This window comes from Pinus tabuliformis, chromosome 6 (genome assembly GCF_031772625.1).
Source record: "Pinus tabuliformis cultivar Carrire ecotype Pingquan chromosome 6, CPIR1, whole genome shotgun sequence".
NCBI lineage: Eukaryota > Viridiplantae > Streptophyta > Pinopsida > Pinales > Pinaceae > Pinus > Pinus tabuliformis.
In genome coordinates this window covers 1,288,008,586-1,288,080,674 of record NC_142292.1, presented here as the reverse complement: position 1 = coordinate 1,288,080,674, position 72,089 = coordinate 1,288,008,586, and positions in this window count along the sequence as shown.

The following is a 72,089-nucleotide window of genomic DNA, read 5'->3' as shown; positions in this document are numbered from 1 at the left end:
TGTGCCTTTAATCACAGTTCAACAATCTAAATATTGAGGTCTAGTTGTATTCTCATTGCTTCCTCCTTTGCCTCACAGAATCCACTAGCCAATCTGTGAATTCGCACTCCAACTAGTAGGTCTGTCACAATTTCTAACTCTAGAGCGTGGCGACATGCTTCCTCTACTATCTTTTCCAGTTGTTGATTCTATGCCAGTGCTTCATCACATTGTAGACTAAGCTGCTCAATGTTGATGCACTTTTCACTGAGCATTTGTACCGCACGTCCTTCCCTAGCGCGGAATTCTACTGTCACTCCATCCTATAGCTAGTATAATTTATCCCACAGAAGGGCAGCCAAGTTTAGGTCAAGTCCCTTGATCCGGCCCGTCCGTACTGTCTACTGTCAGTGCTCCTTTTGGTAGTGTGACAGTGTTAGCCATCTTGGCCCACAAAAACTGCTCAGTTGTCGATGTTCCTATGGCACCGTAGGTGGCTACCGTTCCCTCCTGTGGGGGACACACCTGAATTTGTTGCAACTGCACCCTGAGGGCCCCCAACACATTCTGCTGCTCCGTCATTGCTTCCTGGAGTGCTTCCCTGGTGACCTCATGAACTATGTCATCAATGTCGTAGAGGTCACCCTATATCAGTGTAATAGGTTCACTGTCCATTTTGGAAGCTTTGGTCTTCTTCCGTGGGCCTGCTCGTTCCGTACCGTGCTGCCATTTTAGTTGTGTAGATGTCATGCTTGGGTTTGCATCTTCTATTGTGTCCTCGGTTCTCTATCCCATGGTTAGGTCTGGGCCTCCTTCTTTCCACGTTGTGGTGGGCCCTATTGCCTATGCTATTGCTTCTTGTTCGACGCCCTTGGTCTGCTTTGTGGCAGCCTTTGCTGCCTCATGGAAAGCCCTTACCTCCATGGCCAACTGCTTGTTGCACTTCTGCTGAGCCAACAACTTGGTCGTGTAGGTTTTAACCCTGTACAGAAATTACCTGCATACGAATTCTTAAACAAAGAAAATAAACAATGCGAGAGCATAACCCATAAAACACATATGCACAGAGATTTTTCCCTGGATCCCAAAACCGGGACTACCAGCTTGATTTTTCATTATGTTCCTTTCAATGTTACAATACATATTTATACATGCCGAAGCATCCAATACCATGGACCGAAAAACCATCGCGTCCAATACCATGTGCGAAAATCATGCACAAAACCATAGGTAGGTTAGTCGTGGAAAGAATATAACACAACCCAACAGGTCGCAGCCTCCTCTTTTTGTACCATTGTCTTATCGCATGTCGCCAGATCTGACACGCACCACTCGGATGGTCATAAGTTGAGCACAACGAATATGGAATCATCAATCACAATGAATGGCAGTTTGGTCTAGTTCTGCACCGGATCCTTACGGGCCTTGATGTACATGTTGTGCATATCTGCCTTGAAGCTTGCAAAGCTCCGCAGACTGTCATACATTATGGGGGATAGGTGCGGCCTCTTGTTGATCCACATTCGGATGCTCGCCTCCATGAGCACCCAGAAGATCTTGGTCTCACGGATCCTCATGGCATCCTTCATCGCCCAGAGCGATGCATATTTTTCTGCCTCTAGCAAGTCCTATTTAAGAGGAGGGAACTGACTATCCTTAGGCAGTTCCCTTGACACTAGTACGATGAACGAGAGCAACCACACGTAGTGGAAGGTCTTGCCATGCTCTTGGACTTCTTTGCAGTTGGTGAGGAATTATTCACAGAGGAAGGTGGCCTAGTTGAATTGGACCCCCTCCATGCATTGTTTGGCCAGCACGACAACTGTCGTTGGTACCTCGTTACCGCAGCATTTTGTCATCACCTTCCCAGCTAGCAACTGGGTGGCTGCATGTACCCCTATGTCTGGAATGCTACTAATTACGTAGCCTCTCTGATTCTTTTCCAACTTGTATTTCTTCTTCATAGCCTCTATGAGCGCCAAATCTCCGCTTTTGCCAGCTATTTCTGCGGGGTCCCTTCCTTTACAGGGAAGCTGAGAAATCCTGTGGATAAGCTATGTCATTATGGGAATGGGCTCCTCCAGCCATAGGTACCCATCATGTACTAGGAAAAGCAGCTGCCTGATGAAAAAGATCATAATCGGTGTGCGGTGAAAATGCAAAACCCATAGTAGGTGGAGTAGCCTAGCCTTCTCCACACCACGTAGCCATTTCTGCGGTTTTAGTGTCGTAACAGACCCCTCCTTGCTTTGTGTCATGAGGTTCTCAGTCTGTAAATGTGGGAACTTTTTGCCATCCGCGGGGTCCCAATCTTCAAATTTCATCATGGGCACACAGCCTAGGACCGAGCCTTCAATCAAAATTTCATCTAGGAGGAAAAGAGTTTCGAGTGCACTCTTAGTGGCATCCAAATCCTAGGGTACTTTTGCTTTCCCCTTCCATGGAGGGACATACTTAAGCAGTTTTGTTGTAGTGCACACTGGCTAAATGTCTTCCTCCATTTCTTCATCTGGCTTGATCTCTTCTACAAAATCCTAGAGGTCCTCCTCCTCCTCATCTATCTCAAGATTAACAGTCTTGCCCTTGTCTTCCATAGACAGTTTACCAAACCACGATTTCATGGAGACATGTGGACTGGTCTTGCTGCTTTTGGATCCTTTTTGGGCCTCAGCATTCGGGGTGATTTTGGAATTTCCGGTGCATCCCCCCCTGCATCATAGGGCTCTGCATGACTTGCTCGGTTTTTGACATCATTCTATTCAGGAGGTCCTCTGTCTCCTTCGGTAGTGTCTCAAACACTGAACTTGCTCTCAAAGCTTCCAAATTCGTAAGGTCCATAGCCACTTGATAGGGCAACAACTGAATTCTCAAAATTCCAAGGGTTGTTCACTAGATAGCCACCTGTGATTTATAGGCCTTTTTGAATTCAAATTCGACCGTTCCCCCCATCTTCGTCCCATTAATGATATATTGGCGGCAAATCGTCCCAAATCTAATTCTAACTTTGTGCCTTAATTGCCTGTCGCCCACTCCTCTTTGCCTTAAATTGGACATCTTGTCATGAACACTGACACCAACGATCACCTCCCAGCCTACCCGCATGGCAGCGCAACCCCCTCTACATGGGAGCGACCCTTGTGACATGTCGATCCTGCGTGCAACCTCCTTATCGCGCAGCTCCCTCACAGAATCTTCTAGAGTCTCATGCTCTCTTTCAACTGCGTGGAGCACTGAGACTGTGGTCCTGATGGATAGTTAGGTGGTCGCACCACCCGTGTGAGGCTTCATCTCACCTTCCAGCCTAGTCTGTGAGCGCTCCTCAATTACACTCACGACAGTAAGCACCGGGCATTCTTCCTAATGTGGTGCGCTCCGCTGGTTACTTTGTCTGGTAAGGCATGGTTGCAGCCATGGTAGCAGAGTCACAAAAGCTCGGCAACAATCCTCTAATGCAGTAGTATGGTTGTCCGTACCTGGTCTTGTCATTCTTAGTTTATTGACAAGACATTCCTGCACAATTTCGTGTTCTAGTCTTTTGATCTCAACATCCATTAACATGCTTTTCTTCCTTAGTCATACCTGATCCTCTTCGAGTTTGTGAAGCTTAAGGTTCCCTCACCAAATGGATTCCTGTATCTGCATATATTCACCCTTGCATAGCTTCATAATTCCTTTGTCCTAGTCCTCGCATACTATCCCAACTGTGGGAACTATTGCGTGAGGATTCCTTTCCTCCAAAATTATGGTCTTGACCCTACTCTTCAGTTTCAGAATCATCCCTGTGCTCAAGTTTTTACCCATGGCCCTATAGGCCCATCGAATCGCTGGCATGCATAGGTCCCAATCAGTTCATCTCACCTGGTGAACCTTGTTCAAGATTCCGCATACCTTCTTGAATGCTTCTACAAGGCACGTTTGTGGTGCGCATCGCCTTTCCAATTGCTGTGTCCTATTCTAGTGTGCTCGCTGCCCTACACATGTCTCTACTCATCGAGACAGGTGGGCACGCAAGGTCCTCTGTCCTTGCTTACCGACTCTTGTTCAAAGCTGGGTGCTTTCAAATCGTCGCTGCATCATCCTTCTACATTTGTGCCAGTCCTCAAAGTTTCCTTGATGTGTACCCCACCATCGCGTAGGTGTTGTGCGTAGTGCCCACTTCAACGCATCGAACCACTACTATTTGGGTACCGCGCTTTCGAATTTGCTTAGGAATTTTTCCACCACTGTCAATCCATCATATGTTGGCAGCTCTCTTGCCTCTGTAGTCATGTAATGTAGTGATCTAACCATCATGTTTAAGTTCAGCGTTGTCATTTCGTGTAATCGATTCTGCCATTGCTCCAATTCTTCATCTAAATCAGAAGTGTAGGAGCTTTTGTGCTCCCACAAGATTCTCCAATCTATAGACGGATTCACCCAATCCTGGTCTCATGCAGTTATCTTGTAAATACAATCAAGATCATCGTCATGCACTGGTTCAGTGTAGCTCGCTCCTTTGGCTGGGTCCAGTGGGACTACTACGAGTAGCGATTTTCTTTCGAAGATCATTTTGTTCTTCTTTAGGTTGATAACTTCATTCATATCGGTGGCCCAGTCTATTCCTAACAGCATGGGATAGGGATTGCTATCATCGACAATCTCTATTACTTCAAAATCAACCTGCACGCTTGCGCCTTCAATATCAACTGTTACCCCTTGCAACCTTCCCATGGGAAAAATCTTCTATTGGTTCGCCATTTGTAATTGACTAAGGGACCATTGAAGCGTGGGCCTGCCCATGCATTCCCATGTTTGCTTTGGTAATAAATTCACGTCAGAACCCAAATCTAGGATTACTTGATCCATTTCATACTCACCAATCTGTGCAGTCAACCTCATTTCTCTTCCAATGCGCAATGCATGCTTTCCCAATTTCCTGACTACGCGCGGTTCTCCTGAACCTGCACACCTAATGATCAATTCCTGTAGTCCTTTGATTGCCTTGTTGTCACGCAGCAATTTCATGCATGTCTCTAGAAATGTAGTGAGCATTGAAGGGTCAATTCCTAGCTTTGGTTGATCCTTACTACCTAAAGTGGAGGCCTCTGCGAAGCTCTTCTTAGCTTCCATAAATGTCTCCTTGGCGCGTTCTAAGTCAAACTCGGGTTCCCTTGTAGGAGCCTTGCGAACCCATGTACTTTCCTCTGGCTGCTTCCCCATATCTTCTCTTATGGCCATACCGCTTCTGAGAATCATGTTTACATTTGGGTCCTCTTCACACAACTCAGACCTCATCATTTGTATATTCTGAGTTGGGGGAGGCTAGAATACCCCCTTTTCACGCATCTTTGTGATCAACGTAGGACAATATATTGTTTCATGATCAAATTGAGCATAATACGTACAAGATATCCTCGTTAGGTTGCTACAATCACAGGCATAGTGCCTTGGTCCTCCGCAATTGTAATAAATTAACTATCTGTGACCCCTTCCTAGTCCCATTCCACCTCATCCTCGACCTCGCCCCTAAAATCTAGCGCGCGCCATCCCCACATTTGGATCAAGGGCTTTCATTTCGGTTTGCATCCTATAGGCTGGGGTCCGATCCATCATTAGCTCATAACTGTGGTAAGTGCGCTCATCGTGGCCTACTGACCTGTAGAAATTACAAAACAACTGTTGGGGTGTCTATGTATACTTCTACAACAAATGACAATTATCTGTCATATGTTTCCCTCCTATCTGAAAAATCGTGCACCATAAAGCGGGTGTTTCACTCGGCCCTGCTTGTGCCTCTGGTCTCAGTGGCATTGGCCCTCCTCCTACCAAGTAGTTCGCAAATACTGGACATTGATCCTTGTCATGGCCCTGGCCTTTGCACTTTATGCACCATACTTCCTCAGGTGCCTTTGGCCGCAGTGCCCTATCCTACTTCAAGCTTTTCATTTCCAAACACAAGTTCTGTAGTTGTGCATGGATTTGTTGAACTCCCAACCCAGGGTCTTGTATCGGGGTCTCATGCAATCTCATTGCCATTTCCAATGCTTTGGCCTGGGTGGAAAGTTTCTGTTGTGACAGCATTGTCCTCAAGTTTGGTGCCAGAGATGCTACAAACCATGTGTGATGCTGAGAATCCGTTAGCGTCATATTGACTGTGCGGATCGTACTCTTCAGCCTTTGGTCCAGATCCTAGGGGGTCTCACTCGGAAGCAACGTGATCTCTTTAAACCCGATGATTGACTGTGTCTCTGATTTTGGCATGCTAAATTCCCTATTTAGCGTGTTCTGGATCTCTGCTATCCCTGTGTTTCGATGGTCATTAGAATTCTTGATATACCATGTTAATGCGCAATCCTGTAGGATGCTCACCAATGTAGCCTTCTTAATATTTTCGTCCTTGACACCTTGTGCTTCCCATACTGCTCTTACCATGAACCAGAATTGGTCTGGATCCTCATTCCCTACTCCTCTGAATATTGGTAGTTTGATCCTGTTCGCCATACTGAACTATGGAGGTGGTGGAGGTGGAGCGGGTGGCGATGGAGGTGAGGGAGGTGAAGCAAGTTGCAGTGTGGGTGGAAGAGGTAACCTCATAATGCACTACCTTATTAAACTAACTGTGCTTCTCGAGGAGACCTTGGCGAGTTCTTCCTTGCTCTCTTGTGAGGGTGAAATTAAAGGACTATTTTCTAATTCTTCGCTACTTTTGTAGATCTTTCCTCTCCACGTAGTCCCAAACATTAATGTATTCGAATGACCTTTTTCTCACATAATAGCATCTTAATCCAAGTATTCAAATACTTAATATACTTACCTCGCGGTCCTTTAAGAGAGAATCGTTCTGCTTCGCTATCGCTTCTGGTCATGTCTACCACAAACTTAGTGATAAATCCCCCTATTATCTGATCGAGCCAATGGTCCATAGCTTGTGCTATCTTATCGTCTGAAGCTTCTAGTCTGTGCACTAATTCCGGAGGCCACACTATTGGTTTATCGAGCCTACACCTTCCCTAGCTGTCGGCTAACTTCACGATCCACTCATATAGCTCAAAAGGAAAGGATGCAAAGAAAATCTCATAGATTTTAGTTTACAAATAGCGATCCAGCCACTGTTCCTTAGATACCCGCGGATTTCTGTTTTCCCGCACCACGAACTCATGAATATTCTTATCCAACCACTCTTTAATTTCCTTCTTTGTTGGGTTCCAGTGGCATGACATCAGACATACCTTATGTAGATCTTGGTCCCGGCAACGAAACCATTTGTTGGCTTAATGGGGCGCGACCCAGGTTCAGAAGTGATTTAGCCAAGCAAATCCTGGTACTACTAGCCCTTTCGACAATAGTCTGCAGAGTGTGGACTGAGATCTCACCCGAAGTAGTATGGGAGGGTGCTAGAACAAGGTTTCCACACCTTGGGGATGTCTGATATGAGGTGATTGGAACACAGTCCAACCTTCACACTTACTGTGCTACGCGCACCTGTGGGTACCCCACGCCCTGTGCTATTGTCTTCGCATAGGTCTAGCCGCAGCGTGACCTGTGTTATTTACCCAAGTATTCCTTAATTAGGCACTGTTAACTGATTACTTAGATTAAATTTTCATATAAGCATTCATATGAGTATTCATCCAGTGCGCACAGTTAATAAACAGAGTAAAAGTAATGCATAACATCAAAAGACAAATTCAAGAATAGATGCACAGAGTAAACTTCTCTTTATTATCTTTCAATTCCAAGTACAGACCTAACTTTGCCCTGTGCACTCAACTACAGGGGTCCGCGCACTCAGCTGCAATCTTCCTAATCCTACGACCCAGTGCACTTCAGATTCCACTCTAGGCTCTAACCATGCCTTCACTATTCTATCTATTCTCTATTAAGCTTCACTCCTTTTACACTTAGAGCCTCACTCTATTTATACAATCCCATGGTCCACAGACCATGCGTAGGTCGACACATATTTACATTAGATTACAATTCTTAGGGTGGACAACCCTATGACTCGATTATACAATTCGTGCTCCGTGCCCGTACATCGTGGAGTTCTACACCATATTTGACCAAAACCTGGGCTTTAAGCCCCAAAACCTACTACGGGGGATCCCATGCCCAACAATAGGCATCACAACCTCTATGCCATAAACCAACCTAAACAGTGTCTAACCCATAAGCTTCTTACAAGTAGTTCTATAGGCCCATAACACAGTTGGTACGCGCACGTCCTAATCATTCCTTTGCGCATTGCAAACCTTTGTCACTGTGTTCTCCAATATCTTATTAAATTCCTCAACTGTCCCATTGGTCTGAGGATGATATGGTGTACTCTTCTGGTAATAAACTTGGAACTCCTCTATCATCGCGCTGATCTCTCTTAAAGGGTGGGACCACTGTGGTGAAGTAAAATTATAAGTGCGGACACAAACGAATTCCTATATCCCGATAATGGGTCTAGCCACAATAGTTACATTCTATGGAATATTTCCTTAGGTTAGGATCAATCAAGAGGACCTACCTCTTGGTTGCTTATCCTGCTTGATGATGTCCTCGCTTGCTCACTCCAACAATCTCTCACTTCCTTCTTCAAGCTCCTGAAACAAGTAAACAACAACAACACACAAACATAATAATAGACAAATTGAAATCCAACCTACTTAATGAGTCAAGAAGTATCAAGACATGAATATGTAGTATTACAAAACATGTAGGAAATCAATCGATAGTTGCATATATTAATATCAAAGAGAGATTACAACCATTTGTCTTGACATCACAGTCTTCCTCTCACAAGACTAGGTTCCCACACACTTCTGCTAGCACTTCATGATGGCTTCAAACAACAATATTTTAAAGACTCTTCCCTTTAGGCTTCACTCCAAACCAAACACACTTCTCCCTCACACAACTAGATGGCTACAACTAGTAATAGCTTGCTTGTCAAACCAAAATAGTATACTCACACTCAACCAACACTCTAACTATGTCACTAGTTTGTGCTTGGGAAGAAGGGAGGTTTATATAGGAAATATGGATGGGAGATGGATCCTCTTCTCATGGGGGAAGGACTTATCCATTTGGGTAGTTTCATCATTATAGGGGAAAGGAGCCCAAACTGTAATCCTCGACCCCATCTGGCCAAACCATTTGCTAAACTTCTGTTACGGAGCTTCTATAGATGGAAGCTTCAGCTCTAATTTAAAAACCTTTCCATAACAGGACCGGCCCGACTAGAACACAACGCAGTCACACTGATCAAAGCGGGGAATAGTGCTAATCTCTGCACATCGACGCGGGGGAGACAAAGGCCATTAGCGTCGGTCTTGTAAATTGGGCAAAATAGAAGTTTCAAGGAAAATGGTCCAAAAGGGAAATGATCTGCTCATGAAGAGGGACATAATGGGTGTTTCTCCATGAAGGAAAAGCATGTGAGGTTCACTGTAGAGGTCCTCTAGGATCAAGGAATGGGGAGTATAGGGACAGTGGCAAAATGATGTGTAACAAATGCCCTCTAAAGTGTGAAGGCTAAACTGGAGTGAGGGATGAAATGCTTTATAAATCAATGCGGGGAACCAGTCTCCCGTCAGAAAACCTGTAAGCAAGTATAGATACATAGACTGAGATCTCTGTTAAATGATACATGAATTGTGGCATGGACACAGCCATCCATAGAATGATCATGTAAATGGATCCAGGTATGGGCCCATCCATCCATCAAAGAGGATCATAATGAAACCAAGGTATGGTCGTAGCCATACAATATTGAGAAGGATCAGATATGATAATTCATGGTCTCGTCGCAGCCAGCCATCTGAAAGAGACATGCATATCATCATAAACCATGTCACACCACTTCGCAACCTGAACTTCGTGTAATCTGAGTCCATGGTCTTGCGCTCGAGCACAACTCGAGCAAAGTATAGATTCTAACATGCGAATAGATGTGTTGATGTCAAAAATGCTAGAAAGTCGCTTGATTACCAGTCAATGATGTAAACTATTAACAAGCATGAGACAAATCACCAATAATGACAATGGCCCTCAAGGTACTATCAGCACAATTCACGGAATTTGAATACATGAACTAAAGTCGAACATCCACAAAATCACTCGATCGAAAGCCAATGATGTGAACTTGTCGTCGAGTGTGAAGAGCCTACCATTGAGGCATGCAAGCTCTAAGGTACTGGAAGGGAGTCTCTCAATCAACTTCCCAGATACTGAGCTGATGTCGACAGAAAGTGACCATGTCGAAGGAGGGCCATAATGAATCCCACATCATCGACACGAGATGAGAGGATGCAAAATGATTTTGGATGATACAAAGAAACAGAGGTAAGTGTAACCACAGAAGGACAACTCTTGAACATATCAATGACACAACTGGAAGTTTTGTAGCTTTTGGAATGTAAAAATGAATGGCCCAAACCCAGGAAGGTCAACAATGTAAAGGAGGATGTCCCAACCTAACATGAAGAAAAGAGTGTCATGTTCAAGAGTACGCTACCGACACAACTCGATAGATTTCCAAACTTTTCCCCCACCATTTTTGGCAAGTACCTCAATTATTTTTTATCGCAAGCTTGAAGGTAATAACATGTGCTTGCACTATAAGTTCATCCTTCGGCTGAATCCAACCTAATAAGTTTAATGAGCCCTAGGAAGGAGCAGCTCATGTTCGTCATGGTGATGAATCTGATGTCGTTTAATAGTTTAAAGAGTCCAACAAAGGGGTAACTCAGTACCTTTTTCATGTTTAGACAGTTTGAAAAAGACACGTAAAAGAAAACTCCTACATGGTCCCTTTTCGTACATTTGTGTCTCTTGAGCCCGAAAAGGTAGAAAACAATACTTGAGAGAACCACTTGACCATTTCAGTCAAGGAGTACTTTTTTCGTAAATAGTGGCTCCCAGCCCAAAAAAGGGGTAAACTTGTACTAGTTGCATGACATTTCACATCCGCTAACGAGTTCAAAATGACAAGGGCTTGGCCATATTTTCATTTTTAAAGGGTCGGAAAAGAGTTGAAAGCGGACCCCACATTTTATTCTCTTTAACAAGTAAAAAAGGGAAAAAATACTCGGCAATATTTTCATATGAGTTTAACGAGTCGAGAAAAGCGCTGAAACATGACTCATCGCCATCGTCAAACGTCCATTACTTTTCATTGCACAAGCAAGGCAAAGTGTATTATCGAGTCCTTGAGGCAAAATAGGTGAAAAATATTTACAAGACTTGATATTTTCATGAAAAAATGAGTAAATAGGGGAAAAGTAAATATATTTTTACCATTTACCTTTTTACCTTTGCAGTGAAGACTTTTACCCTCTTTTGCCCTAGTTTTTCCGAAGCAGATTGCAAGAAATCCAGGAGGCCAATCGACGAGCCGTCAGCTCCAGGTAACAGCCGAAGCCCTGAGCTCCATTTTCATGCTATTCATTTATGATTTTAACCATTTTTTTAGATTTTTAGCGAGGTTTTTTAGAAAAAAATTTGTCCTCAGTCGGTGCCATTTTCGGGCACAGGATCACGCCAGCCGAGGGTTATTTGCATGGCCATCTGTGTCGACCGATGCAACTGTTTCTAAAATAGGTGCACTGGTACTGTGGATAAGGCAAAAACAAATTTTCTCAAGAACTGTCTGTTGTGGAGGTAAATCCTCTCTGCGGACAGAGATGATCCCTACTAACCCAGACTGGGTCTAGCAACAATCACATAATGCTATCACGCAAGTCCCTAATTGCAAATACAAAGTGGATGGTGAGAACTTACTTGGATTCCAACGCTAGTGTTCGTAGAAGAGATGTCGCCCTCGTTCCTTTGCCTTGGCCAGTCACGATCCCCACGATCTCTGTGATTGGACACCTGCACATGAAAAGAACAACACAAAAACAAGCGTAAAATCTAGTAGATGCAATTATATATCGGTCATAAAAGATATAACTCAACATCAAACATAAGACAATGAGAGTGGAACCATAATGATAGTCATCTATTATTAATAAATAACAAAGAAGAATACAACCATTGTTCTGACATCAAATCCTCCTTTGGCTGGGTAGTCAGCTACACAAGTCTTGCAAAGCTTGTTGGGATGAGGAACAAGCCTCTCTCTCTTTGGGTGACAAGAATCTCCTTACTTAGATTTGGCCTTATGGGTGCAAAGAAGGATCTTGCAACTTCAAACTCTCTATCACTATGCTGGGACTAGAGCTATTGTAACTAGCTTGCTCAAGGCATAGAGGCAAGCTTTTATAGATAGAGAAGAAAGAGATAGGATCAACCACATTATTCATGGGATTGGCCTTATCACTTGGAAACTTCCATGAAAGGTGGCAAACCACTTTCCCTTCTATGGAGATTCGAAGCCAAACCATCCTAGCTCAACATAGATTTAGTTGGTGAATGGGTTGAAGAGAACCTTTGGGCCCTTGTTGGTTAAAAACTTTACTCAATTCGGTTGGCGCGAGTGCGACTCTGAGACAGAGCGCCAATAGCGCGCCCCTTTTAGAGGATTTCCCTCATTGGCACGGGCAGTGAACTGTGGACCCGCGCTAATGCAAAAAGAGCTGTTTTCATGGGTATTTTGCAGGAGATGTCTTCAGGGCATATGAAACTCATACTTAGAGGAATATGATGCAAGTGATTTCAGGCCATGTCACTTCTCACAGGTCCCGGAATGAGTCCTTCAGTGTACGGGTGAGGGGGAACAGGGACTGTGACAAACGGTGACAAATTGCTGTGTAACAGATGCCCCCTAAAGCATGAGGCCAGAGAGAGAGAGGGGTGAAATGCTTTACAAGAACATGCGTGACCAAAAACACGGCTGCCGGAGAACCTGCGTAAAGAAGTACAACTTATATCTCAAGTACATGATAGGTGTCGTATGGGCGCAGCCATCCATAACAAAGTACACAATAAACTAGATCCAAGGTATGGACGTAGCCATCCAAAGAGGATCGATAAAGAGACTCAGGCATGGTCGCAGCCATCCAGTGAATGAGTCATGTAATGATCATAATAAGCCACAAATCGCAGCCTGGATTCCAACAAACAAAATCCAGGGTCTTGAGCTCAACCTCGACTCGAACGGGGTACAAGTTCAAGCATGTGAATACATGAGTTGGAGTTGAACATGCATGAACATCGTCTGATTACCAGTCAATGATGAAAACTGTTAACAGATGTGAGAGGTACCACCAATAATGACAATGGCCCTCAAGGTACTACAGGTACAATCTACGGCGTGTGAATTAATGAGCTGGCGTCGAACACCCTTAGAATCATTCGATCGGAGGCCAATGATGAAAACCTCTCGTCGAACACGAAGAACCTGCCATTGAGGCATGCAGGCTCCAAGGCACCGAAGGGAGTCTCTAGATCAGCTTCCTGGATAATGAGCTGAAGTCGACAGGAAGTGACCTTGATCAAAGGTGGGCCATAGTGTTTCCCACATCATTGACACGAGACAGAGGAAAGATGTTGTGGTGATTCAGAATTATGTGAGGTATCATAGGGAGGTTGTAATTCTGCAGAGGCCAACTTCTCTTGAACATATCGGCGGCACGATAGTGGACTTGGCAGTATTTGACATCAAATGAGTAGAGGTCATGGTGACAAGGCAATGAACAGATGAGAGGTCAAATAGGATCACCCAAACCCACGGAGGCTAGTGTAAAACAAGATGAGATGTTCCCACCCAGACACGAATGCAGACTAGTGCCATGTTCAAGAGCGACATACTGCCGACACGACAATAAATATGGGTCCATTTTCCCCACCATTTCTGGCGAGTACCCCAGTTATTTTTAACAAGTTTGACGTGGATAGCATATGCTTGTGAGCATCATTACGACGGAATCCGATGTCATTAAGTTTTAACGAGTCTGACAAAGGAAGAACTCGGCGTCTTTTCCTATTTATAGAGTCTAAAAAGATAGCAGAAAAGCGAACTTCAGGGGGGTCCTTTTTCGTAAAGTTGTGTCTCCCGAGCCCGAAAAAGTATAAAACAATGCTCGAAAGAACCACCCGACCATTACGATCGAGGAGTACTTTTCATTTATAGTGACATCGATCTGAAAAAGTAAAAAAGCGATCAACATCACGTCGTTTCGTAACCATTAACGAACCTGAAACGACAAGGGTCCGACGATCTTTTCGTTTTTTACACGGTCGGAAAAGGGTTTAAAGACGACCGCCTCTTATTTACGTTTAACGAGTCAAGAGGGGTAACCCGGCAATCTTTTCATTTTTAGCGAGTCAGAAAAGAGCTGAAAGATGACTCCATAGTGACTTTTTTGTGTATTCACCGAGTCCGAAAAAGTATAAAATACAACTAGTTTCACCATCGAGGTTGCAAAAAGGACCTGTCATAGTACCAGAAGCAAGCGTAAAATCCATTTTTGACCAAAGATATATTAAAATATTCAAAAAAGAAATCTTTAAACCTAATTACAAGTCAAAAAGTCTATAAATATGGTGAAAATGTAAAAATAGAGTTACTTTTACTTTTTACCTCTTGCATAGTAGTAGTGGTCCATTTGGGGAGCGAACTTCGAGCAGTGATTACCGCCAATCCGCGCAACCATTTGAGATTCCGCCAGTTCCAGGTAAGAGGCGCTTCCCTTAGCTCCATTTTCATACTTTTTTTATGTGTTTTGTCCCTTGATTGAGCCTCCGCAAGGGGATGTTAAAATTTAGGGTTGCGCCCCATTGGCGCGGGTATCGGGCACGGGTCCGCGCCAATGGGGTGATTTTCCCAAAGGTGCCGCGCCATTGGCGCGACTGTTTTAGAAACAGTCGTGCCAACCGCGCAACCTAACTTTTTACTTGAATTTTCCCATCATTTTTGAAATTTGTCCGGTTTGTAAGCCTACCAGGGTTTCAATAATGATTTATTCATCCTTGTGGGTGCAGGAGACAAGCAAAAATGGTGGTGGAATGGAAGGAATGGGAGCATGATGCCGTATATGCCTTGGCCACAGCGGATGAGGGATGTATGAATGCTTTGAGAGACTGTGGTCTCAAAAAGTTCTTCCTCACCTCTTATCTTCGAGCTCAACCGGAGCTATTACAGTTCATAGTGGATGCTTGGGATGTTGATGACCAAGTATTTCGCTTACGGGATCAGACCTTAGAGCTGGATGTATTTGATGTGTACTTCATTACTGGGCTATCACAGAGAGGGGCGAGCCCCATTTTGACCGGAAGCAGGCCTTCCGGAGAGAAGATAGGTGAAGTGAAGGCTCGTGTGTGTCCAGAGGCACAATTTGGGAAAAACAGTGCCAAGGTGGATATCGCCACCATCCATGACTTGGTTCTTAGGGTGATACTCTTCACTATCACGCGTGCAGCTGGGGTCCAGGCACCCCATGAGGCGAGCAAGAATCATTTGTTACTAGCGACAGAATGCCTCAGCCCTACCATTTTTGACTGGGCTACAACGGTGACTACAAATATCAAAAGGCAACTTACAAAGTGTAAGCGCGGGGGAGTGAAACAGTTTGGGTATGGTTCGATTGTGGTGTCATTCTTCTTGGAACGATTACCCCTCTTCCAGTACCAGGGAGCTGTAGTGGTGGATCCATTGCCACGAGAGCCTAGGATGGCTCGCTGGGCAACATTGATGCCCAGAGGAGGAGGGGGCCAGCAGATGTCTTGGCGGCCCGAGTTCTTCATATGGCTTCGCCGTCAGCTGATCGTGGTAGAGGATTGGCCATACGCGGGAACCAACTTCATGGGGGACCCAGACCTCCCGCTGCCAGAGGGAGAGGAGTGGGAAGAGGAGTTAGGTATGATCTTCTCTTTTGATGTTTTATGTATTTTCATTTTTTTTTTGGTCAATACATGCATGTTCTAATGACGGTTGTATGTATATGCAGATGTGGGCCCAGAGCGACCAGCCAGCTTGTCTCCTATAGTGCGGAGAGAACCAACCTGTAGGTGACCCTCAGGCAAGGGGTGCCGTGGGGGAAGAGCTGGTGCAGAATCTCGAGGGACTTACCCAAGGGATTCCAGGCTACGCTAGATTGGTGGACGTTCCCTTTGCATACTAGAGGCACACAGTGGGGGTGCCAACCTGCATCCATCGTCTGTTGAGATGCTTGGTGTGCACGGTGACGTGCTATCATGAGCACCACCACGAATAGACTCCTAGGCTTCTTTCATGCATATTTTTTGAGGGACATTTTGTCCAAGGATGTATCAGGATGAACATGTATTATTTTTTGGGTTTTGTAACGCATGCGGTGCAAACATTATGACACACACACATATATATATATATATATATATATATATACATATGCCTATGGTTTATTATTGTGCTTTTATGTGCTTGCTTGTATGATGTTTTGATTATAAATTACGCAAATGTCTATCTAATACATGATTGGCCAATGCATCAGATAATGTGTTTAATCGTCATGGAATATGCTGATATGTGATAAAGTCAAAATTCCTTTCTAACAATTTAACACGTAAGTACAACCTTAAAATGTGACGGTCTCTGACAGAATATCGCCCATTGAACTGATGAACGACAAGTTGAGAGTCTAGGTTAACAAGCAATGTACGAATACCGAGATTAATTACCTCGGCTAATAATTCAATAACAGCGCTATATTCAGCAACATTGTTTGTAGTACAGCATAAACAGACACCTTGAAGATCTATCAACTCACCGTGAGGATCGTAGATCACCCACGCCGTAGAGGACAAATTACGAGTGCTGTGGCAGGCACCATCAGCGAAACCAATGTAAGGTGCACCCGACATCTGCACAAGAAGCAAAAAGACACAATAAGGGGCAATCACGCTTTCACACCAAACCGAAAACATGAAAACTCACACACACACACATACGCATGTACAAATCGAAGCACATGAATTATGCTCGAGAATAAAGGAACGGGCATGCCCCCCAGCATGGTGTCTCAATTCGAGGTACATGCCCCCCAAGCTTCAGTCCATTGAAAATGGAGTGAAGGTTGAAATTACTGTTATTGTGCTCGAATGGCATCATATCGCCCCATGATTCTATCTGATTAGCGGGAGGAAGGACCCATGGATCAGAACGCACGGAAATCATGTTAATAGGGGCGAGATTCGGAGGTGGAAGGGGAAAGACACCCATTAGGGTGGAATCCTTAAAGAGTTCGGCTCCCACACTCTCGAATGATTTGGAGGTATGCTCCACGAACGACACATTGCCTTCGGAAGAAGAGGTGAAGAAGGAGAGCTGGTCTACCGTGACAATCTTCCCCTGATGAGGGAAACGAATGACACGGAAAAGGGAGGAAGCCACGGCTTGCATGGCGTATGTCCAGCTACGTCCGAGGAGGAGGTTGTAGGTAAGATTAGCGTCGACAACTTCGACCTCTACTTCTACCGTCTTCCCTTCCAAGGAGATGGGCAAGCATTGGACGATACCGTAAGGATGGGACTCTCTTCCATCAAAGGCTTCTAACGTCGTAGGAGACTGGCTCAATGTTGGAGAACCAATAGCTTTCCAGCAAGCAACAGACATGATGCAAGTTGAGGCACCTTCGTTAATGACTGTATGATGAATTGTTTTACCATTGATGATGACTTGTATAAGGAAAGCGATTTGGTGAGGCAGTCTTGGCGTATAGCCCTCGAGATCAAAAGAAATCAGATCCGAGTCAGCTGGGTCTATGCCACCGATGGCCGATAGTAAGGACTTCCTCTGGGAGGGGCAGCTTTGGAGGACTTCGAGAGCGGACATAGCAGACGGAGCCTGGGCTAAGTCCTCAACAATGCTGTAGTGCTGAGCAGTACGAGCATTAGGGTTGTAAGAAGACTTTCAGAGTACACCTTTTGGAGGGGGTCGGATAGTCGTCTCAGTGCTAGGTCTTTCGATGTGGAGTGGACCAGAACTGGACGGAGGAGCGCCGGAGGGGACCTCCGGCTCTTTCCCGACATGAGATGGATATTCTTTCGCTCGAGTAGTGACATGGATGGGAATCGTCCCAGCCATAAAGACTTGAGAGCCGAATGAAGAAGAGGGTTGCGATGGATCTGCCACCATTTGAGTTTGCTGTGAAGGGAAAGGTTCTTTAAGCACAGCAGGAGTCCCAGGAGCACCTTTCAATAATCGACTAACTTCAGATCGCCTAGGGAAGTCTTTAGTGTAGTGATCCTCATCACAGATAAGACAAGGATACTTAGGTTTACGTTTGGCTCCTTCCTCAGGTGGAGGTTTAGGGGAGTCCTGTTTGGGCTGTTCGGATTTATTCTTGGCTTTCCCTTTCTTTTTCCCTTTCGAGGATTTATCCGCTGTGGTGGACTGAACGGCATTAACCTCGGAGGTACTTCCAGAATTAGATTGACCCTGAGAAGTGTTTCCATTAGAAGCATTCTGTTTTTGCTTCCCAGGGTTCGCGGATGATTTCTTTGAAGATGCGTTTACAGAGCCAATAACACCGTCAACAGATGGTTTTGGCGGAGCTTTGGATGTTCCGGGTCTCGGGGCGTCTGGAAAATAATCATATAAAGTACCTGACTGAGAATATACCAAGTCAAGGTATTGAGCACGCGCGATAGCCTGCTCTTCAGTTACACAAGCTCCCATGGCGATGTCTCGTGCGATTACAGGGACAAAGGAAGTCGTGAACCAATCGGTTAGGAGCTGATCAAGAATCTGAAACTTGATCAAGTGACGACGCCATCTCCATTCATGTATATGATCGGATATATGCGTGGCCGTGTCCTGTTTGAGAGACGTAAGGAGATCTGTCCCTGTCTCATACCGAATGGGTAACTGAAAATGAGTTAGGAATGCCATAGCCAGCGAATTGAAATCTTGAAATGTTTCGCGATTCAACTCAATATACCACTTAGCGGCCAAGCCGGTGAGAGTCCTTTGGAAGAGGCGGAGCCGAATGGAGTCATCAAGCCATGAGTTGGATGAGCACCAAAGGTGATAGGTCATGACATGGGCTTGAGGGTCCTCACCAACTTTGCCATCGAATTTCGGGCAATCACCGGGTATCTTAGTTGGAACTGGTGGCCAATATGGGTTATGAAGAATGGGATCATTCGTCAACTTAGACACATTTGGGAGTTCCAACGTTGCTAAGAAAGGCAACTGAGGATTGAAGGAAATTTGTGGCTGTGGAAGAGAGATAGTACCAGGGTTCCAACCAGGTCGTGGTTGCCCCCATGGACTTTGTCCGGATGGGCCTGGCCCATAAGGGTTTTGCCCATAGGGATTTTTCCCATAGGGGTTCTGTCCATAAGGATTTTGTCCATAAGCAGACAATTGACCCTGGGTCTGCCCCCCAGCACCCCATGAACTAGCAACTTGAACTGCAGGTGCAACGTACTGTTGTTGATAATTCTGGTAAGGAGTGACCTGCATTTGTTGATAATTTTGATAAGGGGTAAATTGAGTTTGCCCCTGGGGTTGCTGGTAGCCATACATTGGTTGAGCTCCATACTGAGCCTGATAAGAAGGCTGCGCTTGGTAAGAAGGTTGGGGTCGTGGTCCACCTTGCATTTGATAACCAATTTGAGTCTGGGGCCCAGAAGGATGTCCTTGAATAGGTTGAGCTTGGGCCATCTGGCCGGAAGGTTGGCCTGGTTGGGTTTGGGACGGACCCGTTTGCCCAGAAGGATGTGCTTGCTGGGTACCAGGTTGTCCTTGAGCAACCAAGGGTTGTCCTTGCGGAACAGATGGTTGAGCGAGCTGAACGGCCGGTTGACCTTGAGGTTGGCCAGCCTGTCCAGAAGGATGACTAGGCTGGGTAGTGGGTTGGCCTTGCTATGTAGAAAACTGATCCGCTTGCCCAGAAGGATGACTAGGCTGGGCAGTGGGTTGGCCTTGCTGTGCAGAAAGCTGACCTGCTTGCCCAAAAGGATGACTAGGCTGAGCAGTGGGTTGGCCCTGCTGTACGTAAGGCTGCCCCCCTTGCCCAGAAGGATACCCCTGTTGGACTGTCGGTTGACCTTGTGGAATATAATTTTGTCCAGCTTGTCCAGAGGGATAACCCTGCTGGATACCAGGTTGGCCTTGTTGGATGTAAGGTTGTCCTGGTTGTCCAGACGTGTAACCTTGCTGGGTACCAGGTTGCCCCGGGTAACCAGAAGGTTGAGTCAGATAAGTAAAAGATGGACCACCAGTGGCCAAAGATTGTCCCTGATAGGGTTGTCCTTGTAGGCCCCCAGGTTGTCCTGGGTGAGACTGGCCATAATATTGCTGCCCTTGGGGGGTTTGCATATAAGATGGCTGGCCTTGGTTAGGTGGTCCCTGAAGTTGTGTAGGGATTGCTTGGCCTCCATGGAAAGTGGTGGCGTCCCAAGCAACGGATAATGGTACCGAAACCTCAACAATAGGTTGAGCGGGCAAGGGTCCGAAACAATAAAGGAACTGACCAGTAGAATCGTAATAATAAAAAGGACCTTGCGCATTCGGATCCTGAACAACTTGTCCATATCGTTCATACGGCCCCCCTCCTGGAACGGGAGCAGAAGAGGGTGGTGAACTTTGTGCAGGGTGAACAACTTTGGATGTGTGTGCCAGTTGGCCGCTACTCACTTGACCGTGAGGGGGACCAGCACCAGTGTTCAAAGATGAAGACATCGTAACGGCACTAACAACCGGAGTTGAATGTGCTACACAAACAGTTGGATTTGTCGGAACTGAAGTGACAGGTGTAGTGTGGACTTGTGAGACAAAAGATCCCATGGTGGGAGTGATGTGGGTGTCCCACATACTCGAAGCAGGGGTCCTGGCACTTACCTTATCCCTCAACGACTGGTAGCGTGGGGGGAGCGGAGAAGTAGCTGGAATGGGAGTGTCGATATTCGACAAAACAGGTGTCTCACTCACTCTAGGAGATGTCTCATCCATGTGGGAGGTAGACATTGGAGACGAAACACCAGGGGGGGTAACAGGAATATCGTCCTCTTCAGGCTCCCAGATGGGGTTCCAATGGATTTCGTAATCCTCGTCGTCCGGGGCACGAGAGTTGATCGGTTGGATACTCGGGATGACAGGAAGAGTATCACTTACAACCGGTTCCTCAGGAGCAACAGAAGATGGAGACCCTTGATCACTTGGAACGGGAGTCGACAGTTCAGCCAGGATGACAAACTTCAAACAAAACCTAAGGGAATCTAACGATAAAGGACCCTACTCAAACTAACGCACACAAGATCTAACCAGGTGATGTTAATCGCGGCCAAATAAATTTTAAGACGCAAGGAGACAACTTGACCTTTTCATGTTTTAAGAGTCGAGAAAAGGACAAAAAGGTGACTGTAGTTGCCTTCGAATGTGTTGTGAGCCTGCAGTGACAAACTGCTCAAGTGAGCCTTTTCTTTTAAGGAGTCTAAAAAGGATCAAAAGTGACTACTCTGGAGAGACTAGGCAAAGGGTTTACCAAACAAATCCGTAAAACTGCATATACACCTTGGCAGTCATATGAAAACCAAGGACTTCCCGTACGGCAGTCAATCTTCCTGAATGCTGTGTTCGGTGCGTTACGGCTTGTAAGGCGGCAGAAACGACTTCCTGTGGATAAAGGATGATAACCTAGTGGGGTCTCCCCTATATACGCGATGGTACGTGGGAGCTCAAGTCCGTGCTAGACCACTATCGAGTCACAAAAGGAGGAATCACCCAACCGTAGTGTGAAACAACAGTGACTAGGTTTAACGATGCCGGAGCACGTATCTAGCCTAGACCTCTAATCAGTGAGCGTTATGTTCCAATGCGTTTTTAAGTTCATTCAGTTCATTTTATGGTTGATATTTAGTTAAGTTTCAACTTCCAGGTCCTACCGTATGTAATCTCTCACAATTCCCTAAATGCAAGCTATATGCCAAGAAGTATCATTTCGTTCGATGAACACTAACTACGAGAGAGTTGAGAACTTTCAATCAAAAAAAATGACCATAAACAATCAAGAACCACTCTAATGCAGCTAATGGCAATGAACGAAACTTTTCTTTAAAGTCACTAATCAATGAAAAGCTCTAATTTCCATTAACTAATTCAACGCAAGAGAGACTGTTCGTTTTCTTTTCAATGGAAAAGTGCACTAAACAAATTTTGAGAGATAATAACAAAGAGTAAAAAGACAAATTTCACTCAATGAAAATACAACCAAGTCCGTAAATACCAAGGCAGTCCTTCAGAACCAAGAGAAGATCTCAAAGACCTCAATGGGCCATGTAATATAAGCCCAAAACAAAGCCAAGCTAAATCCACGCGAAAAGAAGAGAATCACTCGAATAACGCAATAAAAAGTTTAACAATCACTGAACAAGTGCAAGAGAGTAACCAAAAAGTTGACTAGACCAACAGAAGACCAAAACTCCTAAGGAAGGCTCGATGCACAAAGCCACTAGATGCCCTAGGGCTAAAATGTGAAATCGATAGAAAAAGGCAAACACTCGAAGGATGAAGGTCTAAAACCAGTCAAACAAGGGTCAAACACACTCCAGTAATTGAAAAAGAAGCGGCAAAATACAAATCCAAGCTCAGAGGGCTTGAAGACAAGCGAACTGGAAAAGTTGACAGGCCTGGCGCGACTGTCAGGCAGCAACTCACGCTTTTATGGGATTGGCACGGGTTGTTTTTGAGAAACTTGCACCAATTGGCGTGACTGTAAGGCTAAAAAGCGCACTAATTGAGTTTGCTAAGTCAAAAACAAAAGCAAGCAACCCAGGGCTTGAAAACAGTATCTAGGCAAACCAGGAAGCAAGAAACAGCAAGAAATCCAACCTAGAAAGCTATCTAAGCAACCAAACGAGAAACCAAAGAGACAATACGTCCCCAGTGGAGTCGCCAAATTGTTGTGGAGGTAAATCCTCTCTGCGGACAGAGATGATCCCTACTAGCCCAGACCGGGTCTAGCAACAATCACACAATGCTATCACGCAAGTCCCTAATTTCAAATACAAAGTGGATGGTGAGAACCTACTTGGATTCCAACGCTAGTGTTCGTAGAAGAGATGTCGCCCTCGTTCCTTTGCCTTGGCCAGTCACGATCCCCACAATCTCTGTGATTGGACACCTGCACATGCAAAGAACAAAACGAAAACAAGCGTAAAATCTAGTAGATGCAATTATATATCGGTCAGAAAAGATATAACTCAACATCAAACATAAGACAATGAGAGTGGAACCATAATGATAGTCATCTATTATTAATAAATAACAAAGAAGAATACAACCATTGTTCTGACGTCAAATCCTCCTTTGGCTGGGTAGTCAGCTACACAAGTCTTGCAAAGCTTGTTGGGATGAGGAACAAGCCTCTCTCTCTTTGGGTGACAAGAATCTCCTTACTTAGATTTGGCCTTATGGGTGCAATGAAGGCTCTTGCAGCTTCAAACTCTCTATCACTATGTTGGGACTAGAACTATTGTAACTAGCTTGCTCAAGGCATAGAGGCAAGCTTTTATAGATAGAGAAGAAAGAGATAGGATCAACCACATTATTCATGGGATTGGCCTTATCACTTGGAAACTTCCATGAAAGGTGGAAAACCACTTTCCCTTCTATGGAGATTCGAAGCCAAACCATCCTAGCTCAACATAGATTTAGTTGGTGAATGGGTTGAAGAGAACCTTCGAGAGCTTGTTGGTTAAAAAATTTACTCAATTCGATTGGTGCGAGTGCGACTCTGAGACAGAACGCCAATAGCGCGCCCCTTTTAGAGGATTTCCCTCATTGGCGCGGGCACTGAACTGACCCGCGCTAATGCAAAAAGAGCTGTTTTCATGGGTATTTTGCAGGAGATGTCTTCAGGGCATATGAAACTCATACTTAGAGGAATATGATGCAAGTGATTTCAGGCCATGTCACTTCTCACAGGTCCCGGAATGAGTCCTCCAGTGTATGGGTGAGGGGGAACAGGGACAGTGACAAACGGTGACAAATTGCTGTGTAACACTGACCATTAAAATTTGATTTTTATGTACCAAAATTGATGATTTACTCAAATAAATGGCTTTTGCAAGAGAGAAATCGCTGAAAATGGTGGTTTGGAAGGAAAGAGAACACAAACATGTGGACACGCAGGTAATTAATGATCCAAATTGCCTAAAGGCTCTGAGGGCTTGTGGGCTCCTTAATTTTTTCCTTACACCAGGGATGCAGGCCCAGCCTGAATTGCTTCAGTATTTGATAAGCCTTTGGGACATCAATCATGAGTTTTTTGTCATTGGGGACCAGGAGCTGGAGCTGACAACTTCAGACATTTACTTCATCACTGGGCTATCTTGCAGAGGTGAGCCAATGAATTTGTATGGATTACGTCTAGTCAGGGCAAGCATATCTTCCCTGCGTGCCATACATTGTCTTGAGGTCTTGAAATCCAAAAGCGGGAAGATTGAGATTTCCAGTGTATGGGATTTGACACTGAGGATGCTTCTATTGACTATCAATAGAGTGGCAGGGTCCCAGGTGGAACATGAGACTAATAAGTCGAAGTTCCTTTACGCTATAGGCTGCACAGCTCCCATGATCTTCAACTAGGCAGAGGCCATGAAGATGAATATCAAGCTCCAGTTGTTAAGGCAAAGGCAGGAAATCTGAAGCAATTTGGCTTCGAATTAGTACTTGTGACCTTCTTCCTGGAACGAATGCCACTGTTCCAGTATCAATTGACTGAGGTTGATCATTTTATGCCACGTGATCCATGGATGGCCCGCTAGTGTCTTTTGATGCCCAAGATCACTGGGGGTTAGCAGATCTCTTACCGACCAACATTCTTTTCGTGGTAATGATGACAAAAAATCATCGTGGAGGACTAGTCATACAACAGCACTGATTTCCGTGGAGACCCAGATATGCCCTTTCCAGATGGGGAGGACTTCGATGACGAAGGTAAAAAACCAAACCAAATTTTTATTTTGATGTTTTTTAATTGTTTTTAGTGAATGCATGCTTATAACATTTCTCTTGTGTATGCAGATGTTGGACCAGAGCAGCCAACCAGAATGTCCCCAATAGCTAGGTGCTATCCTCGTCCTATTGACATTGTTGCCCCTTATCAGGAAGGGAGCAATAACGAGGAGGAGATTGTAAGGAACCTCGAGGGGTTGACTCATGGTATCCCTGAGTATGCTCGGATAGGAGACATGCCTCGGTGGTACTAGAGGCACACAGTGGGAGTCTTAGATCGGATCTGTCGATTACTGAGTCATGTAGTGTGAGCTTTTTCATGTTATCATGACCACCATGCTGAGTAATTCCTAGGTCCAGTACTTACATATTTTTTTAGGCCTGCGTGCCATGGATGTACAAGGCCTGCGAGCCGCCGACGTTATTGGAGACAGACATATTATTTTTTAGGGTTTGATGTATCAAACATTTTCACATATGTATATATGTTATATTTTCATGTCTATTATGGTATAAATGGTTTTTCTTATTTTTTACATGTTTCTTAAATGTCTATCCAATACGTAATTATCTAATTCATTTGTTAATGTATTCATGCATCTAAGAATATGATGATATGTGATATAATCAAAATGTCTTTCCAACAGATGGATACAAAGATACATTCGTAATATTTGAGGGTTCCTGATGGAATATTACCTGTTGATTTGAAGGATGACAAGATGTGAATCAGGTTGACAACCAATTCTTTGATGCCCAGAGCGATGGCTTCTGATAACAGTTCGATGACCGCATTGTATTCAGCAATGTTATTGGTTGTATGACCTAGGTAGATACCTTGAAGATAAATCAACTCACCGTTAGAGTTGTAGATATCCCATGTCGTGGATGATAGGTTCTAGGTACTTCGGCAAGCACCATCAGTAAAACAGATGTGAGGAGCTGCAGACATCTGCAAAGCACGAAAAGTATAGTAAACAGGAAAGTTGTTTGAAAACATCCACACAAAACCACATTGTACAGAAATGAATCACACACTAATGTACATAAGTAACCATGCAAGATGACCTAAGCATACTACTTTTTGAGGTAAAGCCCATTTCGGGGCTTATCGAGAGGATTTCCTTCATAATCAATAAGTTCATAGGCTTCTTTTTGAAAAACACATTTTGAAATATAGGGCCCGTGCCACATAGGTTCGAACTTGCCTGCCCCCAGCTTATCATTAGCTTGGTCATATAGTAGGACCAAATCACCCTCAAAGAAAGCACGGGGGAAGACTGACTAGTCGAAATGGGATTTAACTTGGTTCTTTTGTGTTTCGATGACCAAGGTAGCGACACAGCGAGTCTCGTCTAGTCGTTCCAAATATCAGAGGCATTCCTCTTGAGTTGATGTTTCAAGGAGGAGTTCAACAACTAACTTAAGTGAAGGAATCTCACATTCAATCAGCAATGTTGCTTCCAAACCATAGAACAAATGGAAAGGTGTGAAACCAGTGGTGTCTTTGGTTGAATTTTGGTAGGCCCACAGAGCTGAAAAAAGCATGAGATGCCAATTTGACTTGTGCATCCCAATAGTAATCTAAAGTATGGTGACCAAAAATTTGTTAACAGCTTCAACTTAGCCATTGGCCTGAGGGTAATATGGGATCGAGCCATCGTGGTGCAAGCCCAATGCAGAGGTTAGTTCTACCATCATGTAATCTCTGAAATGGGATCCATGATCTGTGACAATGGCTTCAGGTACGCCGAACCTGGAAATAACTAATCCCTATATAGCTTGCATCTAGAAAGCTTCCTCCTCTATTCCTATGGTGCAGGGAAATTCTCAGTGCAAACACAAACAATTCCTCTAGCCTGAGAAAGCGGGTCTAACCACAAAAAAACAATCTATGGAAAATATCCTTAAGCTAGAATCAATTAAGAGGGCCTACCTCTTAGAACGTTATTCCGCTTGGTGATGATCCTACTTCCTTACTCCATCTATCTTTTGTTTCCTTCCTTTCAATCCCTGAAACATGAAAATAAGCAATAACAACAAACGTGATAGCATACAATATTTTATTCAACCTACTTAATAGGTCAAGGAACATTAAGCCATAAATATGTAAGATAACACTTCATGTAGGAAATCAATCAATAGTTTTATTCATATAAATCAGAAAGAGATTACAACCAATGCCTTGATGGTGTTGGTCTCCTCTGACATATCTGGGTTCCCACACTTCTGCTAGCATCTCATGGAGAGCCCCAACAATGGAAGTTTTAAGGCCTCTTCCCTTTAGTCTCAAACCAAATCAAACATACTATTCTCCCTCAAACATAAAATAGAAAGCTACAAGCTATAGATGTATTGATGATCATTCAAAATAACTCCAAAAACTCGTTTAGCTTGGGAAAAGAAAGGTTTATATAGCTTGGATGGATGGGAGATGATTCCTCTCATCATGGGAGAAGGTCTTATCTCTTGAGTTTTTTCCATCTTATTAGGGGAAAAGAGCCCAAACTGACTTCTTCAACTCCATCTAGACCAACCATCTACCAGACTGTTGTGGGGAAAAATGCCTATGCAGGACGATCCTATCCACCTAAGGTGTGACAGTGCCTTAGCAACAAACAGAGACAGCTATTCTAGTATTCTTCCTTTATGAATTAAGAATGAAGAGAGATAGATGGACTAACCGGTGTCTTTCGTTTGTCCCTCGATTCAGTTCCTCTTCTCTTTGGGAGTTCCTAGCTACTTGCCTTCTCGCTCGCCCAACTTCAAGAGGTTTCTGCAAGATCACAAGAAGAGAACACTACACAAAGACATAGATTCATATTCATAACTAGTTCAGGATTAGAAATAAACTAAATACACTAATGCAATCATACATCAAAGACACATCAACATATAGGAGAAACCAAGATAGCTTTATTGATGAATAACAAGGTTCAGGAAGAGATACAACCCAGAGGGCTCCAATCCAGCATCTCCTTCCCAGCAAATGGAATTCCTATCTTCACCCCCTTCAAAGCATTAAGCACCCAATGATTCCAGTCTCAAACCAACAGCAATTCTTTGCAATAACAAAATTCCAGCCTCTAGATCTCATGGAGGAGAGATCCATATATAGATGTTTGGAGAGAGGATGAGTCAGCTTGAGATCTGACTAGTGTCCTCTCCCTCTGTCAGTTCTTGATTCCACTTGGAGGTTCTTGCTTCCACTTGGAGATTGGGAACCTTTTACTCATCACTAGTCGAATTCACTGAGGCAAGTGTCATTGATGAAGATTCTGGAAGCTTCCTGGGTCTTGACACCTCTTGGAATGAACTTGCCATTTGTCAATTCCTGCTCAGCGCACCCTGGTAGTGCTTCTACCTGCATTGCAGTGCAGGTAGCCAGTGTTGACTTTGCATTTCAGCGCAGACAGCTAGTGGAGCCACTGAATTGATCTTGAATTGACTTGTTTTTTAGCAGTTTCTGGTGGAGAACTTTTGTGAATTGCTGTGGTTTGTTAGCCTTGTTCCTCTAGGGGTAGGAACAACATGTTTAGGGACTTTGGATCCCTTAGATTATGGACATTTCATGCTCAATGCTGTAAGGCACAAAAATGTCTATAACAGTTGCCCCCTAAAGTATGAGGCCGTTTATCGGGTGAAATGCTTTATCAGGAGGATCCGAAGTTCATCCAATGCTGGGAGGAGACCTGTAATAAGATACAATACAATACATTATTTTTCATACTGCTTTCATGATCTAGCTGAGGCAGGCATTCCCATGCTCAGCTTTATAAATTCATTTTTCTGTACATGGAACAGACAATCGTCTGATGGTAGACTGATAATTTTGATGAAATTATCATCCTTTGGGTAGGATGATTATCTGCTGTAATGATGTACATGTCAATGTCTTTATCTTTTCTGAATATATATCGCAGCCCGGATGGATGAAACTAGATCTGGGGTCTTCAAACTCATTCGATCTTCACTCTAAGTACAAGTCGATCCATGTGAGAAATGTTCTGAAGTCGAACATGGAAAGACATCGCTTGATTACCGGTCAATGAGGTAAACCGTTAACAAGCGTGAGAGGAATCACCGATAATGATAATGACCCTCAAGGTACTACAGTACAATTCACGTGGTGTGAATAAAGGACTTGGCATCGAACACCACGCAAAATCTTTCGGTCGAAGGTCATTGATGTATACCTGTCGCCGGAAGTGAGAAACTTGCCATTGAGGCATGCAAGCTTCAAAGTACTGAAGGGGGTGTTCCTAGATCAACTTCTTGGATAATGAGCTGATGTCGACAAGAAGTGATCCGTCAAAGGAGGGCCTTAATGAATCCCACATCAATGACACGGAACGGAGCTAATGATTTTGATGGAGGTGAAAACGATCTGTGACATATGATTCAGGGTGGCGGTCATGAAAGGATGAAGGATAATGTACGGCAGTGGATGGGACACGGTTGACTTTTCTGAACGACTTCTCTTGAACATATGGCGACACTGATGCGATGGATCGGTAGCATTACCCCAAATATGGATGGTATGGCGAGACCATGGTGATGTGACCAGTGAATGAAACAACCCAACCCGATTGTGGTACGGAGGAAAAGTGTCATGTTCAAGAGCGACTTGCTACCATCAAAGTTTTCTTGAGTTTCTCCCAATTTTTCCCCAGTCATTGCTGACCAGTACCTCTTTATTTTTGTCAAGCTTGAGGAGGATAACATATGCTTGTTCTATAACTTGCCCTTCGGGCAAGCCCATCGCTATGTTTTAACGAGCCTAGCGATAGTGAAACTTGTTCTCGTCTAAAGACAAGTTTGTCGCTATTTAATGATTTTAACGAGTCTAACGACAAAGATAACTCGGTCCTTTTCATTTTTAGAGAGTCTAAAAAGGTACATAAAGTTAACTCCAAAAGTCCTTTTTCGTATCTAATCCCTTAAGTCCGAAAAAGTATAAAACAATACAGAAGGGATGAGTTTTCGATAGTTTTAACGAGCTGAACAAAACAAGCGCTCGATCTTTTTGTGCAATAATCCCTCAGGTCCAAAAAGATTAAAATCTAGAGGAGGGATAGCTCTTCCGGTCGCTTTAACGAGCTGGAAGGCCAAAACTCGGCAATCTTTTCATATTTTACGAGTCAGATGAAAAGAGCTTAAAGAAGACTCGTCTTTTGAGGAACGAGTGATAAAACGGGTTAGTAGCTGATTCCAGGTACAGGTTGGAATTTTCCAATCACGGCAGTGTCACAAGGATGGCTAGTGAAATCACTCTTCGCAGCTGTTCCTAAAAATGGGTAAACAAACATATGGAGGTGAACGATCGGCCAATGGAAAAGTGGAGGTGACGGTGCAAACACGACCAAGGCTTTAATGGCTGATAATGTTACATTCACAGTGGTTATTTACCGGGTAGTTCATTTTTTAACGAGCTTAAACGCGTTAAAACACTTGCTTGATTTTATGTTTATATTTTAACGAGCATGAACTATACGATAAAACTGCTCGGATCTTGTGTTTATTTTTTAACGAGCATGAACTGTGTGCTAAAACTGCTCGAATCTTGCGTTTATTTTTTAACGAGCATGAACTGTGTGCTAAAACTGCTAGATTATATGGTCAAATTTGATTTTTTTTACCATAACTAGCTTTGCCCTTTTCAAAGATAGTACTGTATCCTCAATTGCTGCATCATACTAGTTAGAAATGAATAACATTTGCTTGAAAACGAGATTAAAACCTTAATACTTTGCTTTGAACTACGTAAAAAGCAATTAAAAAGTGTTTTTACCTCTCATTTTACCATTTCATTTGAACTTGGTTTGTTGGAGCTTTGGAGGTGCCTCTTCCCACTTGATTTTCATCAGCTGATTCCGGGAGATTCCGCGGACGATTTTCAGTGCCGTCTAGACCAGGTAGGAGCTAAACCCTAGCTCTTTCTTTTCATGGTTTCCTTTTTCCATTCTGTGCCTGTTTTCCTGTTTCCCTGAGCCCCTGGGGTTTTGTTAGGGCGCTCTACCGTCAGTGCACCTGGTTCACTCGAAACCTGCACTGAATGTCAAGCTGCATGAAGGTAGTTTGACCTTCAATGCAGGTGGAACACTGGCTAGTTGCGCTGGGCACAGAAAAATAGTTTTGTTGCACAGTTTTTGATGAAAATTTTGTCAGTTTCTCATCAAATCCAGGATCTAACTCCTCTCTTGTTTACTTTTCAGAGATTATTGGAGCAAAATGACCCTTACATGGCGAGAACGAGAACACAAAGAAGAGGACATGATTGCCCTCCATGATCCTGTCACGGTGAACGCAGTGCGGAACTGTGGTCTGCTGAAGTTCTTTCCGTATCTCTAGTATGAGAGCACAGATATCCCTACTGCAGTATATGCTTGATGCTTGGGATCCTATCAACCAAGTATTTTAGATTAGGGGCAAATCTATCCCCTTGACCATGGTAGACATTTACTTCTTGACTGGCTTGTCGAGGCGGGGTGCCCCCATTTCTTTGTCAGGTTCAGCCCGAGGGAATGACTCTGTGAGAGATTATGTCCGCCAATATTGCAAGGAAGGATCTCAGCCGAGTAGAGACGGCAAGGTCGTCATCCGTGAGATTACTGACAGGTCTCTCAGGTCCATTCTGTATACTATTGGTAGGATGGCCGGTAGTGCATCTCTTCATGTTGCCAACAGATCCTATGTGCAGCATGCCTTGGAGTGCCTCCAACCGAAAATATTCAACTGGTGTGATGCAGTACTTCTTCAGATGAAAAGTCAGTTGACCAAGGTAAAGGACAGGAAGCTGAAGAACTTTGGATTTGGTTCTATTTTGACTGCCTTTGCCTTGGAGAAGATACCACTGATGCAGCCTCAGTATATCGCACTCAACTTGCCTTCTCATACCGAGCCACGCATGCAGAGATGGGTTGATCACATGTCTAGGCATGCTGGTCAATCTCAGATTTCTTTCACTGATACCTTCTTCAGGTGGTTCGAGCATCAGGAGATGGTCTATTCTGAGTATCCATATGTTGGCATGGATTTCCGAGGTGATCCGGACTTGGTACTATCGGATGGCGAACAGTGGGGCGCTATTGGTAAAATCTTCGACCATATCATTGTTTACTGTTTTTATTTATAATGTCCTTGTGTTTTATTCTATCAAGACTTTAATCAAACTCATGTGTGGATGGAGATGTTGGTCCTGTTCATCCAGTAGTTCGCCCGAGAGCGCCAGTCGCTGCCCCAGCAGGGGAGACTGCTGGGAGGGTTATTCTTCGCGACCTTGATGTGGCCGAGACCCTTACAGCTGTGCAGGAGCAGGTTGAGAGCCTTACTCTTGGCATTCCGGATGTGAGGATCGATGAGTTACCTCTACAGTTGCAGCGGCATACTACGGGTGTGCCTAGACGATGGACTCGTCTCTTACGCATGATTGCACAGGCCGTGACATGCTATCATGAGAATCACTAGGCTAGGGTGCCCCCTAGAATTTTGAGTTTTTGGGTCATGCGACCGATTTTTGTCTTGGTTACAGAACATTATGTATAAACGATAAACAGCTTATATATATTTATTTTGATTTTCGGGGTTTATTCTGGTTGAGTTATATGATCCATACGTACAACATTGATGATGTGTCTCTTTTTATAAATGTCGCAAATGTCTATCTAACACATAGTTTGCTAATGAGTCGGTTAATGTGTTTAAGTTTCTGGAAATATGTTGGTATTGAATTAAATCAAACTGTCTTTCCAAAATCTTAACCCTTAGAAACATACGATAAATAGCTGGATTGCGGATGGAATATATACCATTGAGTTGTAGTATTACGAGTTGTGAGTCTAGCCTGACGATTAGTCGGCGTATACCATGGGTGATGGCATCAGAGAGTAGTTCTATCAACGCGCTATACTCAGCGATGTTATTCGTTGATTGCCCGATACATACACCTCTGAAACTTACTAACTCGCCGCTTGGATCAAAAATGGCCCAGGCTGCGGAGGACAGGTTCCGTGAACTACGACTCGCTCCGTCGGCATATCCAACACATGTCTCCAGAAGGTTTGACATCTGCAATAAATGTAAAAAGGTGGATTACTCGACCAGAACAAACACTTTAGCGAAAACAAAATACAACAAAAGCATACAAGTTACTATTTAAGCATAGTAACGCTTGAGGTACAACCCATTACGGGGTTGCGCCATTGGAATTCTGTGATAATCCATTAACTCGTAGGCTCCTTTTGCTAATACTCGTTTAACAATATAGGGGCCCATCCATAGAGAATTAAATTTACCCGCTCCCAATTTATCGGATTCTTGGTCATAAAGCAAGACTAAGTCACCTTCTGAGAAGACACGGGGTTTGACATTTTTGTCGAACTGCGCCTTGACTCATTTCTTATGGGCTTCGTTAGCCAAAGCGGCGTCACGACGGGTTTCATCCAATTGGATTAATTCCAAGAAACGGGCCTCTTCTTCTGAAGTTCCGGGGAGGAGATCAATTGTGAGTTTAAGAGACGAGATTTCACACTGGATTGGTAGGACTGCTTCCAGGCCATACACCAGTTGGAAGGTGTGAACCCGGTCGCATTCCTTACCGATGTTCGGTAAGCCCACAAGGCTGAGTACAGGATTAGGTGCCACCTTCTTTTGTGAACTCCGATCATCCTTTGCAACATACGCTTCAGGACCTTGTTGATTGCTTCAACTTGTCCGTTGGCTTGTGGATAATACGGGGTAGAGCTGTCATGAGATAGCCCTAGCTTGGCAGCTAATTCAACCATCATGTGATTGCGAAAATGTGATCCATGATCTGTAACTATAGCCTGTGGTACGCCGAATCTGGCGACTACATGATTGAAAAAGAAAAGGTCAGCTGTTTCACCAGTGTTATCTAATGTAGGCATCGCCTCGACCCATTTGGTAAAATAGTCAACGGCGACTATAATATACCCATGCCCCCCGGTCGAGGTGGGGTTACATGTCATGAAATTGATGCCCCATTTGGCGAAAGGCCCAGCAGCAACTATTGGCTGTAAAGGTGCGGGTGGTCTTCTGGTTTTGCTATCAAAAATTTGACAAGCATGGCAACTTCTGACTGCGGTTATGCAATCTTTGAACATGGTTGGCCAGAAGTATCCTGCTCATAAGATTTTCTGTGTTGTAGCATATACAGATTGATGCCCCCCACACGCGCCTAAATGACACTCATTCAGGGCTTTTTCGGCCTCCTCATGGGTGAGGCACCTTCTCAGAACTATATCGATACCACGACGGTAAAGCGTATCACCGACGATCATGTAGTCTTTTGCTTGGTATCGTATACGTTTCTGTTCTGAGTGAGAGGTGTTAGGCCTGAATTTTTGGGTTTGGAGATAAATTATTATATCTCCATACCACTCATTGCTTGTAGATATCAGAAACAAATTCTCGTCCACGATTGATTCTTCGGATGTTTCATCGTTGGACGACGATGGGAGATCGCATAATAATTCTGCGAAAACTAAAGCTTTCTTTGATTTGGATTTTACAAATTCCAGATCAAACTCTTGAAGGATCGCTATCCATTTTGAATATTTGCCCCCCAGCAACTGTCGCGACAATATATAAGTCATGGGGTTGCAATCTGATAGAATGGTAGTTTTCCGAAAGAGGACATAATGTCGAAATCTTTGTATCGCTTGAACAACAGTGAGTGCTAGATTTTCAATATAAGAATATTTGCTTTCTGTATCATTCAAGTTTTTACTTAAATAATATATAGGATGTTCAATTCCATCGACTTCTTGAACTAAAACCATTGCAATGGTCGTATCCGCTGCAGCCAGATACAGGTTAAAATCTCTTTGATAGTCCGGGGCATACATTAATGATGCTTTTACTAGAGAATCTTTTAGAGCATCAAAAGAAGCTTGCGCAACCTTATCCCAAACAAAAGGTACATCCTTTTTTAAAAGACGAGTATAACCTTTAGCAAGTTCTGCGTAATTTGGAATGAACCTCCTCAGAAAGTTTACTTTCCCTTGGAGTTTCTGAATCTGAAGCAAATTTGAAGGTGGAGGCAAATTGATGATTGCCTGAACCTTGCAAGGGTCGAGACGAATCCCGTCCTTGGAGACTACAAAGCCAAGTAAACGACCAGAGCTGACGCAAAATACACATTTGTGTGGATTGAGTCGTATCTTGTAGTGTCGACAACGTAGAAATATTGCTCTTAAATGCTGCGGATGATCAGTCCGCTTTCGCGAATGAGCCGGAAGGTCATCGAGGTATGGTTGAACGATGTTCTTGATGTCATGGAAGGCATAATACATTGCCCTCTGAAACGTCGCCCCAGCGTTCTTTAAACCAAAGGGTAATTTTCGATATGCGAATGTGCCCCACGGACAAATGAATGCAGTCTTTGACTAGTCCTGTGGGCAGATATTTATTTGATTATACCCGGAAAATCCATCCATGAATGAAAAGATTTCACATCTGGCGCATTCATCAATTATCTGGTCGATGAAGGGTGTAGGGTAGTTGTCTTTTGGACAAGCTTGGTTTACATCCCTATAATCGACACACACTCTAATTGTCCCTTGTTTCTTCATAACAGGGACAATATTCGATACCCAATCGGTTAGAGGAACTGGGTAGATGAAACTAGCATGGAGAAGTTTTTCAACTTCTGCCTTAATGGCAACAGCTTTCTTGGGGTGCACCTACCGAAGCCGTTGTCTTACTAGTTTGACATCAGGATACATCTTAATTTCATGTTCAACGATACTCGATTCGATGCCTGGCATTTCATCATACGACCAAGCAAAGACATCTCTGAACTCGCGAAAAAGAGCGTTATATATTTCCAGTTCTGAAGGAGAACATCCTTTGCCGACATAAATATTCTCTACAACATTTGTTTTAGTCGAGATATTTATGGCTATAGTCTCTTCAATATTGGATAAGTTTCGCTCGGAATCCACCGTATTTACAGTGTTTGATAGGAATTCAAAAATTGAAGGGTGGTAAAGGTGATGTCGAGTATCTTCTTCATAATTCAGAAGAAGGGAACGATGGTGGCAATCATTCCATGGTGCCCCCTCAATCAACATTGATTGTAGGATTCCTTCATCGGTTCCATGCACTCTCGACCAAGGATCTAATGGGGTACCATATTCTCTAGACCTATCTACCCAAACTCTTAATGAGCGTTGATTTGGGTTCGCCTCCCATGCCCGAAACATTGATTGCTACAATATTTCTATAGGGCTTGGGGGCAAAACCGTTTCCTGATCCATGTTGATATCGTCTTCTGAGATCTTCGTGGAAGATATCATGTTGCAGGCTCTTACCAATGCTACTTCTCCTATATAGATTGGAGGTGGAAGTGCGAAAGTTCCCATTAATGTGGGGTCTTTCAGTAGGCCTACTCTAATATCTTGAAGCAAATGGTTGCTCCCATGGATCATTGGAATGCTTCCCGTAACTTGAGAACCATTAGGGAGGAAGTTTTGTTGGTCGACGATCGTAATCCCTTCTTGAAAGGGGAATGCGATCTTTCTAAAATAGGTCGACACAACAGCTGCCATGGCATAGATCCACGGTCTTCCTAGTAGGATGTTGTAATCAAGATTCCCATCGATGACTTCAACATCTATTTCTACCGTTTTTCCCCCTAGTTCAACCTTCAAGTTATTTAGGATACCATACGGGGTATATGTCCTTCCGTCGAATGCCTTTAATGTTGTCAAAGATCGCGACAAGGTTGGAGATCCTAAAGTTTTCCAGCAACTCATCGACATAATACATGTAGATGCCCCCTCATCAATAATTGTTCGGTGAACAGTTTTGTTGAGGGCTTTCACTTGGATAAGGAAAGCTAGTTGAGCTGGTAACTGAGGATCGTATCCTTTGTGGTCAAAGGATACAAGATTGGAATCCTTAGGATCAACCCCACCAATGGCTGATAACAAAGCCTGCCTTTGGGATGGACAATTTTGTAGTACTTCAAGAGTCGACATAGCAGATGGCGATTGGGCCAAATCTTCCACTATGTTATAATGCTGCGTTGCTCTGGCGCAAGGATTAAATGTCGACTTGTGTACTACTCCCTTTGGCGGTTTTATTGTTAATTCATGAATGATGGGTGGTACAACTTCTGTCGAAGTTGTTGTCGAACTACTTGGTTGATCTTTACCTTTGTCGTTCGACAGCTGCGGATTCCCGTAATCTTTGTTCCTTGTCGAAATCAAAGCATCATTTTGTTGCTTGGAGATCGACAACATTAGCACTTGCGACGGGGAAGCATTTCCACTATCAACCAGATTTTGTCCTGGATTTGGAAACGGATCAGTTAACACAGCTGAGGTTTGCGAACTTTTGAAGAATTTCTTCACCTCAGCTTTGTATGGACACTCCCTCGTCCAGTGATTCTCATCACATATCTGACACCCTGTGGTAGGGGGTTTCCTATTTCCAGGAGGGTTTGAAGAAGTTTTTTCAGGAGATGACTCACCCTGTTTCTTCTTCTTCCCTTTGTTTTGCTTTTTCTTGCTTCCTGGTTGTTTGGTTTCTTTGCCTTTATCTGCTGATACGGCATTTACTTCTGAAGCAAGAATTTCTTCTTTTGCATTTTGATCTGAAGTCTTACGGGCTTTCTTAGACAAAGCCCTTTTCGATTTCGCATTTGTTGTGCCAATCACACCATCGCCGGCATGAGAGTCACTATTTGATTTAGGAGGAGGAGGAATTGAGAATTCCGGTCTAGGGGCGTCAGGTATTTTGTCGTAGAGCGTGCCAGACTGAGTGTAGACTAAGTCTAGATATTGTGCACGAGCAATAACTTGCTCCTCTGTTACGACTCCCCCCTTGGCCACATCTTCTATTATGGCAGGAAGTAACGACTTGATAAACCATTCGACTAATAGCTGATTGGGAACATACGTTTTCACCATCCTACGACGACGACGCCACTCATGTATATGATCGGATATATGAGTGGTCGTTGTCTGCTTGAAGTTGGTTAAGATTTTCGTTCCCGTTTCATACCTTATCGGTAATTGAAAATGGGTTAAGAAAGTCGTGGCTAGGGAGCTGAAATTGTCGAATGAGGCTCTAGGCAATTCAATATACCATTTTGCCGCTGGACCCGTTAATGTCCTCTGAAAAAGGCGAAGCCTTATCGAATCATCGTTTAGGGTGTTTGATGAACACCACAGATGAAATGTCATCACGTGATTCGATGGGTCTTCACCTGGATTTCCATTAAATTTAGGAATGTCTGATGGAAGTTTGTGAGGAATCGCTGGCCACCAAGGGGCGTAAGCAATTGGATCATTTGTTAACCGGTGTAAATCGGGTAACTCTAAAGTTGCCATGAATGGTAACTGTTGATTCAGGTTAGGTGAAGCATACCCAGGGTACGATAGAATTGCCTGAGCAGTTGGCCTTTGCATACTAGCATAATGCAATTGATGTTGGTATGACTGATACGGTTGGTGGACATGACCACCGTAAAGTGGTTGATTTTGACCGTTTTGAATGTACGATTGTCCACTGTTCGCAAAGATCTGCTGCTCAGAACCTTGGTATACTTGTTGGAATTGTGGTTGTTGGTATTGCACCAACCATGGTTGCGAAGCCATGTTCTGTTGCGCTATACTAACCGTTGGACCAAGGTGTGGGGTAATTTTACCCGTTTGAACCTGTGTCGCCCCACCAATAGGCAATTGTGGTTGAGTCACAGGGTCAAGGGGCTGTTGCATTACAACCTGAGAAATCTGAGGTTGACATACAATAGGCAACGTTTGAACTTGTGACACTGTCACAATTTCCGGTGTGGTCGGGATGTTCGACATAGGTACACATTGTTGCATAGAATACACAACCCTTGGTTGTTGAGGTAGCATAGGTACCCAACCACTTGATGTAACTCCAGTATAACTTGAATACTGTTGTGAACTCCCGTATGGATATCCTCCCGGAGGGGGTAATGAAAGGGCATACTGCCCCCCATACGATGGTAATTCGGAACTCAAGGGGATTGTTTGTCCTTCGGGACTGGATTGCCCAAATTGACCTCCAAATGGATCAATCTGGCGAGTTTCAACATAAGAGTTGCCGGATATTATTCCTGAGGAACAAACTGGAATGGACCATACTGTCGAAATAGTCCCTGGGTGGACTCCTTCTAGCGGTTATGAGCTAGTCGGGACAGATGGTATGCCGGCAAACATTGTCGGAGTGACGGCAGGGAGTTCTGCTGTCGCTGTGTCATTCGACACAGTCCTAGATGTTGACGGTTGCTCAGACATTTTGAGTCTATCCAAGAGATTACCTAGCGATTCTACAAGAACTTCCACTTGTGGTAGACTAACTTCTGTTGAAGGAAATAGAGTGACCCCGACTCCAAAATTTGTTGGAGTGCTTGCTTGCGGATCTTCTACAATTTCCTCTATCGAAATCAAACCAGGTGGAAGGGGAAGACCGTCAGGTCCGTAAAATATTTCTGGTGCCGAAGAAGGGGTTGAATCAACAGCGACAGATGTTTGAAGAACAAGACTCTCCGAACCGGTTACAGATGGAACTGGTTCAGTAACACAAGTGTTTGTTCTCAGACTAGGATCAGTATTACTGTCCCCCTGTGGCTGTTGAACTTCTTCTGTAGAGGCAGGGATTCTAGAAATGTTTGGAGTAACCGAAACCTCCGATGTCGTCGGAACACTTGTTCTAACTTTAAGAGGAGATTTGGAACCGGTTAAACGAGTTCGCTTTGTCCGTACTGTTTTTGATTCTGGAGACAAAGACGGTTGACTCGTAAGCCTCCGCGAACGACGGGGTTTCAATTGACTTTCTTCCACGATTGCGGATTACTCGATCAACCAAAATACAAAAGGGGAAAGTGTGTTTCCGAATTAAATGAATTTTTTAGACGCTTTTAGACACAACTTGCTTTTTCACTTTTAAAGAGTCGAGAAAAAGCTAAAGATGACTCTAGTCTCCTTCGATGTTTTAACAAGCCTGAAGTGACAAATGATCGGATGGAATTTTTCCGTTATAGAGTCTAAAAAAGGCCAAAAGGAACTGCTCTGGAGTTCTAGGTAGAGGGTGTGCCAAACTTTTCGCAAAACCGCAGAATACTTTTTAAGGTACGGGCGGTCGATCTTCCTGAATGTTGTGTTCAGTGCATTGCGATCAGTAGGGCAGCCGACACGGCTTCCTAAGGATAAAGGTTTTATGCCTATAGGGGTCTCCCAATATATACGCGACGGTATGTGGGAGCACAATCCATACTGGCGCTATCGTCCCTCAGGAGGAATCACCCACCATCAACGAGATCGACAGTCACCAGGCTTTACGACGCTGGAACACGTCTCTAGCCTAGACCTCTATGTTGTGCGTTATGTTGCAAAGTGTTGTTAAGTTCATTCAATTTATTTTAGGTTGATATTTTTAGAAGTTTGCCTTTTGAGGTTCACCACGAGATGTATGATACAATTCCTAAATGCAGTCTAAAGATGATAAGCAAGCTTTATATCTTTTTAACTTATGAAAATCCTAGCTACAAAGGGAAAAGAAAGACACTATCTTTTCTCAAAGAGCAATCAGCACACTCTAATGCACTTTCCCTAAATCAAGCATGCAAACTATCAAGATGCAAATGCACAATGCAGGTGTTTGTTTTCCGCTTTCTTAGTATTGATGCCTACAAAGAAATCTTTTTGTACAACTTTGAATTTGCTTTTAAATGACAAATACAAACAAGTTTACTTTTTCGAAATCAGAGAGGATAGAAGAGATTACAACACTTTACGACTTTCGAAATGAACACTTGTTTCGACATTTAAAAGAGAAAAACTCAAACCAAAATCAAAAGTAAATTTATAATCAACTGTAAACAGCCAATGAACTCTCTCCTAAGATCACAATCAACATATCTGAATCAAGGGATACAGGATTACTATTTCACTCTTGCAAAGGAAGACTGTAAATGACGCCACAAACACATAAAAGCACTCACAATCTTTTTGTACAAAAGGAGGCGGAATTTAAGCAGAGAAAAGGAGTTATCAGATAGGTACCTATGCTGGTTACAGGCTACAAAAACAGAGATCAAAACAAGGCAAAACAGAGCAGAGAACCCCAGTTGCACAAGGCCTAACTAGATCAGCGCACCCTCAACACAGGGGTTTTGACATTCAGCGCAGGTAGCCTTCACGGGACCTGCGTTGAAATGCAGAACCTCTTCACAGGGTCTGCGCTGAAGGAGAAACGAGAGTTTCTCATTGGGTTCTGGGTCACAGTTTGCTATTTAATCTACAGTTTCAGGCCAAATAAAAGCAACAAGCAAGGTACAATCAAAGGGATGCTTTGAGGGGGTACTAAGATCTATCACAAAGGATCATAAGATCATTTGTGAGTCCATTGTTCAGATCATAGACAAATCCAGTGATTGGATCAAAGCAGCAGCTCTCTACTTTGCATCTGAGAATAGCAGATGCAGTTCCCAGTTCGATTGTTGCTATCGAGTCTATGAAACAAACAATGATAGAGACACAAATAAAATGACTAAACAGATATCCCCAGTGGAGTCGCCAATTTGTTGTGGGGAAAAATGCCTATGCAGGACGATCCTATCCACCTAAGGTGTGACAGTGCCTTAGCAACAAACAGAGACAGCTATTCTAGTATTCTTCCTTTATGAATTAAGAATGAAGAGAGATAGATGGACTAACCGGTGTCTTTTGTTTGTCCCTCGATTTGGTTCCTCTTCTCTTTGGGAGTTCCCAGCTACTTGCCTTCTCGCTTGCCCAGCTTCAAGAGGTTTCTGCAAGATCACAAGAAGAGAACACTACACAAAGAAATAGATTCATATTCATAACTAGTTCAGGATTAGAAATAAACTAAATACACTAATGCAATCATACATCAAAGACACATCAGCATATAGGAGAAACCAAGATAGCTTTATTGATGAATAACAAGGTTCAGGAAGAGATATAACCCAGAGGGCTCCAATCCAGCATCTCCTTCCCAGCAAATGGAATTCCTATCTTCACCCACTTCAAAGCATTAAGCACCCAATGATTCCAGTCTCAAACCAACAGCAATTCTTTGCAATAACAAAATTCCAGCCTCTAGATCTCATGGAGGAGAGATCCATATATAGATGTTTGGAGAGAGGATGAGTCAGCTTGAGATCTGACTAGTGTCCTCTCCCTCTGTCAGTTCTTGATTCCACTTGGAGGTTCTTGCTTCCACTTGGAGATTGGGAACCTCTTACTCATCACTAGTCGAATTCACTGAGGCAAGTGTCATTGAGGAAGATTCTGGAAGCTTCCTGGGTCTTGACACCTCTTGGAATGAACTTGCCATTTGTCAATTCCCGCTCAACGCACCCTGGTAGTGCTTCTACCTGCGTTGCAGTGCAGGTAGCCAGTGTTGACTTTGCATTTCAGCGCAGACAGCTAGTGGAGCCACTGAATTGATCCTGAATTGACTTGTTTTTGAGCAGTTTCTGGTGGAGAACTTTTGTGAATTGCTGTGGTTTGTTAGCCTTGTTCCTCTAGGGGTAGGAACAACATGTTTAGGGACTTTAGATCCCTTAGATTATGGACATTTCATGCTCAATGCTGTAAGGCACAAAAATGTCTATAACACAGACTTCTGTTACAAAGCTTCTAGAGCTGGAAGCTTCGACTCCATATTTAAAAAACTTTCCAAAAGAGGATCAGCGCGACTGGAAAATGGCTCAGTCGCTCTGTACGACGCTACTGCTAGTTTTAATAGCTGCAAATCAGTGCGAGGAGGAAACTGGTCAGTAGCAATGGTCTTGTAAACTGGGGTAAATGGAAGATTCTTGGGAAATGATGCAAAGGGGAATCATTCTGCTCATGAAGAGGGACATACTAGGAGTTTCTTCATGATGGGAAAAGCATGTAGAGTTCACTGTAGAGGTCCTCCAGGATCATGGACGAGGAGTACAGGGACAGTGATAAAATTTTGTGTAACATATGCCCCTTAACGCATGAAGGCTGAACTAGAGTGAGGGGTGAAATGCTTTACAAGTGGATGTGGGGAAGTGGAGTCTGTCGTCGAAAAACCTGCAAGCAATCATAGATACATATACATCACTGAAAACTCTGACAAATGATACTTGAATCGTGGTATGGACACAGCCATCCAGAGAATGGTCATGTAAATGGATCCAAGGCATGGGCACAACCATCCAATAGAAAGGATCATAAAACCAAGGTATGATTGCAACCATCCAATAATGAGAAGGATCACATATAACAACTCATGGTATGGTCACAACCATCCATCTGAAAGAGACATGTATACCAACATGATCATGTCACATCACCTCGCAAACTGGATTGGTGTAATCTAAGCCTAGGGTCTTGCGCTCCAAATGGCCCAATCAAAGTACAAATCCTAACATGTGAATGAATGTGTTGAAGTAGAACATGCTAGAAAGTCACTTGATTACCAGTCAATGATGTGAACTGTTAACAAGCACAAGAGAAACCACCAGTAATGACAATGGATCTCAAGGTACTAGTAACACAGTTCACAGCATGTGAATAAAGTAATTGAAGTCGAACCCCCATGAAATCACCCGATCGAAAGCCAATGATGTGAACTTGTCATCGAGTGCAAATAACTTTCCATTAGGGAATGAAAGCTCTAAGGTACTGGAAGGGAGTCTCTCGGCCAGCTTCCTAGATATGAGTTGAAGTCGATAGGAAGCGATTGTGTCTAAGGAAGGCCATGATGTATCCCACATCATCGACATGAGACAAAGGGATGCACTGATTTCAGATGATATAGAGAATCAAGAGTAAGTGTAACTGCAGAAGGGCTAACTCTTGAACATATCGGTGACACAACTTCGGAGTTTGGAAACTTTTGGATCCATAGGATCAGTGGTCATGATGACATGGCAGAGATAAAATGGAAGGAAATAATGAACGGCCTAACCTAGGAAGGTCAATCATGAAAAGGAGGATATCCCAACCCGACACGAAAAAGAAAGTGTCATGTTCAAGAGTGAGTTGCGAACACGACTGATAGAATTTCCAATTTGCCCCCACCATTTCTGGAAGGTACCCCAATTATTTTTTTTGATCACAAGCTTGAAGGGGATAGCATGCGCTTGCACTATAAGTTCATCCTTCGAACGAATCCCACCTAGTAAGTTTAATGAGCCCTAGGAAGGAGAAGCTCATGTCCTTCATAGTGACAAATCCAATGTCGTTTAATATTTTAACGAGTCCAACAAAGGGATAAATCAATATCTTTTTCATGTTTAGAGAGTTTGAAAAAGACATGGAAAATAAAACTCCACATGATCTCTTTTCTTACATTTGTGTCTCTCAAGCCCGAAAAGGTAGAAAATGATACTTGAGAGAACCGCTTAACCATTTCAGTCAAGGAGTACCTTTTTCATAAATAGTTCATCCCAACCCAAAAAAGGGGTAAACGTATACTAGGTGACAGAAGTTTTGCAGCCTTTAACAAGTTCAAAACGATAAGAGCTCAGCAATCTTTTCATGTTTAAAGAGTCAGAAAAGAGCTTGAAAGAGGACCCCCCCTTTTTATTCTCTTTTACGAGTCAAAAAGGGAAAATACTTGACGATCTTTTCATTTGAGTTTTACAAGTCGAGAAAAGTGCTGAAACATGACTCCAGTACCATCATCAGTAATTCATCACCTGTCGTTGCACAAAAGGTAAATGAATTATCCAATTTTTGAGACAAAAATAGGTAAAAAATACTTTAAAACCCTAATATTTCATGAAAAATGAATAAAAGGAGGAAAAAGTAATTATTTTTTACCTTTTACCATTTTACCTTTCTGTGAAGATGTTTTTACCCATTTGTGCCCTAGTTTTTCAGGAGAAAATTGTGGGAGATCCAGGAGGCCATTTTTCGATCCATCAGTTGTAGGTAAGAGCTAAGACCTTAAGCTCCATTTTCATGCTTATTTTACCTATTTTTAACCATTTCTTGGATTTTTTGGAGATTGTGACAAAAGAAAAATCGCCCTTAGTCGGTGCGATTTCCGAGCACAGAATTGTGCCTATCGGGGGTTATTAAGACTGACATGTGCGCCGTCGACGCTAATGTTTTTAAAATAGTTGCACCGGCACTGCGAACAATTTTTTTCAATTTTTTGCCTAATATATCTGATTGAATCCAAATTTCTCTAGCCAAAGATGTTTATTGACCTAGTTATATGGTTTTTGTAGGGAAAAATCATGAAAAATGGTGGATTGGAAGGAACGTGAGCATGAGGACATGGACACTCAAGCAATGGTAGACCCAAATTTCTTAGATGCTCTGAGGAACTATGGGCTCCTCAAATTATTCCTCACGCCAGGTCTATGGGCCCAACCCAAATTGCTACGGTATCTGATCAGTCTCTGGGATGTGAATCGAGAAGTTTTCATGATCCATGACCAGGAACTGGAGTTGGAAACTTCAGACATTTATTTCATCACAGGACTATCCTGAAGAGGGGAGCTATTCAATCTATATGGGTCAAGGTCAATTGGGGCAAGCGTGACCATGCTACTTGTAGAACACTGCCTAGAAGAACTCAAATCAAAAAGTGGCAAGATCGAGATCATGATTGTTCGGGATCTTGTGTTGAGAGTGTTACTGTTGACCATAAACAAAGTGGTTGGGGCTCAAGAATAGCATGAAACCAACAAGTCAAAGTTTTAGTATGCTATCGACTATACGGCGCCAACTATCTTCAACTGGACAAAAGCCATGAAGGTAAACATGAAGCACCAGCTATCAAAAGCTAAGGTGGGAAACCTGAAGAAGTTCTACTATGGGTCCATTTTAGCGACCTTCTTCTTGGAGCGATGTTACAGGTCTATTTTGGAACATCACTCCTGACATTCAAATCAGTAAAATTAGGGCTCATCAAACCCTAATTCAGTTGTTACATGCCCTAGATAAGTCATCACATTGAATTCTTCCATCTATGAAAGTTTCCTAGCCTGAAGCCTTGCTGAAATGCCTCCTTGGGACACCAACGCAGCCTTGGTTAGGGATAACTGCACTACAGAGTAGCCAAGCCCATTTATGCCTACACTACAGTGCACTTAGGCCCTCTTTGACCTGCATTGGAAGATAATGAGTGAAATTTGCATAGGGTTCTAGGAATATTCCTTGATTTTAGATCATTCTAGAAGGATCCCATCTCTTAACTCATCCTATGAGCTTGAATTTGGATAGGCTATGGATCAATTAACCTCTTATCCTCTCATCCCTTGCTCCATGGAAACCAACTCCAATTTTGGAAGGCCATTCAATATCGTCATTTATGTAAAAACCACCTCCATTTCCCTATAAATTAACCACTCATAATAGTGATCAGGGGGATAGAACTTGAAGATTGTAGGGAAATACTGTTGGTTTGAGATTTTAGTTCATGTCAAGTAATGTTATGCTACTAGATTGGTGTGCTTTTGGTGTGACGAGGGTTGGACTGAAGCTGGAGGAGTGACACGAGATTCGAACTGTATTGGGTGAAACTCTTCCTTCTACATTAATAAAGTTGTTTATTCCTTTTATCATATTCTTTTTCATATCTATGATGATTATGTGTTTCAATGTCTTCAATGCCATTGGTTTATAGTAGATAGATCATGTATGCTTTGATCATTGTTGTTTATGTTTCTGTTGACACAGGTACCAATTGAGTGGATTCATTTTAAGTGGGAGTGATGGGAGCAATTCAAAGGGGATCAAGGAAGCAAAAGACTAAAAGTAAGTTCCTTCATCTCATCTCTCTACTATAGGAAAAGGTTAAGCTACTTTCTTTCTGTTGTTCTAAGTGTAGCTACCTGCTTAGGGAAAATGTGTTTATTCGTAGATGCAAATTCCATATAACAAATTGGTGACTCTACTAGGGAACGACTGCCATTCCTGGTAGTTTATCCTCATCATAATACCTCCTAGTAGACTTTACTTGACTTCATTGGTCTCTTTTCAGTCATTTTGAAGTGTTTTTGGTCAAAAAGTGTGCTTGAATGTCCCCTGATTGGACTCTCTACAGGCACCATCGCAGTGTTGGTCTTGACACAGTGCATTGCAAAGCATCCTTAGCTTAGAGACAGTGCACTACAGTGCACTGTCTCCCACTCTGGGCTACACTAATCCCTTTTAGGCTAAAAACCCCACCTTTGGCTTGGTTTTTTCCAAATTTTCTTCTAATGTTCTTTCCTCAAAGATCAATGTTTTCTATCATTCTGAAATCAGTTTGTATTTCTTCTCCTAGCCCTACTTTGGCCTTGATTGTCTAGTGTTTCTTAGGTGATTTCTTTATCAGTATCAATTCATTGTCAAAGTTAGCTTACATTTATTATTATTTACTTTTCTGAAAAAGAATTGTCGTAAAGTCTTCATTTCTTTGAAAAAGAAACTATTGTAAAGTCTTAGTTTCTTGTGAAAAGCATTGATTTATCGTTTATTCATTTAGTTCCTTTTTGTTCATCTAAACACTAAAGGAACTGAAAAGAAAAAATTTCATTGTGCATATTGTAGTTTGTGAATGCTTGATAGGAATGGCTAGGGAAATTGCATTAGGTGTGCTCTTTGCTCTTTGTTAAAGATCTGATTGCTCTATCCCTTACTAGCTATGATTTTCATTGTTAATTGAATGAAAGAATGTTTCTAATGTTAGTTGCACTCTAGGAATTGCAAACATACATCATGTGGTGAACCTTGAAAGGAAAATTATTAAGAAGATCAGCTTAAAAGTTATCTCAATTAACCTAATGGAGCATTGTAACTTAACACATAACATTTAGAGGTCTAGGCTAGAGACGTGTTCCAGCATCGTTAAACATAGTAGTTGTCGCTAATTGTCTCTGATACATTCCGAGTGTGATACCTCATTCCACGTACATAAGTATATCATAGCTCGTCCACGTACCTTCGGGTATATAGGGCAGTGTTATAGTATGAAAAGTATAAAGGAATGCTCTCACTGTGTGGTTTCGCATTAGACAACGTTAACACCGATTGGGCCTCCACGTACTTTCGAGTATATATGAGAGGACTACATTAGGTTTCTATCCATCCATAGGCAACTAAGTCAGCTGCCTTGTACATTGTGATACACCAAAAACAACATTCGGGGAGATTGTCTGCACGTATGTTAAGTCCTTCGTTTACTAAGGCAGTATATTGCAGTTCACAGTTACTTGGTAATCCTTTTGCCTAGAGTATCCCTCTTTTGTTTTTTTCATGTTATTTTGATTAAAATAAATCTAATTGACCACAAATAACATCCTCCACATCACTCCTTAGTTGATATTAGTTTGAGACATATGGAAACAACTTCGGAGTCCACCAATCAAGGAATTCCTTTTGATGGGAATCCTAGTTCTTTTCCTCCTTTCGAAAATATTGGTGCTCCATATATGGCTACATTATCCCTTCTAAGATTTACCATTGGCTTGCCAGTATGGTTGTTTTCAACCTCCTTGGTTTAAAATGTCATGATTTCTCTGCAATTGAATATTCCTACAACTGGAAAAAATCAACCTCCAGTTGATCCTAAGTTGACCCTTTACCTTCTTCATCATTTGTTTCTTCCTCCCCTTGTTCCTCTTCACCTGGTGAAAATATTGACACTAGTAACCAGGTGGATAAGAAGAAGAAGAAAGAGAAGAAGAAGAAGAAGAAAATTCAGCAGGGGGCAACCTGATTTCACCTTTAGTTAATCGTACCTTTCCCATAGAGATTGAGTATGATTCCACTTAGGTTCTTCTTGTTTCATCAGATTCCAATATGCTTGGAGGCAACCCTCTTGTTCCATCAAGACAGGAGGAAAAACCTCTCGTTCTCGTAACTCAAGGGGGTAATTCTCCCATTCTTACGGTCCCCCCTCCAAGTAGTCTGGTCACTTCCTTTGATTGGAATCGACTCGCAGGATGTTATCTGCCTTATTATGTGACTTTCCATATCATAGTACATGTTTATAATATGTTTGTATCTGGCACTATTATAGATGAAGGTGAATCTATGAGTATACTTTCCTCCACTTCTTAGCAAACGCTCAGTTTGCCACCACTTGTGCCTGTTACCCAGAATATGTTGGCTTTTAACAGAGGAACCATTCAACCATTAGGGATCCTTCCTCAGTTTACTATTACTTTGGGAGGAAAAATTGTTTATCTCAATTTGATGGTAGTCCCAGGCCCTTTAGAGTACAATTTACTTCTTGGGTGCGACTATGTTTATGACATGGGAGCTATTGTTTCAACACTCTTTTGAGTGATGTGTTCCCCCATGAAGGAAGAATTGTCACTGTTGACTAGCTTTCATTTCCCGGTCCAAATATGGCTTCCAGTGAACCATCTTCCCTAAATGGTCCTTTTGTCCCAATGGTATCTTCCTTGCCATGGGTCAATTATGTGGCAACCCGTTCCATACCTACATCAACTGATAATCAATTCCTTGATGTTGTACATTATGTACTGGGGGCATTGGAACTAGATATCTCTAATGGATTCCTTGTTATGTATCCCTTCCAGAGCATCGTTCTCCCATCTAATGAGAACCTCTTGGAAGTCATGACCTCTTATGGGTCGTGATCAAGGAATCATGAGCATAGTTCCTTGTCTTGTGTCAAGCTCGTTAAAAAATGAAACAAGGAATATGAGGATAGTTCTTTTACTGTGTCAACCTCATTAAAAAATGAAACAGGTCCCAGAGCATAGTTCCTCGTCTTGTGTCAATCTTGTTAAAAAATTAAACAACGAATCTGAGCAGAGTTCCTTGTCTTGTGTCAAGCTCATTAAAAAATGAAACAAGGTCCCCTAGAGCAAATTTCCAATTCGAGTCTTTGATTAGATCTCGTAAAATCCCAGTCGAATCTTTCACTTGATCTCGTAAATGAACCTTCATTCCATCCACCTAATATCCATGAGTAGTCTACTTAGGTGAATGTAATGAAGCTTGGGGGGTATGCACCTAGAATTGAATCATCATGTTGGGGTCGTGTAAACCAATTCCAAGCATAGTTTTTCATTTCAAGCTTGTGTAAACATGAAACTGAATCCAAGCATAGTTCCCTATGGTTCAAACTTGTGTAAAAATGAACCCATATCCATTTTAACCCTCATGATTTCCATTCTATCACCCTCTTCCATCAGATGAGCCTTGGTTTTTCTTCTTCCATCATCATTATCTGCTTGGCTGATCATACACTTTCACTTGGTTTTTTTACCCTTTTTGAGGAATAGTTGTAATGAGTGGTCTTATTAGCCAGCCTCTTCCCATAAATAAGCATATTTTGAGAAGTTCCAACATCACTGGAACCAATTGATACCCTTTATACCACACGTTCCTCCAGGATGAGTCACCTTTAAGCTCTTTTCTGACTCATAAAAAATGAAAATATCGCCAAGTATTTTCCTTTTTTGACTCGCTAAAGGAAAATAAAAATAGGGGTTCTTCTTTCAAGCTCTTTTCCAACTCTTTAAACATGAAAAGATTGTCAAGTGCTTGTCCTTTTTAGCTCGTAAATGGATTAGAAATGAAATCTACTCAATATAAGTTTAACCCTTTCCCGAATTGAGATAGATTACTTATGAAAAAGGAATATGTTGATCGAACATGGTGAATAGGTTCTCTCTTGTATTATTTTACACTTTTTCAGACTTGAGAGACAAATTTGTGAAAAAGAACTTGTGGATTTTTCTTTTTGTCCCTTTTCAAACTCTCTAAACATGAAAAGGACCGAGTTCTCATTGTCATTAAACTCGTTAAAACATCAAATAGCGACAAACTTGTCCATCATGACAAGACCGAGTTTCACCTTTGCTAGGCTCATTAAAACATCACATGGCGATGAATTCACGCGAAGGGTGGAATTATAATACAAGCATATGTTATCCTCCTCAAGATCGTTAAAAAATAAAGAGGTATTGGTCAACAATGACTGGGGAAAATGGGAAAAGGGATAAATCACTTTATGGTAGCAAGTAGCTCTTGAACATGACACTTTCACTTCATCTCTGTGACTATTTGGTTTGGGTTATCTGCTTGATGGTTATCATACCTATGGTCTATCACACCATCCATCATTTTTGTTTTGGGTCAATGCTGCCAATTCATTTAGTGTCGCCGACATGTTCAAGAGAAGTCACCGAGTAAACTTCATCCTTTGCAATACTCATAAACCTTCATTTTCATGACCACCATTCCTGAACCTTGCGTCTTCACATTCTGTCTTCAAAATCATTACACTCGTTTTGTGTCGTTGATGGGGGATACATCAAGCCCCTCCTGCAATGAGTCGCTTCTTGTTGACATCAACACATTATCAAAGAAGTTGACTTAGAAACACCCTTCCAGTACCTTGAGGCTTGAATACATCAATAGAAAGTTTCTCGCTTCCAGCGACAGGTTGACATCACTAGCCTTCGACCGAAAGACTTTGTATGGTGTTCGACATGAAAAAATATATTCACACCATGCAGAATGTACTGCAGTAACTTGAATATTATTATCATTATCGGTGATATCTCTTGTATCTATTAATAGCTTACATCATTGGCTAGAACTCAAAGGGTGTCTTCCCATGTTCGACTTCATATCACATTTTCACATGGTTAGACTCATACATGAGCGAACGATTAGATGAGATAAAAGACCACGGATCTAGTTTCATCCATCCGGGCTGCAATTTCAGGAGAGTACTAAATCATCTATATGATGGGTTTACACAGATGTTCATCCTATCAAGGGTCTATATCTGTAGGCGACTATCTGATTTATGTACATGTAATGAAAATTTTATATGTTGAGTATGGGTATGCCTTCCCTCGGCAATTCATGAAAAATTCAAAGATATCATGATATTATGTATTGTAATCGATGCAGGTCACTGTCTACTTTAGATGCTCCCCGTCACATCGTAAAGCATATCATTCGACATTATCATTTTCAACTTCATGCTTTAGGGGGCAACTGTTATAGGTATATTTGGGCACAGGACTCCCAACATTCATATCAGTACAATTAGGGCTCATCAAACCCTAATTCAGTTGTTACATTCCCTAGACAAGTCATCACATTGAATTCTTCCATCCATGAAAGTTTCTTAGCCTGAAGCCTTGCTGAAATACCTCCCTAGGACACCAGCGTAGCCTTGGTCAAGGCTAACTGTGCTGCAGAGTAACCATGCCCATTCAGGCCTGCACTGCAGTGCACTTAGGCCCTCTTTGACTTGCGTTGGGCAAGAATGAGCGAAATTTGCATAGGGTTCTGGGAATATTCCTTGATTCTAGATCATTCTAGAAGGATCCCATCTCTTATCTCATCCTATGAGCTTGAATTTGGATATGCTATGGATCAATTAACCTCCTATCCTCTCATCGCTTGCTCCATGGAAACTAAATCCAATTTTGGAAGGCCATTCAATACCCTCATTTATGACAAAACCACCTCCATTTCCCTATAAATTGACCACTCATCATAGTGATTAGGGGGCTATAATTCTAATATTGTAGGGAAAGACTGTTGGTTTGAGATTTGAGTTCATGTCAAGTAATGTTATGCTACTGGATTGGTGTTCTTTTGGTGTGATGAGGGTTGGACTGAAGCTAGAGGAGTGAAACGGGATCGAACTATATTGGGTGAAACTCTTCCTTCTATATTAATAAAGTTGTTTATTCCTTTTCTCATATTCTTGTTCATATCTATTATGATTATGTGTTTCAATTTCTTCAATTCCATTGGTTTATAGTAGATATATCATGTATGCTTTGATCGTTTTTGTTTCTGTTTCTGTTGACGCAGGTACCAATTAAGCGGATTCAGTTCAAGTGGGAGTGATAGGAGCAATTCAAAGGGGATCAAGGAAGCGAAAGACTACAAGTAAGTTCCTTCATCTCACCTCTCTACTATAGGAAAAGGTTAAACTACTTTCTTTCTATTTTTCTAAGTGTAGCTACCCACTTAGGGAAAATGTGTTTATCTATAGATATAAATTCCATATAACAAGTGGGTTCCACGGTTTCACTACCAGCTGGCTGAGGTGGAACCGCCATTGCCACGAGACCCATGGATGGTCCATTGGAGTGCATTGATGCCCATGATTATTGAGGGTCAACAGATGTCCTATAAGCCCGCCTTCTTCTTGTGGCTATGACGACAACTGATTGCAGTGGAGGATTGGCCCTATAGCAATACCGACTTCCATGATGATCTGGATATGTCACTCCCAGAGGGGGAGGATTATGATGATGGAGATAAAGACAAACAATTTTTATTTTTATTTTTCTATTGGTTTTGAAATATATGTATTCATGACATTTCGATTTTATGAATGCAGATGTTGGACCAGAACATCCTGCTGGGATGTCTCCAATTGCCAAGTGCATTGCTCGGCAGTTCGATGTCGCTCCTTATCAGGAAGGAAGCAAAAATGAGGAGGAGATCTCATGGAACCTCGAGGGATTGACCCACAGTATCTTAGAGTATGCCCGGATGGGGGATGTCCCATGCCAATATTAGAGGAATACAGTGGGGGTATCAGATCAGATCCACCGACTACTAACTCGAATAGTCTGAGATGTTACATGCTACCATGAGCATCATGCTGTTTAGTTCATAGGTCTATCATTCCACATTTTTGAGGCCTGCGAGCCACGGATGTATAACGCTTGCGATCCATTGATGTATTTGAACACACATATTATCTTTTTGGGTTTTGACGTATGACAAACATTGTCGATATATATATATATATATATATATATATATATATATATATATATATATATATATATATATATCTATATATATATATATATATGCTATATTTCCTTGCTTACTATGGTACAAATGTTTTGTATTTTTTGTTTTTACATGTTTTGCAAATGTCTATCCAGAACATAATTAGCTAATGCATTTGTTAATGTATTCATGTGTCTAGGAAAATGATGATATGTAATGTAATCAAAATTTCTCTCCAGAAGACAAATACATAGATACATTCTCAATATTTGAGGGTTTCTAATGGAATATTTCCCATTGAGTTGAAGGACGACAAGCTGTGAATCAAGGTTGACAACCAATTCCCGGATGTCAAGAGCGATGGCTTCTGACAACAATTCGATAACTGCACTAAACTCAGTGATGTTATTAGTTGTTCAAACTAGACAAATACCTTGAAGATCAATCAACTCACCATGCGGGTCATAAATGGCCCATGCCGCAGATGATAGATTCTAGGTACTACGACAAGCACCATCAATGAAATCGATGTGATGAGACATGAACATCTGCAAAGCAGGAAAAAACATAATAAGCAGGAAAGTTGCTTGCAAAACAACACACCAAACCACACTATACAAAAATGAAAAACACACTTAATAGTAAATAAACTCATAGGCCCCTTTCTGTAACACATGTTTAACAATGTAGGGCCCATGTCACATGGGTTCGAACTTGCCTGCCCCCAACTTATCATTAGCCTGATCATACAGAAGAACCAAATCACCTTCAGAAAAAGCTCGAGGAGAGACAGACTGATCAAAATGGGACTTGACCGGCTTTTTCTATGCTTCGATGTCCAAAGAAGCAAGACAACGAGTCTCATCCAGTCATTCTAAATACAATAGGTGCTCTTCCTAAGGTGAGGTCTCGAGGAGAAGTTTGATGATGATATGGTAACGTTGAGATTGATTTCGAATGCATCGGCGATTATCCTTGGTCAACGTGGATCAGAAAGTGGATGTATGGAGATACATGATGATATCATCGTACCAAGGGTCGAGAGTGCTAATTAAGAAAAGAGTATTGTCCAAGAGCTGCTCGTCAGCACTAGCAGGAAGAGAAGCGGAGGGAAGGGAGCAAATCAACTTAGTGAAGACCAATTATTTCTTATATTTGGTAGTAGATTCTTAGAGGATGACAATCCACTTCGAATACTTGCCCCCCAACAATTGACGAGTCAGGATGTAGGTCATGGGGTTGAATTCTGAAATCACAGTGGTAGTGCATAGTAGAATGTAATTTTGAAAGTGTTGAACAGCTTGTATGGCAGCCAAAGCCAACTTCTCGACATGAGCATAATGTGTTTTGATGTCTATGAGGTTGCAACTGAGGTATTAAATAACATGTTCACTTCCTTTGTCATCATCCTGTACTAGCACCATAACGATAGGACTAGATCCTGCAGCTAGATAAAGGAAGTAATCACGATGATAATTTGGGGGGTGAAACAAAGGAGCATTGATGAGGATAGCCTTTATGTTATTGAAAGACTTTTGCCTAGCCTCATCCTAAACAAACGAGGTTCCTTGCTTGAGGAACTGGGTGAACCGTGAAGCTAGCTCAGAATAGTTCGGTACGAAACGATGGATGAAATTTGCTTTTCCTTGCAGAATCTGCAGTTGATGCAATGGAGATGGAGAGGGTAAATTAACTATGGCCTTGACTTTAATAGGATCAAGGCAAATTCCATCCTTCGAAATGATAAAGCCGAGTCGTCCAAATTTGACACAGAAGACACATTTATGCGGATTCAGTCAAATGTTGTAGTGTCTACAGCGAAGAAAAATTTCCTGGAGATGATCAGGGTGATCATGGCGTTTACGAGAATGAGTGGGGAGCGCATACAAGTAAGGCTGAATGATGTTTCTAATGTCGTGGAATGCATAAGACATCGCTCTATGAAATGTGGCCCCAACATTCTAATTAAGGCCAAAAGAGAGCTTTTTATACGTAAAGGTCCCCCATGGATAAATAAATGCTATCTTATCTGGATCAGCCATCACAATGTTTATCTACTTGTAATTAGAAAAAAAATGTCCATAAAAGAAAAGAATTCGCTCCCAGCACATTCATCAATGATCTGGTCAATGAAGGGAGTGGGGTAATTATCTTTAGGATAGGCATAATTGAGATCATGGTAATCGATGCAAACACGAATAATGCCTTGTTTCTTTCTCACCAGTACAATATTCGACACCCAATCTATAAGAGGGATTGGATAAATAGATCCAGCTTTCAGAAGTTTTTCAACTTCATCCTTGATGGCGACCGCTTTTCTAGGGTGCACTAGACAAAGTTGTTGGCGAACAGGCTTCGCATGAGGATAATTTCGAATCTCGTGCACAACTATACTTGGGTCAATGTCAGGCATTTCTTCATATGACCATGCAAAAACATCCCGGAACTCTTGGAACAGATGAGTATAGAGCTTGATCTCTTCTAGAGAACAAGTTACCCCAATATGGACATTTTCAATGACACCAGGCTTGACAAAAATATCAATTGGCATCATTTGGGTAATGTTACCCATGTTCCTTTCCAACCAAACTTCATGAGTCATGATCAACATCTGAAGTGGTAGGGAGGGGAACTGAGAAGAGAACTCCTCAAGACAAGTAGACATGACCGTCGGGCCAGGCAAGAACGAGGAACGATGATGAGTGTCGTTCCAAGGTACTTCGTCTAGAGATATTACTTCCATGATACTGTCATTAGAAAGAAAAGTCTCGACTAAGGGATTGGGAGATTTCAAAGAACCAAGCCACGGGGATTGAGAATACGCATCAAAAGATGTTCTCAAAACAGGATGATTAGAGGACACCCAAGGCAAATCCGAAACAATTTCCATGTAATTAATTTTAGCGGGACTTAACGACATAACCTTGCCCCATGTATCAAAAAATTTGGTGAAGGAATGACCCAAGGATCAGAATTGAACACAGTCATGTTTATAGAGGCAACATGAGGTGGTGGGAGTGGAAAAATGCCCATCAAGGCATGATCTTTAAAGAGTCTCGCCCCCACACTCTCATAAGGAGCACTGGTGTGCTTTACATACAGAACATTGCCATTTGAGTAGGAAGAGGCAAAGAACGACAATTGGTTGGCTGTGACTATCTTCCATTGATGGGGAAAATGAATCACATATAAAATGGAGGAGGCTACAGCATGCATGGCATGGGCCCAACTCTGTCCGAGTAGAAGATTGTAGTTAATATTAGCGTCAATGATCTCTACTTCGATGTGTATTGTATTTCCCTCCAAAGTAATGGAAAGGTTGGGAAGTACACCGAATGGTCACGAATCACATCCATCAAAAGCTTCCAAAGTGTTAGGGGACTGGTTCAGAGTAGGAGAACCAATTACCTTCCAACAAGCGACAGAAATGATGCAGGTAGAAGCATCGTCATCGATGACAGTCCTATGAATGATTTTCTCATTGATGATTACCTAAATGAGAAAGGAAATCTGATGAGGTAAATGCAGAACGTGGTTTTCCAGGTCAAAACAAATGAGATTATCATTAGCTAGGTCAATAACCCCAATAGCTGACAGTAACGATTTCCACTAAGATGGACAACTTTGAAGGACCTTGAGAGTAGACATAGCCAATGGTGCTTGAGGAAAATCTTCAACAATGTTATAATGTTGATTGACTCGAGCATTGGGATTGTACAAGGAATTTCGTAGCACAACTCGAGAAGGTGGTCGAAAGGCATAATCAGGATTAGGTCACTCTATATGGAGAGGACCGAAACTGGATGGGGCAGAAGAAGAAGGGGTACCTTCTTTCTCTTTCCCTGCTGTCAGGGTAGGAGTTTGATAATATTTTGACCTGGTAGCCATGTTAATCAGTGTACTCGTCATGAACACTTGTGAACCTATGGAAGTGGATGACTTAAGCTAGTCTACCATTTGGGTTTGTTGGGATGAAAAGAGCTCTTTCAGGATAGCTTGGGTCCCTTTGAGAAAATGACTAACTTCAGATCGTCTGGGACAATCTTTAGTATAGTGATACTCCTCACATGGATATTTGGGCTTCCATTGGAAAGCATCACCAACAGATGACTAGGAAGACCCTATTTTGGGGCATCAACTTTACCCTTTCCTTTGCCTATCTTCTTACCTTTAGAGGATTTATCCGCTACAGTAGACTGGACAGCATGAACCTCCAATGTTTTACCAGGGTCACATGAATTGTGAGAGGAATCATTGGGAGTAGTGTTGGTGACCGACTTCTGTTTGGAATAATATTTTGCAGGGGTATGAGTCACTGAACCAATTACTTCTCAGCAGGAGGCATAGCCAGAGACTTATATGTCGTCAGATCAGATGATGGTTTGGACACATTGGGTAACACATCATATGACATGCCAGATTGTGAATAGATAAGGTCTAGATACTGGGCATGCGCAATGGCTTGTTCCTCAATGACGCATCCACCCATAGCAATGTCCTCAATAATTTTGTGGATGAATGATTTGGTGAACCACTCGGTCAAAAACTAATCAATAATGTCAAACTTAATCAGATGGTGCCTACGTCTCCATTCATGGATGTGATCGGAAATGTTGGTCACAATGAATTTCTTGAAAGACGTTAGAAGATGGGTGCCAGTTTCATAGCAAACTGACAACTGGAAATGTGTGAGAAAGGCCATGTCGAGAGTGTTAAAATCATGAGAGGTATTTCAAGGTAGCTCGATATACCATTTGGTTGTAGCACCTGTAAGAGTTCATTGGAAAGGCCGAAGACAAATGGAATCATCAACGCAGGAATTCAAAGAGCACCAGAGGTGATATGTCATCACGTGGGCTTGTGGATCCTCTTTCGATTTTCCTTCAATCTTGGGACAATCGCTTGGAATCTTGGATGGAACTGGAGGCCAGTATGGTGAATGAAGAATTGGGTCATTCGTGAGTCTAGACACATCTAGAAATTCCAGTGTAGCTAAGAACGACAATTGGGTATTGAAAGGCATTTGAGGTTGATAAGGGGGCCCACCTAGCAGGGCCCATCCCTGCTAGTAAGGATTTTTTCCCCATAGTGGAGGATTTTGTCCATATGGCATTTGATTTTTTCCCCACTGTAGGTTACCATGCCCGTAGGGAGGATTCTGACCTTGAAATCCTTGAAACTATCTAGCCATAGGTTGTTGATAATCAACATACAGGTTCAAATGTTGTTGAGCCTGCTAGCCTTGGACATATGGATTTTGGACCTAATGTCCCTGAGCATAAGGTTTTGGACCTGCTACCCCTAGACAAAAGGGCTTTGCACTTGCTGCTGTAGGACTTGACCTTGACCTTGCCCTTGCAAAGGTTGACCCTATTGACATGAGTACAAGGGTTGCTAATGCCCAGGTTGACCTTGTTGCTACAAGGGTTTACCTTGAGGATGTAAAGGTTTTTCGTGTAGCTGTAGAGGTTGAACTTGCATAGGCATAGGCTGGGAGGATTGCGGTGCATACTGCACTTGCGGCTGCATGGTTTGCTGCAACAGTTGCGAGGGTTTCCCCTGCAGTTGTTGCAGTTTTCCTTGTTGCGGCATCATCTGGCCTTGCTGCTACATGGATGGCCCTTGTTGCAATGAATGTTTCCCTTGCTACTATAGAATTTGTCCTTGTTGCTGCAAAGGTACTTGAACAGTTCCCAAAATGACAACTTGAAAGTTCCCGAACTGTATCTGGCCATATCCACTAGGCACAGCGGACGGACCAGGATGGACATAAGGTCTAGGCTGAGGGATGTAGGGTAGATTAACCATCACTTGTGAATCATATGGAACATAAGGAGGTTGTTACTAAACCTGAGCCATATTGGGCTACTGGTACTGGATGTTACTTGACCCAGACAGACCAACAAGGTTCAGCTATTGGTACTGGACATTACTCGATCTAGCAGGACCAACAGGGTTTAGAATGCCCCCTGAAGAGGGTTGGTTCATTCCAATGATGTGAACTTGTGAACCACTCACATTGGTTGTACCAGACATCATAGAAACATTCAGACGTTTCCCCCCAAGCGGTTGCATAACCTATCCACTTACTGGAGGGATCGAAGAACTAACAGGGACATGACTCGAGATCGTTGGTTGAACCGATTGGGTTACTTGGATCGAAAAAACAAGAGGATTTGGAATGATGGGTTGAACCAGGAATGAAGTAATTGCAGAAAGCACTGTCGGTTGGGAGGTCAGGTTCTGAACAAATGGACCTAAGGTAGCCATAGCGCTAGATGCCTAAATAGGGTTTTGATATAGTGATGAGGCACTGGGCGTGCTTGAAACCAACTAGGCTAAAGTCATGTAATTACGTGGTAACTCAGAATGAACACTGGTCAGAATGCTTCTCGTGTAAGGGAAACCTTTAGGAGGGAAAGGATATTCCTACTCCTCGACTGTGCATGGAGTGGAAACCTCCGAGTGACCCAGAGAGGAGACTAGGATCTCACCTTCTGATTCCATGGGTGAAAACAAGTGACAACGGACAATTGAAGATGTTCGAGGGGATAATTCCAAAGGAATACACATCTGATTGTACAGACTGTATCGACGTTGAGGTGATATCACAATAGGATTGAACAAAGGATTCAGAGGATAAACAACTAGTCCAAGCTAACATTTAGAAGTTGGTGGACTCTCGGGAGTCTAGATAGGATTATCCAGAGATTTCGAGCCAATGTCAAAAAGTGACCCAATATCTGAAGGGGGAGGATGAGATGCCAAAGGTTGAATACTCAAAACAATTCCAAGTTCAACACCTTGGTCCTCAAGTGACGTCGACAATTTAGGAAAGGGCTCCTTAGACAATCTTTCATACAGAGGAGAGGAAGAGGAACTAGGTGAACCAATTGGTTCAGCCACGATGATTTTGTCTCAAAAAACCAGAAGAGAGATTGATTCCAAGGATTTAAAATGTATTTAAAGGTATATTCATGATGTGGTCTAGAAAAAGACTAACAAGGATGTTATAAGATCTTGGGCAACAATTTTTTAAGATGCAAAAACAAACTGGTGCTCTTTCATGTTTTAAGAGCTAGAAAGAAGCAAAGGTGACTCTATCACTTTCAGTTTGAAACGAGCTCGAAAGGACAAGCGCTCGAGTGATATTTTATATTTAGGGAGTAAAAAAGATCAAAATGACTACTTAGGATGATCTAGGCAAAAAGGATTACCAGATAACCGTGAACTGCATAATACCTCCTAGTGAACCCAGAAGTACGGGCACGCAATCTCCCCGAATGCTGTGTTCAGTGTATCACGTTTACAAGGTGGCAGACTCAGCTTCCTAGGGATAAAGGATTGCAACCTAGTGGGGTCTCCCTTTGTATACACGATGGGAGAGGAAGCACAAGTCCTTACTAGCATTGTCTAGTGCCAAAGCGAATGGCAGCTGCTAGGTTTAAAGACACCAAAACACGTATCTAGCCTAGACCTTCTAAATGTGATCATCAGGTTTCAAATGCGCCTTAGGTTAATTGAATATATTTTAGAGTTTATCTTGAAATTATGTCTCGATTTTCAGGCCTTATCGATGTGACTCAAAAAACACATATATGCAGCTAAATGAGACAAGGCCCTTTCAATTTGATGAATTGTTTACATTAATGAGAATAGAAAACACACTCTAATGAAACAAAACAAGCAATCGAAAGAAAAATGACATTTTCACTAAAAAACGAAATGATGAAAAACTCTTTCCAATTCCTTTCTTTCCTATCAAATGCACTTCAAGTAGTCCTTTCACTAGTAAAGAGAATTCATTTCTTTTCAAATGCAAATGATGATGCAACTCTAGTATTCAATGATGCTAACTAATGCAACATATTGATTCAACAAACTAGAATTATGTATTTTTCAATGAAATGACAGAATGAATTTTTCACAAACACTACACACTTTAATCAAACATTTCCAATACAATCAATCACAAGAAAATGCAAAGCACAAAAGAGAATTCCTTTCAAACTAATGATGCAAAAACTCAGCCAAAAACAAGACGAACAATGTGATCTATGCACGAAAAGAGACGCTCAATCAACAAAAGAAACTTTTCAAACTTGCTAAATGGAAATAAAAGAAACAAAAGGACCAACAAACGAAATGCAAGGAGCAACTTGACTATCAACTTGACTTGCTGAGCACACAAAAAGGTGAATGGATGATGACCTAGATGCCCTAGGGTTTTAAATCACCCAAGAACTCAAGAAACCAAGTGAATAAAATTCAAATCAAACAAGCATATAAACCAAACTAAAAGAGCTTTCTAGCCAAGGATAACATAGTCAAAACAAGCTGAGAGAAAGAAATCAGAAGGGCAAGACACATTGGCTGTGATCTAGGGGAAACCTTGATCTTCACATGCAGGAATCGGCATGACTGTTTTTGAGAAACTCACACTGATTGGCACGACTGTCAAAAAAATAAATGCATTGACTGAGTATTCAAGGAGAAATAAAATAAAATTCAAAATCTAGAACTAGACTTGCCACTATAAATTTCAGGCTCAGAGTAGTAAACCAGGAAAAGCAAAGAACACTAAAGGGAAATGGTGATACTAGAAAAGTTCACACAAAACCATAAAATGAAAATCAATCAAATAGAAGGATTGGCCCCCCAGTATGGTCACCAATTTGTGGTGAAGGTAAATTCTCAGTGCGAACACAAATAATTCCTCTAGTTCGAGAGAGCGGGTCTAGCCACAAATAAACAATCTATGGAAAAACCCCTTAAGCTAGAATCAATTAAGAGGGACTACCTCTCAGAATGCTATTCCGCTTGATGATGATCTTGCTTCCTTATTCCAGCTAGCTTTCGTTTCCTTCCTTTGAATACCTAAAACAAGCAAACAAACAAAAACAACAAACGTGATAGGGTACAATATTGTATTCATCCTACTTAACAGGTCAAGGAACATTAAGCCATAAAGATGTAAGATAACACTTCATGTAGGAAATCAATCAATAGTTGTATTCATAGAAATCAGAAAGAGATTACAACCAATGCCTTGATGTTGTTGGTCTCCTCCGATGTATATGGGTTCCCACACTTCTACTAGCATCTCATGGATAGCCCCAACAATGGAAGTTTTAAGGCCTCTTCCCTTTAGTCTCAAACCAAACCGAACACACTATTCTCCCTCAAACATACACTAGAAAGCTACAAGCTAAAGATGTCTTGTTGATCATTCAAACTCACTCCAAAAACTAGTTTAACTTGGGAAACAAGAGGTTTATATAGCATGGATGGATGGAAGATGGTTCCTCTCATCATGGGAGAAGGTCTTATCTCTTGAGTTTGTTCCATCCTAATATGGGAAAAGAGCCCAAACTGACTTCTTCAGCTCCATCCAACCCAACCATCTACCAGACTTCCGTTACGAAGCTTCTAGAGCTGGAAGCTTCGACTCCATATTTAAAAAACTTGCCAAAAGAGGACCGGTGTGACTGGAAAAGGGCTCAGTTTCTCCGTACGATGCTAGTGCTATTTTTAATCTCTGAAATAGGTTCGAGGAGGAAATTGGATAGTAGCATCGGTCATGTAAACTAGGGTAAAAGGAAGATTCTTAGGAAATGATGCAAAGGGAAATTATTATGCTCATGAAGAGGGACACATTGGGAGTTTCTTCATGATGGGAAAGCATGTAGGGTTCACTCTAGAGGTCCCCCAGGATCATGGACGGGGAGTATAGGGACAATGGAAAAATGTTGTGTAACACTTCCCACATTTATGAACCATGATCAAAAAAATTGCATGAAACATGTTAGAATAAGAGGATTTTGGGCTGATGTTTTCTTTCGATCAGTGATATTAGTTATAGGTGTTCCAGAATAGCATGGAAAGGATGCATGAAGAGATCTTTCAAAGGGAGTAGCTTGAGAAAGTATTCAATATCGAAGAACACATAATGACACGAGATGAAGAATATTGGAATCTTGATGATCAAAGTATCTCATAAAGACTCCATATGATCCATTGGTTTATTTTCATTTTCTTCCATGCACCCGACAAAGTCAAAATCATGTTTCCAAGGTTCAGACGTAGTTTCAAGGTTAAAAAAAATGTAGGTCATTCAATATTAAAATTGACCACATTCATGATTGAGATATTGAAACGTAAGGCTACTACAAATGTCAATCTTTTATGCTACAGTCTCCGACGTTTAGTTTAACATTAAAAGTCTCCCCATGATTATCATGATGTATGAGACTGAAGTCTTAGCGAATTGCGATTATCTCAACTTTATTCAATTCTCATCGAATTTTGAAATCAATTTTGTCTAGTTACTTTATATTGACTTAATCTTATTGGGAAACGTGAAAATATGAATAAAAATGATTTCAATGATCCACTACTCACATCATTGATTTAATTTGATTGGGAAATTGACTCTTTCTAGGAGACATGCAGTTTTGGCCTCATTAATGTGATGGAATTGGGCATTACAAAGATTCTAATTTGAAAAAATGGAAAAGGAAACAACAACATGAAAGTTTTATGCAAGATTGAAGATATAAGTGGCAACATTGTCACCTCACAAATAAATTCCATGTCATGAGTCACTATGATTCCATGTCATCAATGTTAGTGACTTGTCATGTTGTTACCTTATGATGATGTGCAAATGATGATGAAACTATGTAATTATTGTAAAGACAAAATGTGTAAGTAAAAGAGTCATATATGGAAAAAAGCCATATGAAGAAGTACAAAATACACATGTAATTCCAAAAGTCACGAAGAAGTTTAAAAGTCATTTAGAAGTACAAGAGTTGTATAGAAGTAAAAAGGTCATAAGAAGTTGAAAATTCATATGAGAAACTCAAGATTCATGAGGATATGAAATTCCATGCCTCTAGTTATAAAATAATCCTCATTACCCAAACAAAATTCTTTTCACCTTGGCTTCTCCTACACAGCACTAGAGAGATAGAGAGAGTTCTTTTGGAGAGCAATTAATGGCTCTATTGCTCCACTATTGGAGCTAGTGGTGTTCATTGTACTCATGTATCTTGGAACTTTTGATTAATACTTGAATCCATTTGGCCAACATATTTTCATGCATATATTGTAGATTTTTTGAGACTACTCTTCAAATGTTTGCGGTTTATGTTGGCTTGCATATGTACTAAATAAATTGAACTATTTTGGTGGCTTTAGTGCTTAAATTTTTGGAAATGTGTTGTGATTTTTATAATGATCGTCGAATCTATGTGAACTATTTCACTTGATGACTAGCTATTCTTCCTTGTTTATGTGCACACATATTTACTAGATTAGTGCTATTACTTTTCCTTTATAGACTCACTTTTGTCCCCTACAATGAAATAACCTTGATACATTTACAATTGAACATTTCAGAAGGCATACTCTCTTGCTCGTTCAAAAGCACATGTACACTACTCTCTCATGATAATCGCTCAAGACAAGGAAAATATTTTTAAGTTAATGGCAGTGGGTCCATAATTCTGAATGGGACTCCTATACCAAACAATGTGAGGTATAATTAGGAATTCATATTAGGGAGATCCCTTATATGTTGGTGAGATCCAACACCATCAACATCTTCTTTCCTTGTGTATTATCTTGGAAAACCAATATTTTTGGTAGGTGTAAGGATGATCACCCATTTATTCCAAGTCATTCATCTCAAGGAAGAGGGAAACACCAATTTAATTTGGCCTCAACACTTATTTCTTGTGAATGGGATAGAATTTCAATTTGGGACTGTAAGTCATCATAGAAAAGCTAAGTGGTGATCACTTATACCTCTTCATACTTGACAATTTTGTAGTTTATTTCCCTAATGCTTAAATCTTATTGACCTTAACCACTAGAACACTTTAACATTTAAAACCCTTATATGCTAATTGTAGGTTAGTTTTGATTTACAATATGAAAACTTATTTATTTATTAAGCTAAATATTTTAGCTCTATATAATTCAACTTGGTTATTTGATGATAACCTTTCAATAGAGAAGGGGTATTTTCTTCATGAGAGATGGAGCTTTGGACAATCTCAAGCTCCTTCTCCTAAACAACCTAGAGCTATGCCTCATGAGAAATATGAGAGAAAATGTAGGTATTACAAATAATTTTGTCTTTATTTAGTTAGATATAAGTGAATTATTACCATCATGAATAATATTTTATTACTTTCACGTAGACCCCTCCATTCAACCATGAGGTAACACCAAGTAGTAGTATTCATGGTAAAAACAATCAAAGAGATAGTGTACCTCTCCTATCCTAGAGCATGCATGCATCATTAGAGAATAGTAACGATTTCTAGAATGAGAGTATAAAATGTGGATTAAATTCTTGTTTGGTCATGAATATCATTAATATTGAAATTTTGAAGTCATAATAAAATAAATGTTTTAATGGATATATGTTTTCCAATCTAAATTGAAAAGGTACTACTGGACATTATTATCCTACATTTCCCAATCCATGAGAGAATTAAGTGGCATATATAACCATTTACAAGATATATTGGTAATGAAACTAGTTGTACAAGGAGATATTATCCATTCCTCATGACAACAACATTAAAAATTAATTTTAATGATGCTAGATAATGTCAATTACTAGATGGATCTCTCTTAAAGGGTGGAACCACATAGCACCCTTTCACAAAGTTTTAGCATAAGGAGGATGACCTAGGTGTTAGGGATAGATAAACTAAGAGGTGGTGAAATCAACGATGACAATGTATGATGGAAGGGGTGCACTATTTGAGTTCCATCATAAAAATTTGATTGCGAAACTTGTAAAATCCGAGATTTTACGCTTGATGTTGTAGCAAACCATATTTATGACATATTTATTAAAGTGTGGGGCATGGTTCCCCATCATGATGAAATTTCATTATATTTTTGGCTCATATCTATATTTATTTTTTTTCACCTCATTTCTATGGCCGAGTAGAGGACATATTTTTTATCATCTCAAGCTCATAGATACCTTGTTTTCATACCACCTCTTGTGTGACTAGTACCATCACTTATCAAGAGTATTGTTTTACCCCAAGAGTCAGTTGAACAATCACTTCTTAGTGTTGAGGAAAGGATGCAATGGTGGACACCATTCACACTAAATTAGGTAGTATTTTTACTTGCTTTGGTTGGGGAGAGGTCTTGACCACCACCTACTTTCGTATTGCTTGATTTACATTTTATGGGAAATACTATATGTAGGTTGTTACCTTGCAAGGATTTAGTACAATACAATACCAATTCGCAGGGATGTACATTTTCATGGGAGATGTACACTATCTCACAAAGTTAAGGTATAAGTTTATACAATTATATATGCTTGAATTATCTTTATTAGTCATCAACTAATCATCTTAATACACGTATAATTATCACATAAAGTACTCTTATTATATTTTTATCAACATGAAGATTTCCACATTATTGGATGAGCTTTATTCCATTGAACGATCATCTTCTTGTCCATGCGTAACATAAGGAGGGGACCTAGTTAGTATGTGGTTGAATTATAGAAGTTTCGATTGATATAAATTGTATCTATATGTTTACATATATTATTTACAATCAGCTACTTCATCTTAAATTTCATTATGTCCCTCATTTAGATTATATAAGGTAAAAAATTGGTGTAGTTGATGGTCCTCCAACCACACGTGAGCATAAGCCTATACCCATGATTAGATATCAACTTCAACACCAATTTAATGAGGCACAATTTCTTAATCAATTCAATAAAACCCAATTTATATTTGAACTATTGAAACCATTATTATAGTATTTTTATTAATTTAAGTGTTTATACGTAATGTTATCACACAAAGGTCCAAATACATGGGGATTGATGCCACAATCATGTGGCCACATGAGTGGATGTGATAGTTCTTCAACATCCTAATAGGGGCCAATCAATGACCCTAGGATCTATCATGCAATATTAGTTTCCTTATGGGTAGAATGAAATCCCATATACATAATTTTCCCATCAATTCAACCTAAGTGACTTGACTTGCCTACTTAAATTTTGAAAATGATATTGTCTCATAGAATTTGCACTAAAATTTATCTAACTTGATTTTAAATTTTAATTATAGTAAATATATTGAACACTATTTTTAATAGTTATATGGGTGTTGATGCTTTTGTAATTAATGAGGAACTTAATGTAGGTGATAGTGATATTGCAAATGGTCACAATGGTAATTGAGTGCCTAGTCTAAGGAAAAGGGTGGTGGTGGTGGTCATAAGGCTAGTGGTGCCAAATGATTTAGATGTGTGGTATATTTTTATATCCCAATGTTGATGTCATTTATTTACTTTTAGCATGTTGCATTGATTTATACTAGATTTGAATGTTATATGTACAATGTGTTTTTAATCTATATACACTTTATAATTATTTTTAAACTTTATGATGAGTAGATAAGTGTTGATAAGTGTGGACTTTATAATGAGTATTTATAAATGATCATGTATCTTATCACAATGTCATTTATATGATTGTATTTTATTATTATCTTCTTTCTTGTGTTTTCTTTTTGTAATAAACAACTCTCTCTCTCTCTCTCTCTCTCTATATATATATATATATATTACAATGTTTTTTTTGTTTTCTTATTTTGATTTTTATTTAAGTTCTAAAACAATTTGCTTTGAATGAGAATTCACTAAATTATTTTCACTAAATTATTAAAATGTCATTAGTAAATTTCATTGAAGCGATCTCTTCTCCACATTTGAAGTGACATTTTATCATGTGTCAAAATTGAAAAAATAAAAATTTATATTAAACATTGCATAATAAGTATGTAACTTTAAAGGAAAAATTGATTGAATTAAAAAATAATGGTACAATTAAATGATAATAAAAAAATTAAAGATCTCAATTGTATAGAGAAATTAATTACATTAAGATTACGTTCTTGTTGGGATAGGGTCCCCTGGGGTAAATTTTGCAAATAGTTTTGTTAATTTTGTAAAGTATCCACATTTTGATGAGCGGAGCGCGAAGTTTGTTAGAAGTCAAAGGGGCTTTAGGAAGGTCAAATATCCTTAGTTGGTTAGAGGTTGAGACATTTATGACCCGCCCATGGTTTGCGAACCATCGTATTGTAAAGAAATATGATATAAAAGAGTCATAGAAGGTCATAGGAAAGTCAGTGAAGATAGCGAAGAACATAGATAGGAAAGTTTTGGGTCTATATTGCCTACTTTATACTTAGGTGAGGGGGAAGGCACCTGCAGCTATGTGTGCGGAGACATTGGTAAGTCCGCAGCTGAGTGCGTGGGCCCCTCCAACTAAGTGCGCGGGCCCCTTTAGTTGAGTGCGCAGGCCCCTGCAGCTGGGTGCACGAGGCCCTGCAGCTGTGTGCACAGGGAGGAAAGAGTCTGTAATAGAAGATCTGAACATAAATAAGACTATTTTGGAGCAATATTTGTGTATCTATGCATTTATGTTTACTTCTGCATTTATTAAGTATTCACTCTGTTTACTTCATTTATCATAAGAAACACTTAATAGATGTGCGAAATTGGTAGATCTATTAGTTTACTTGATGTTATGAATGTTTAAAGCAATTGGCGCATAGTTAGAATCTGTTACCTGTAAGTTATTGTAATTCCCACGTTTTAAGGATTAAGGTTTGCAAAGGTCTGAATAAATCCCTAGAAGTAACAGAAACCCATCACATAGGCCTCTGGATGTAGAAACCTGGTTCTATAATCCCCCAATACTACCTCGGGTGAGATTGCAGGCTGTGTTGCGTGAGTTGTTGCTGAAAGGGCCAGCAATGTAGGATTTTGTTGGTTGGCACAACTAACTCTGAACCTGGGTCCGAACCCCCTAAAGCCAACAAATGGTTCTGTTGCTGGCACTGAGATCTGTCTGAGGAATGTGTGATGTCGAATAAATGGCTCCCAACTAAGAAGGATATCGAGAAGTGGATATATTGGACGCTGCATGAATTTGCGGCTAAGCAAAATAGGATGCACACCTGTCAAAGTAAGAGTGGTTAAATTGATACCTATACACAAATGAACACAAAATTTTATTCTGCTCTTTTCCATGAAAATTACACGAGTGGTTATCTAAATTGGAAGATAGTCAAAGTATGTGGAAGTTGGATAACCCTATTTTGTGGACTCCAAAGTTGGTAAGGTGCCTGGAAGCTTCAGAAAACAAGATCGTGAGGGTTGTCAATTACTGGATTGATAGCATTTTGGGTGGTTTCGTTATTGAGTTTGCGATCGATACATCTGTCAGTTATAGCAAAGCTGAACACCGATTTTTCAAAGGACCAAGAGGTAAGTATCTGAAGTCCCTAAAAACTTGGATTGAAATTATATTGTGTGAGAAAAGAGTTATGCCATTGGATTAATGTTTAGAAGAGACTTGACGGGAACCATGCGAAGTGGAAACACATTGAGAAGAGATCTAGATTCAAGTACTGAGTACAACCCTTTTTTGGGAGCATCTGATAGTGACGAAGAAAGTGGTATTATGAAAACACCTCAAGATGCATTGTAGACCCCACCTCCACCATTACCTCCACCTTCCACCTCCACTATTCAACATGGGAAACACTATGAAGATGCCCATATTCAAGGGTTTAGGGACAGAAGATCCTGAAAAACTTTGGTTTGTGGCAGATGTTGTGTGGAAGTCACAGAAGAATACAGATGATGACCTGAAGAAAGCATAATTGGTCACAACATTGCAAGATAGAGCACTGAGCTGGTATATTAAGTATTGTTTGACTCATCCAAATGTGACACTAAAAGAAATGAAGGAAGTGCTAAATAATGAGTTCAAGAAGCCTAATTCGCAAGCCCATTCAGTAATAGAGGTCAAAGAGATCTAGCAGAAGGTGAATGAGTCTACATGGGACTTTGATCAGAGGTTGAAATGTCTGCTCTAGCAGGCTAATATGCAGATCATGGATGACCAACACAAGGACTGATATATTGCCTTGCTACTATCCCATTTGAGATTGCCACTGTCATAATAGAAGATTGGAATGCAAGCTGAGGCACTATACATTGCTATGAAATTGGAAGCCTCACCTATCCAGGATACAAATCTGGGAGTGCAGCAGATTCAGTCACAATTGGCTAGCCTGCATATGGAGTTGCAGAGCCTCAAGAAGGGAAAACAAGTCCAGAATGAGGTCTACGCAGAAGTACAGTGTTTGAAATGTTAGAGCCATGGTCATGATAAGGATCATTGCCCGATGTACCAAAATTATCTAGTTGGAGGGGCTCATGTCCCCTTGAAGCTAGAAATCACCATTGGGCCAAGTACAGGAGAAGTACCATGGTGCACCATCTGTCAGATTATAGGAAAATACATGACGAACAATTGTCATTTGCTGCAGAAGTTTGTGTAGACTCCCCAATAGTTGCTCTACAATTTTTGTAGGTATATGGGTCATCATGAGCACAATTCCTAGAGTTACGAATTGATGATTGACATAAGACCAACCTATAGAGTACATATGGAAGGTTGTCCTCAGGATCAAGGCACCACTACAATGTGCAGAGGGTTTCAAGGATGAGGAAGAGGATGAGGAGGAGAAGCTGAAAGAGTTCATGGCCAGGTCATTTTTTACAATTGTGGAGAACCAAGGTGACTTCACGCGAGATTGTAAGAATCCAATGCACCCCTCAAGTCAATATTATTGACAATTTTATCATGTCATAGAAGATTATTCTGTGCTCATTGCGAAGATGCAAGAAAAGAAGACCTAGACTCAGCAGCCTACACAGAACATCCAGATGATGAGATTGGAATTGCGCGAAGATGACCTAGGGTTAATATTGTTATGCGAAGCGGTATAGCTATCGAGGAGGATAAAGGGAAGAAACTAGAGGAAAATGTATGGGTTCGCAAGGCTACTGATAAAGAAGATGGATTCCATTTGAATAAGGCAAAGGAGAATTTTATGGAGGAAAAGAAGAGCTTCACGGACACAAGGGCTTCCACATCAAGGGCTCAGAGTATGCGCACGGGGAAGCCTGAACACATCAGTACTGCATAGAGGCAGACCCCTCATTGTTAACATCATTTTTACATACGTGCATGAAGCTTCTAAGGGATAAGAAGGTAATAGAGGGATTACAAGAGCTGATAGATAACTATATTGGCAAGAATAAGACCTTGCCCGAGAAGCATGCAGTACACAAAGTAAGCAAAAGTAAGAAAAGGACTGGTCGTGAAATGAGATTTACTGCCCAGATTGGATAATTTGAAATGGACCAGGTAATTCTTGATTTGGGGTCTAATGAAAATGTTCTACCGAAGAAAACTTGGGAAAGATGGGAAGACCTACACTACAGTGGTCCCCAATCTAGCTGAGAATGGTGAATCAAAAAAATATTATTCCTATGGGGCACCTACATGGAGTGACTGTGGATATTGAAGGGGTGCACGCCATAGCCAATTTTGAAGTGATATACATAGTGGATGATAG